At 40.8% G+C, this 71,065-nt stretch overlaps 5 protein-coding genes across 5 annotated transcripts; 4 read left to right on the top strand and 1 right to left on the bottom strand.

Annotated features, from left to right (window-relative positions):
- The first annotated feature begins 19,469 nt into the window (after positions 1-19,469).
- LOC105046262 (eukaryotic translation initiation factor 3 subunit F) lies at positions 19,470-27,274 on the top strand. The gene is made up of 7 exons (XM_010924802.3): positions 19,470-19,805; positions 22,235-22,314; positions 25,209-25,438; positions 26,314-26,435; positions 26,520-26,633; positions 26,712-26,829; positions 26,969-27,274. Exons 1-6 carry the CDS (start codon positions 19,584-19,586, stop codon positions 26,799-26,801), a joined length of 858 nt encoding a protein of 285 aa, XP_010923104.1. The 5' UTR covers positions 19,470-19,583; the 3' UTR covers positions 26,802-26,829; positions 26,969-27,274.
- Positions 27,275-31,211: 3,937 nt separating this feature from the next.
- LOC105046263 (WUSCHEL-related homeobox 9) lies at positions 31,212-33,060 on the top strand. Its single transcript, XM_010924804.3, has 2 exons — positions 31,212-31,990; positions 32,555-33,060. Exons 1-2 carry the CDS (start codon positions 31,648-31,650, stop codon positions 32,746-32,748), a joined length of 537 nt encoding a protein of 178 aa, XP_010923106.1. The 5' UTR covers positions 31,212-31,647; the 3' UTR covers positions 32,749-33,060.
- A 6,411-nt stretch (positions 33,061-39,471) lies between these two features.
- LOC105046265 (uncharacterized) lies at positions 39,472-39,992 on the top strand. The gene has a single exon (XM_010924806.4). It carries the CDS (start codon positions 39,507-39,509, stop codon positions 39,789-39,791), a length of 285 nt encoding a protein of 94 aa, XP_010923108.1. The 5' UTR covers positions 39,472-39,506; the 3' UTR covers positions 39,792-39,992.
- Positions 39,605-51,999, bottom strand: LOC105046264 (uncharacterized). The gene is made up of 24 exons (XM_010924805.4): positions 51,686-51,999; positions 51,237-51,608; positions 50,960-51,021; positions 49,979-50,116; positions 49,592-49,867; positions 49,114-49,200; positions 48,270-48,371; positions 48,132-48,197; positions 47,492-47,602; positions 47,350-47,411; positions 47,136-47,180; positions 46,910-46,983; positions 45,696-45,763; positions 45,534-45,602; positions 45,326-45,423; positions 45,143-45,224; positions 44,980-45,058; positions 44,559-44,646; positions 44,334-44,487; positions 43,065-43,256; positions 42,857-42,916; positions 42,052-42,362; positions 41,362-41,467; positions 39,605-40,671 (listed from the first exon to the last, which is right to left on the bottom strand). The coding sequence occupies exons 1-24, from the start codon at positions 51,834-51,836 to the stop codon at positions 40,618-40,620; spliced, it is 2,907 nt and encodes a 968-aa protein (XP_010923107.1). The 5' UTR covers positions 51,837-51,999; the 3' UTR covers positions 39,605-40,617.
- A 1,796-nt stretch (positions 52,000-53,795) lies between these two features.
- On the top strand, positions 53,796-59,547 carry LOC105046266 (26S proteasome non-ATPase regulatory subunit 7 homolog A). Its single transcript, XM_010924807.4, has 10 exons — positions 53,796-54,067; positions 55,997-56,089; positions 56,176-56,257; positions 57,006-57,102; positions 57,206-57,281; positions 57,519-57,577; positions 57,688-57,810; positions 58,495-58,552; positions 58,803-58,888; positions 59,179-59,547. Exons 1-10 carry the CDS (start codon positions 53,881-53,883, stop codon positions 59,248-59,250), a joined length of 933 nt encoding a protein of 310 aa, XP_010923109.2. The 5' UTR covers positions 53,796-53,880; the 3' UTR covers positions 59,251-59,547.
- Positions 59,548-71,065: the final 11,518 nt, after the last annotated feature.

The following is a 71,065-nucleotide window of genomic DNA, read 5'->3' as shown; positions in this document are numbered from 1 at the left end:
TTTGTGCTCCGACCCCACCCTAAGGCCCGAGGGTGGTGGCTCTTCAACCCCCGGAAGGGTCTTTCTTTCATCACTGATCTTCCATCGTCCATTCATGGGTGGAAGAACCAGTTCTTCTTTGTATCATCTCCATCTCCTTGGGACTTCCCTTCCCACTGGGGCGTGCCCCGAACCGAAGCTAATGACAACAGCCGGGTGGAGGCGGACGACCGGGAGGACTTCCACCGACTCAAAGATATGTCGGTCCCGAAGCAGAGGGAGCTTGTTACCGAACAAGCTCTCTATGATGTCGGCTTGAGCTTGGTCCCCCGACTAGGTATCGTCCGATCCCCCGGTCTTCTTTTCATTCGGCCCTTTGGTGGCTCTTTGATTAACACTCCTGTCGGTATCGCAGGGACACCTCCAAGAATGCGGCCGACCGACGCCGAGATCCGGCAGTTTGCATCAAGGAAGAGGCCGGCATCGGGGGCAGGACCTTCGCGTCCTCCGAAGAAGCCTACTCCAGCGGTGCCGACCGTCGAAGCGTCGGCGACCGATCAATCGGAGCCAGTCATAGCGCTCGCGGCTCCGGCACCGCGTGTGGAGGAGAGGCCGACGGAAGAAGCGGCCGAAGGGACATCGACGGCTTCGCCGGCAGCGGTGGAGCCGGATGACGTTCGAGAAACCGAACATCATCCGACGGCGTCTGTGGCCGCAACAGGGGGTGCCGGTTCAACCTCGAGCATCCCCTCGCTGCCGGTTCCGTCGGTCGGGGTGGCCGATCGAGGGAAGGCCCCGATGGACCCTGCAGACGAAACGAGGTCGGGGAGTCGTACTGTGCCGCCTAGCGCACAGTTCCCCGAAGGGGCATCGGCGTTGGCCGACCACAACTTGGCGAGGAGGCTGTGCCAGGAAATCCTCCTCCCAGCCGACGTGGAGTCGTTGAGGTCTCGGCAAGTGACCGAGATGCTGTCTAAGTTCTACCCGACCATGGTTGAGGTAAGCCTTGCTTCGCTTTCTTTTTTCTTCGAATTTTTCTCACCATGCGTTCCTGACGAAACACTTACGTCGGCAGCTGGTCTACACCATGTCGGAGCTTGAAGCCGGTTATCGGAGGTTCGGGACCGCCCGGGCGGCTTGGAAGGAAAGGTCGGCGGCGGCCGAAGCCGATCGGACGATGTTGGTCGACCACCTAAAGCAGTCGGCCGACCGGGAGGCTAGGTTGGTAGACGAAGTCTCCCGGCTCGGGTCCGAGCTAAGGTCGGCCAAGAAGGAAGCCAAACGCAAGGGCCGGACCGCACATCGTCTGCGGCGGGAGCGTGATGGCGTCGCCGCCGAACTTGAAGGTGAGCGAGAGCAGCTTCGGGTCAGCTTGGAGAAGCTTGCCAAAGCTGAGGAGGACCTGTCGATCGTCCAGGCCGACGCCGACATAGCGAAGGCAGAGGCAGAGTCGGCGAAGGACTCGCTCGGTCGGGCGGAAGAAGAGGCAAGGTCGGCGAAGGAGTCGGCCAGTCGGGCGGTGGAGGACTTCCATGCCTCCGACCAGTATCGGGAGGAGATGCTCGAGTCGGGCTTCGCCTCGTACCGGGTGGGGTACGAAGACGGTCGGGATGCGGTCCAGGCCCTGTATCCGGAGCTGGACCTCAGCAGCATCGTCCCACAGGGGGCCGAGGAGCAAGCCACCGAGGAGATGGCCGACCAGCCATCGGGAGGCGTCGTCGTGGCGGAGGAAGCCATCCCGGAGCAAGTGGCGCCGACTGCCAGCCCCCCGCCGACCGGAGGTCCTGCTTCGACCGTCGACCCAGCACCGATCGTGGTCGACACACCGGTCATCCCCGATCTTCCATCGGTCGAGGTGATCGACTCAGAAGGATGATCGGGCCTTGCCGACTTTAGTTGCTTTTGTCTTTTTCTTTTTTGGAATACTTGTAATCGGGCTTCAACCCGACTTTGTAAACTTCCTTTTAACTTTGAATGAAAACTTCTTTCACTTTTTCCTCCGCTTGGTCTTCTTCTTATGTATTGTTGAATATCTTCGTAAGTCGCTAACTCATGTAAGTCTCTAACCCATATAGGTCGGTTAGGACGTTCGGCAACTCATGCCGCCACGAAGGTAGAGTAGGTCCCGACTTTAGATCGGCCTCTGATAGTCAAGGTCGTCAGTCGGACGCGTCTGTTGAGTCGGGAGCCGACCGACCGTGATAAAGGTTCGGTAGTCGGGTCCCCTCTGACGCGTTTAGTCGAATGTCGTCCGACGCATTCGGTTGAGGGAGCGCCGATCGTTAGTCGAAGAGTTAAAACTCCAAGATTTCAAACCGAATTCGTATTCCGACTGGACAATTACAAGGTTCATTGGTAATACAACTTCAAGTTGTCGGCATTCCAAGTTCGGAGAATGGGTTTCCCTTCGAGGGTCTCCAGCCGGTAGGCTCTCGGACCATAGGTGTCTGCTACCTTGTAGGGCCCTTTCCAATTTGGAGCCAACTTCCCTTGGTCCAGGGGCTTCGAGACCTCTGCCTTCCTCAGGACTAAGTCACCAGGCCTGAAAAGCTTTGGTCTGACCTTGGCGTTGTAATACCGAGCGACCTTCTGTCGGTACGAAGCCATGCGAATTTGAGCCTCGTCTCGTAGTTCGGGAAGGAGGTCTAGGCCGGCCCTCCGACACTCGGAGTTATCCGGCTCTTGATACCGCTCGACTCTTGAAGACGGTAGTCCAATCTCGAGCGGGATCATTGCTCCGTCCCGTAGGCCAAGCTGAAAGGCGACTCTCCGGTCGAAACGCGGGGGGTCGTTCGGTAAGCCCACAGAACGGAGCCTAGCTCGTCAACCCAGAGGCCTTTGGCTTCGTTTAGTCGGGTCTTGAGTCCGTGGAGCAAGGTCCGATTGGTCACCTCGACCTCGCCGTTGGACTGGGGGTGCCCGACTGAAGTCAGTCGGTGTGTGATGTGGAACCTGGCGCAGAAGTCTCTGAAGTCTTGGTTGTCGAATTGCCGCCCGTTGTCGGTGATGATAGTACGCGACAACCCGAACCTGAAGATGATGGACTTTTGGATAAAGTCCTCCATCTTCCGCTCGGTGATCTGCGCCAGGGGCTCGGCCTCCACCCATTTGGTGAAGTAGTCGATGGCGATAACTATGAACTTTCTTCGACCCGACGCTGGGGGAAAAGGGCCGAGAATATCGACCCCCCACTGAGCGAAGGGCCATGGAGCAACAATAGGAGCAATTCGGCTGGCCGGTTGGTGCTGCACGTTGGCATACTTTTGACACGGTTCGCACCTCCGGACCAACTCAGCTGCGTCCTTCCTCATGGTAGGCCAGTAGTAGCCCTGTCGCAGGACTTTGTAGGCCAGGGACTTGCCCCCCAAGTGATTCCCGCAAATTCCTTCGTGCACCTCTCGGAGGGCATAGTCGGCGTCAGTCGGTCCCAAACACCTGAGCAAGGGGAGGAAGAACGACCTCTTGTAGAGTCGGCCGTCCATGATTACATATTGGGAGGCCGACCATCGGAGTTGCTTGGCCTCCGCGGGGTCCTCGGGATCGATCCCGTCGGTCAGATACCGAACGATCGAATCCATCCAACTTGGTTCGGCCGTCAGCTGCTGTACTTCTTCGACCCGATCGATGCTCGACTGCTCGAGGGTCTCCACGAACGTCCGACCTAGAGAGTCGAAAGCCGAAGTCGCCAGTCTGGAGAGTGCGTCGGTACGGGCGTTATCCGATCTAGGGATGTGGGAAATTTTAAAATACCTGAGGCGTGCTACGAGGTCCTTCACTTTCTGAAGGTATTTGACCATGGTCGGATCTCGCGCCTCGAATTCGTCCTTGACCTGCCCCACGATCAGCTGAGAGTCGGAGAATGCCCGGAGGCTGTCGATGCCCAATTCCCTCGCCATCCTCAAGCCAGCGAGGAGTGCTTCATATTCGGCTTGGTTGTTGGAGGCCTTGAAGTCGAATCGAAGGGCGTACTCGGTGACCACCCCATCCGGATTCGTGAGCAGGAGCCCGGCCCCGCTCCCCTGAGCGTTTGAAGCCCCGTCGATGTGCAATACCCAGGTGGAGACCGGATCTGGCTCGGAGACCGCGTCTCGTCCCGGGTCTTCAGCTCCCGACCCTTGGTCGGTTGTCGGGCACTCGACGATGAAGTCGGCCAAGACCTGAGCCTTCAAGGCAGGCCGCGGTCGGTACTGAATGTCGAACTCGCTGAGCTTCATCGCTCACTTTGCCAGTCGTCCAGATGTATCCGGTCGGCGCAATATCGCCCTCATGGGCTGGTTGGTGAGCACCACTATGGCATGAGCCTGGAAGTATGGACGGAGTCGTTGCGCGGAGACGGTCAGGGTGAAAATCATCTTTTCTGTCTCCGAATATCTGACTTCGGCGCCGTGGAGCACCTTGCTGATGTAGTAGATAGGCTGATGGGTTCGGTTCTCGTTTTCTCGGACGAGCACCGAACTGACCGCCTCAGAAGATGTGGCCAAGTAGAGATACAAGGTCTCCCCGACCTGCGGCTTTACGAGCAGCGGCGGGGAAGCCAAGTACTTCTTCAGGTCTTCGAAGGCCCGTTGGCACTCATCCGACCAAGAAAAATCATTTGCCTGGCGCAAAGTTTTGAAAAATGGGAGGCACCTTTCAGCTGATCGAGAAATGAATCGGCTAAGAGCGATGATTTTTTCGTTCAGCTGTTGGACCTCCTTCTTGGTGTTCGGATGACGCATGTCGAGGATTGCCTTTATCTTCTCAGGGTTGGCCTCAATCCCTCTCTGAGAAATGAGGAACCCGAGGAACTTCCCTGAGGTCACCCCAAAAGCGCACTTGGTCGGGTTGAGCTTCATTCGGTGTCGTCGCAGGGTGCGGAAGGTCTCCTTGAGATCCTGAACATGATCCGGGATCTGCGCACTTTTCACCAGCATGTCGTCCACGTACACCTCCATGTTGCGCCCGATCTGATCTTTAAAGACCTTATTGACGAGTCGCTGGTAGGTGGCGCCGGCGTTCTTCAGTCCGAAGGGCATCACCCGATAACAGTAGAGGCCCTTGGGAGTCACGAAGGCGGTGTGCTCCTCATCTTCAGGTGCCATCCGGATCTGGTTGTATCCGGTGAAGGCGTCCATGAAGCTGAGCAGTCGAAATCCGGACGTCGCGTCCACCAGCTGGTCGATCTTTGAAAGTGGAAAGCTATCTTTTGGGCAGGCTCGGTTCAGGTCGGTATAGTCGATGCAAATCCTCCACTTCCCGTTGGCTTTTTTGACCATGACAACATTGGCGAGCCAATCGGGATACGTGGATTCTCGGATGAAGCCCGCTTCGAGTAGCTTGTCCACTTCTTCGTCGATGGCCCTCTGCCTCTTTGGAGCGAAGGACCTTTTCTTCTGCCTCACCGGCCTCATCGTCGGGTCGATGTTGAGTCGGTGGGTTATTGTCTCCGGGGGGATGCCCGACATATCTGCTGCCGACCAAGCAAATATGTCGGCATTAGCCGTCAGCAGCTCCGTCAATCATCGTCGTTCGGGGTCGGGCAGTTGAGACCCGACCCAAACCTTCCGATCCGAGTTTTCTGCTATTGGGATCGCCACGAGCTGTTCGACCGGCGAACCTCGTTCTTCCTCCTCCCGTTGGTCCAGTTTGTCGATCGTCAAGGAGCCCTTCGACTCGTCGTTTTGAGCGGAGATCTGGAAGCATCGTCGGGCGAGCTGTTGATCCCCGCGCATCTCCCCGACCCCATTTTTGATCGGAAACCGAACGAGGAGATGGTACGTCGAGACGATTGCCTTGAGGGCGTTCAATCCGGGTCATCCAAGTATGGCGTTGTAGGCCGAAGGAACTTGGACGACCGCAAAAGTTAAGTGGACCGTGCTTTGTCGTGGTTCGGTGCCGGCCATCACGGGCAGGGTAATTTCTCCCTCTGTCGTGACAGCGTCTCCGGCAAAGCCGATCAAGGGCATGGAGACCCTCTTAAGTCGGTCGGTTGACAGTTGCATCCGAGAGAAGGTCGAGTAAAACAAAACATTTGTCGAACTTCCATTATCAACAAAAAAATTTTTTACATCATAATTCGCTATTGTTGCCGAAACAACGATAGCATCGTCGTGGGGAGTTTGGATGCCCCGAACGTCTTCCTCCGTAAAAGTGATTACGTCGTTCGGGCGCGGCTTTTTCGTCGGCTCCCCTCCCGCAGACGTCCCCGGGCCCAGCCGCTTGGAGATCATGTTGATGACTCCGGCCGTCGACTGATTAGTCGTCGCTTCTTCAGTCGGCTTGGGTCGTCGATCGACAACTGGTTGAGTCGGCGGACCCTTCCAAAATTTATCGAGATACCCCCGACGAATGAGGGCTTCAATCTCATCCTTGAGCTGGATGCACTGCTCGGTGTTGTGGCTGTGGCCTCGGTGAAATCGGCAGTACTTCCGACGGTCGAGGCCTTTTGCCTTCAGAGGTGGAGGCCGTCGCAGGTATTCCTCCCCCTCGATCTCCATTAGAATCTGTGCGCGAGGGGCGGAGAGAGGAGTGTAGGAGTCATACCTGAGGCGTGCCGGCCTTGGAGTCTGTTGCCGGGGTGACTTTTGGATTCGTCGGGGTGGCGAGACCCGACTATCGGTCGGGGGCCTGCTGGGTTCGGCGGGTTCCCGACCCTTCCTCCGCTTCTCCTTCGGGCCTCTGGGCTCGGCCAAGCGTCGGTCGGAAGCGCCTTCGTCCGCATGCATGTACTTGTATGCACGCTCCAGTAGCTCGGCATACGTCCGGGGGAGGGTCTTGTCCAGAGAGTAGGTGAATCGGGACGCCCTCAGCCTCCGTTTCATGACTAAGATAGCCATGTCTTCGTTGAGGTCTCGGACCTCAAGCGTGGCCGTGTTGAATCGCGCCATGAAGTGTCGGAGCGTCTCATTTTCCCCCTGTTTGAGGGAGAAAAGGCTGTCCGACGTTCGCGACGGCTTCCGACTGGTGCTGAAGTGGGCCACGAACGAGTGCTCGAGCTGCCCGAAGGAGTGGATACTTCCCGATTGAAGACCGGAGTACCAGGCCCTGGCAGCCTTGCGGAGTGTGGCGGGGAAGCCGATGCAAAAAAGAGTGTCGGTTGCCCCTTGGATCGTCATGAGAACTTTGTAGCTCTCGATGTGGTCGATCGGGTCGGTGGAGCCGTCGTATGGCTCCACGTGTGGCATCTTGAACCGACTGGGAATCGGTTCGTCGAGAACTAGTCGGGAGAGAGGTTGGGCGGTCTGGAAGTCGACGTCGTTCGAAGACTTCTGGCCGTCCACCTGCAACTGCGCGAGCCGGCGGTTGATCTCCTCGAACCGGCGCTCGTAGTCGTCCGCCCGTCGGTGCTGGGAGACCCCAGGAGTGGAGTCTCCAGAAGATTTCGAAGGGGAGGCGGACGGCGTTCGTGGCCGTTTCTCCTTCCTCGCCCGTTCCAGCAGAGAAGGAGAGGGCTGCTGGGATCGTCGGTCATCGCGCCATGGCCGTCCCTCCTCCTCTCCGTGGGAGCGTTGTTGGGGGCGCTCGCGCGGAGGCAACGGGGATCGGCGCGGTCGTCGGCGGCTGCTCCTGGAGGGCATCGGACGGGCCGCCGGTTGTTGCTGGAGGCTCTTGACTGCGTCCGTCAGTACGGTCATCTGCCGTACGATGGCCGCGATCTGTGCCTCCGTGGTCACTGCGGGGCGTGGAGAGCTGGGCTCCGCCGCCGACGGTGGCGGGGAGGCCTCTTTCCGACGGGAAGAGCGCCTCGCCGACCCGGTGATCCTCGATCGTTGGGCTCTTGTCTTCGTCATCGTGTCCCCTTCCTAGCGCGTCAATCTATTGCGGCCAATCGCCTCGTCATCCGATCGTCGGGGAACGTGCACCTACAAAATGAGAAGTCCACACTGACCGGAGGCAGCTCCGGTGGGGACCCTCTGACGGTCAAGTCAGAGAGGTGACTGGGCAACAGTGAAATGAAGACAGAGAGCTCAATCGAGAGAGAGAGAGAGGGGGGGAGCAAGCCTGTGGTTTTCAAGGGGTGTCCCTGCACTGTTGCCTTTCCCGATATTTATAGTGGAGCGTGGTATGGCGCCGTCATTAATGGCACGAACAATTGAGGAATTGTCAACTCACTGTAGACTGTCAGAGTCACCGTGAAAGTATCACATCGTCGTGGGGCTGTCAAATCGCTAGGGTTGACAATGCCCTCGGCGGGATAATCTCTGGCGGCTGTACGATGATCGGAGGAGCCGACCGACCCTAGGTCGGTGGCCAGCTGAGTGGCGTCGGGCCCCTCCGTTGGTCGGCGAGCCTTGCGTGAGTCGGCCATCAGACTTCTAGGTTCAGTCGGTTGGGAAAAGCATGCCCGGCCGACACATCCTCAGTCGGTTGTAGGCCGTTAATTGGCCGATGATGGTGCCCGTCGGTCGGTCGCTCCGGCTGTCGGTCCCTTCGGCCATCAGTCGGTCGGTCGGTCCCTCCGTCGGTCGGTCGGTCGGTCGGTCGGTCGGTCCCTCCGTCCGTCCGTCGGTCGGTCGGTGGGTATTCTCCAACAGAATTTTAAAAAACAAAGATGAACGGTCTAGTTTATTATTACCAAGTTTATATTTTTATGTAATAGAAACATCAACATGAAATGTCCATTGGACTTCTAACGGACACGTGTGTAATATTAGTTCAAATATACGTGAATATGGGACTTTTAGGACGCACCATAACCATATAACAATAACTATATTTAGTCTTTTTACAAGATTCAATTATTTAAGATCGATTTAATGAGTTGTTATTTATTAAATATTAATATCTAGGATTATTGTTGGTGTTGTCCCTGTGGAGTGGAGGTTGAGATGAAGGATCATAATTTATTCTCTTGTTTGAGGGCGGTCTGTGTGTGGCAACTTGTCAGGCTCCTGTCGGCGGCAACCCTAGAGGAGCAGACCAATAGTGCCTTTCTAGAGACTCTATAGCAGAGTATGGATGGTGATGCTACAAGACCCCTAGGAGCTAGAGCGACTTATATTGCTTACCATGTTTGGTTTGTCTGGAACACTAGTCTATTTGAGGTGAAAGGGCAATCACAAGGTTTATTTGGAGAGGGTCTTAGCTGTGTTGCTGAGATTTTGGATATCTTCGACCTGGTTGGCCCTGAGATGTCGAGATATCTGAGACTTTTTTCTGCTTTTGGAGCATGCTATTCAGTATTTATCATCTGGGAGCTCCTGCCCCCGACCTTTCTCAAGATTAATTTTGACGGCAATATGGCTAGAGGCGGCTGTGCTGAATTCATCGTTTGTGACCCTGACTCCTGATTTATTGCAGCTAATGGGGTCCATCTGCTTGGGTCTAATGTTCTCAATGCGGAGTTGCATGCCACTTGGGAGGGCATCTCCTATGTGAGGCATCTTCTCAGGACGGACCGGTTGGTGGTCAAGAGAACTCAACCATGGTAGTGAGCTGGAATTGCTATCGGGGGGAAACCACTACCTCCAACCCTCTTCTTCGTGACATCCGATATCTGTTGGCTGAGTGCATCTCTGTTGATGTCAGACATATCTATCGCAAGGTGAATAGCACTGCAGATTGGGTGGTGAACTTTATTGCCATCACACTATAACAGAACAGGATATTAACGATGCAAAAAATTAGTCGTTAATACTAGATTTTCATCGGTAATAGGTATTAGCGATGAAATTATCGTCCCTGATATTTTGTCGCAAATAATGGCATCGTTAATAATTTTTTATGATGAAAAAAAATTTTATTGTCAATAATCGATATTATTGATCAAAAATTTTTGCCGTTAAAATTTTTTTTTCGAAAACTATTCACAATGAAAAATTTTTATCATAAAAAAATAATTTATGATGAATTATTACATCGCTAATAAAAAATAATTTAAAAAATTATTTGTGATGAAATACCTTCGTCGCTATTAATTTAATTAAATTTTTTTATAAAATTTAAATTTATATAAAAATATTAGCGAAGTAAAAGTTTCATCGCAAATATGACAATTATCGATAGAAATTTTTGTCATTACTAAATTAACAATTATTTATGATGAAACTATTTTCATCGTTAATAATTTAATATAAAATTTTAATATTTTTAAATTTATTAAAAAAAATTATTTACGTTCAATTATTTCCGTCGCTAATAGGTTTTTTGACGATCAAAATTTTATCGAGAATAATTCCGTCACTAAAAATTTACATATCATTTTTTTAAAATAATTTATGAATATATATTTTTAATTTATATTTATAATATTTTTTTATTTATAATCTATAAAATTAAAATAAAAAATTCACACAATAAATCTATAAATAAATTTTATCATTTTATTATATTAAATTAAAATTATAAAAGATCTGAAATAAAAATAAAAAGCAACATAAACAGACCGTCAAGTATCGACATTTGCAGAAGGAGAATGGTCTAGAAAAGGAGAGCACTCGAAAGAGCTCGGACCGGTCTGTTGCTGCATCATCGCTCCATTTGCACCATCCGTTCCATCATTTGGGTCTGGAACAACTGATACTCGTCGACGCATGTAACTAACTCATCAACTCGCTATTCTACTCGTTGTCGATCTTCAATAGCCTGCCTCTACATCTCCATCAGTCGAGTATCGCAGGCAGTATGGATGTTTGCTCTGGACGAGCGTGAGGATGAGGGAGCACTGATCCCATGCCTTAGATCTCTAACATAACAGGATCTCGTACCAAATATCTGATCACAGATCTCGTCATCTATGGGTGCGATCGAGCCCTCAGGGGTAGGCTGGGATCTGATGCCTATCATACGATCCTGAAAATTAAAGTTATAGCTATTTTAATTTTATACTGAAAATTAAACTGTAAATAAAAAAAATAATTATAAAAAATTATAAAAAACTCCTGACTCTCCGTCGTCCACTTCTCTGACCATTGTTGGTGGGTTCGTCGGTAGATATCAATCCTACCAAGAAGCCCGCCACTCTCTGCATCTCACTGTATTTGAGAATAATTAATTAAAAAAATTTTAAATAGTTAGAGAGTTAAAATATGCTAATTAAAAGTTACTTACCATCTGCTCCATATGACGAGCGAATGATCTCGAACCCCCACAATGTGACACGATCTATCTCATCCAATTTGTAGTGTTTTGGGCACATCGTCTCTGTACAGTTAGTAGTCAAATTAGTAGATAACAAATTGAATTTAAGAATAAATGATTCAATCATTAAACTCTAAAAAAAAGAAGTTTGGATGTGTAACCTGATATGTCGGATCTTCATAATGCTGGTATACAAGAGCCTAATCATCCATAGTGATGCTGTCATACGATCGCTGCCATACTGTTTCCACCCCATGATCCTGCATTATATGATACCAGTGCTGATGAATGCGATGGCGATACTCCTTGAAATGCAAGCATAAACAAGCATCCACAGCTCGCCACACGTGATCCTCCTCAAAATCAATAATATCAAATACACCCTGCCAATAACAAATATTAAAAAAATATCATGCTAATTAAATATTTATAGTATAATTTATTTTACCTATAACTGAGTATAGAAAATCTCTTTCTGAGCCCGTATCATATGACGCCAATCGAAAAATGTTATGGGGGCATAGCTGCGGCATATGATGCCCTGCTTGATCTGCCACAGCTCGCACCATCTCCTAATGGGCCTGATATAGCCGGATGGTATTTCAATATGGAGACGCTATCTCAGGTGCTCGTGTAGGTACCATATTCATCATCGTGCACAACTTCATTCGAATCATCTTTCCCATACCATATCCAGCGAGTATACTTCTTGTCCATACCATAACGTAGCAGATGCTCCTCAACAAGTGTTATATGATGATATACCATATTGACACATCTCTTGCATTGATACTTTATCCGACTAGCACTGTCAGTCTTATGTCGTGCAAACTGAATAAAATTTTGAATACTTTTTTGATATTCAGGTAAAAAAAATCTCTGGCATTCATCCAATTTTTGTTGATATCCATCTAACAACAAACACGAAAATCATTAACAACAAAAATTTTTTTTGTGGTATTCATCCGAACCGGATCCCGATCGAATCCCGACCCAAATTCTGGATCAAATCCTAATCCAAATCTAGACATGGATCATTTTATACAAAACAGCACGTATTAAAGAATACAGACTGAACAGTAACACAAAAAATCTCCTTCCATCAATTTAATGAAGCAAAAATATATGATTCTATCCATTTCAAATCATTACTAACAGATGTGGCCCTATCCCTTTCAGAAAAGTAATAATCTTATTACTGTTATTAGTCGATATTTTATTTTATTATTATAAAAATTTTAACAGTATCTCCTCATGGTTCTCCAAGTATACGATGTGAATATGGTGCCTACGTACACTATCCACCATATACTCGAAAAATAGTGGGCAGATAACTGCTGACTCTCACATAATGAAACAAAATATTAACTATTAACAACAATAAGATTATTATTTTTTTAAAAAATCTGAATATGGGACATCTAAGAGTCGATCTCGATCAAGATCGACTCTTGAACGAAAATCTATGGCTCAATATAATTTAACTATCATCTCTGAACATACATTCAGAGATGGATTTCTAATTTATCAAAAAAGAATAACTCTGTATTGAAATTTTTTCATCAAAAAATTTAGTAGAGTTTTCTCTAAAATAAAAATATTTTTTATATTTAATTATAATAGGTAAAAGCATACAAAATAGCACACAAAATAATTAAATTGTAATAAGCAAAAGCAATGTGTATTATACTAGTGGAACAATAAAAAATTTATAAATTTCAGTAGTAACACAAAAAATTTATGCAATAAATATAAAATAAACTATAAGTAGTTGAGCATGCAAAATAATATTAACATAAAATAATAATATAAAATTTAATCTCGCATCGAATTTCCTCTGCTCCCTCTCCCTCATCTTTCAAATTCACCAAAAGCAGCACTGTGGAAGTAGTCCCGCAGATAGGGCTGAAAGTAGGTCGGGCCATCAGGAGGTCCATCGGGCCAGCCTGAGGTCCATCGAACCAGACTTCAAACTCAGCTCCAAATCCTTCAGGTCAGGCTCTAGCCAAAAAAAAGGTTCGTTTGACCATCGGGCTGGGCTTAAATAGATATTTGACCCAATCCAGAGCTGACCCGATTGGGTTCGAATTGATTAACCCCTTCTCCCTCGACCCCAATCCAATTCATGTTTTAATTTTTATACATATAATAAATATTTTTTTATTTTTTTCTAAATTTTTTTATCAAAAATTTTTTTTCTAAATATTTTTTTCTAAACATTTTTCCCTAACAATTATTTTTCTCCTAAATATATTTTATCCTAAATATTTTTTTTTAAAAATTACTTTTTCCCTAAACATCATCCACTGACGGCTTGACCCATCCCTCGCGGCGCCGTCGCCGTCACCCACCCCCCGTCGCCCACACTCGACCCCTATTACCATGATGCCAGCACCGTCACCCACCCTGCACTGCCCAGACTCAGCCCTTGCAACCTCCGCTCCCGTAGTGCTGCTGCCGTCACCCACCCCCCATTGCCTGGACTCGGCCCTCGTGACCCCCGCTCCCGCGGCGCCGCCACAGTCACCCACCCCCCACTGCCCTAACCCATCCACCGCAACCAACACTCCCACGATGCCGCCACCCGCACCAACCCCCCGCCGTCCTCACTGACCCCTTGTGACCCCGGCCCGCTCCCACGGCGCCGCCGCCCTCACCCAACCCCTGCGGCGTCGCTGCCCTCTCCAACCCCCTGCGACCCCCACTGCCGCGGTGCCACCACCCTCACCCACCCGCACCCTCTCTATCAGTACCCCTCTCCCCCCCCCGCACTCCACACTTCATTTTCTTTCCCTCCGGCAGTCAAAATTCCTTAAATATTAAAGAGAGGGAGAGGGAAGCACCCTTACCTCCGGCGGACGGCAATGATGATGGTGAAGAATCCGATGAAAGCGATGGTGGAAGCCAGCGACGGTGGAAGCCCACAGTAGAAGCCCGCAATGGTGGATCCCCAAGACGGTAGAAGCCCCCACCGAATGACGATGGAGATGCGGTCATCGGCGGGAGGAGAGGAGGGGAGAGCTTGGAGAGAGAGAGGGAGAGAGAGAGGGCTTCGCGGGAAGGGAAGTGATGGGTTACGAGGCTCCACCGGAAGGGAAGCGATGTCGACTTGACCTGCAATAAATGAATAACTATTAACGACGAAAATTTTCATCGCTAATATTTTTATTCGCTACAAAAAAATAATTTTCATTGTCAATAAGGTCCGTCAAAAATTCTTTACTAAAAAGATTTTTTCTCAAAAAAATTTCATCTAAAAAAATCATGAAATAAATTATTGACAATGGAAATAAAAATATGCGCCGTTAATAAGGTTATTAGCGATGGATATACGGTTTTCGCTGCTAATATATATCGTCCAAAATTTTTTTTCCTAACAATTTTTTTCAAAAAAATAAAAAAATTATTTTATCGATGAAATTTTTTTTCATCACCAATAAATTTTTTTTTCTATTAACAAATTTTTTCACAAAAATTGATTAAAATAATATTTTTAAAATATGGTTACTAATGAAAAATAAATTTATGTCATAAATAATTTTTTTAAAAAAAATTAAAAAAAATTAAAAAAAATTAAAGACTACTTATGATGAAAATTTGATTTACATCACTAATAATTGAAAAAAAAATTCTTTCAAATTTTTTCAATTTAAAAAAATCTTCCCAATAACAATTTCATAAAAAAATTAATTTTAAATTTTTTTCATCAAGAAAATTTTCCATCCAAAAAATTTAACAAAAAAATGATATTAAAAAAATATTCATGATAAAAACTAAAATTAATTTTCTTTAATCTAAAAAATTTTTGGTCCAATTTTTTTTAAAATAATTTTATCAAAAAAATTAATTTTCTATTAATCAAAAAAAATCATATAAATAGTTAATTTATAATTTTTTATTCAAAAAAAAAATTTCAAAAAAAAAATATAATTACAATGAAAAGTTTAATTTACGTCTCTAATAATTGTTATAAGAATAGCTCTTCGACTTCCGTAATGGAATGAGTACTATGAGAGATCGATAGCTTTGAGGTCTTCGATCTCCAAGAAGCTCATTTTTTTCTTAAAGTCTCCATTTTGAAAGTCAAAGTACGAGAATATCGTGACGATTCTGAGATTGCAAAAGAAATCCTTCAAGATTGAGATTTGGAGGATAGGATAGGGACAAAAAATTAGAGGTCCAGAAGCTCGTATATTGCATATGAGGATCAAGCTTAAGAAATTCAAAAGAAATTGTGTGAGCATCAAAAAGCAATTAATCAGAATCAAAACAGATCTGTGAATAATGTAAGTTGTATTATAAGGTACAAGCTCATATTTATGCTTTACATTGCTAGAAAAATGAGTGCTCGTATTGTATGTCTTTTCATGATTGAAACTCTTATAGAGATATATTTGAGCGTCGATCAATACGGAAAGCATGGTATCTTTCGAGATCGTGAAAGCTATGCTAGAATATGCTGCTGAACTATATGATTTCTGTATGAAAGGAGGCTCCTTTCATGTAGCTTAAGGCAGACACTCCATCAGAAAGATTTATTGATATCACTAGTAACAGTGACAGCAATGAACAGATAAATTTTACGTCGTAAATAAACGTATAGCTCATTTTATTCAAAAAAATCTATTCATTCTACTCCATAAATATCACCCACTTTCATATAATTTTTCATATAAAAAATTCGATCTTGATTAAAACTCATATTTGCTTCTTTACCATGTAAAAGGATAAAAGATGTATACAGCTGGTACAAAAAATAGATGCAGTTGCCTTACACAAAATTAAAAATTTAAACTTTATGATTTTTTAAATTTTTAATTTTTTAAATATTAATGATAAAAATATTTTTATCATAAATAATTAAATATTTATGACGTAAATTTTTTTTCATCGTAAACACTTAATTATTTTATGATAAAAAATTTTCATCACAAATAATAAGTAACTTTTGATTTTTTAAATTTTAAATTTTTTAAATATTAGCGATAAAAATATTTTCATCGTAAATAATTAGGTATTGATAATGAAAAATTTTTTCATCGAAACACTTGATTATTTACGATAAAATTTTTTTATCATAAATAACAAGTAATTTTTTATTTTTTAAATTTTTTAATTTTTTTTAAATATTGATGATAAAAATATTTTTATCATAAATAATTAAGTATTTATGATGGAATTTTTTTCATAAATATTTAATTATTTATGATGAAAATTTTTTATCATAAATAATCAGTAATTTTTGAATTTTTAAATTTTTTATTTTTTTTTCAAATATTGACGATGATAATATTTGTATTGCAAATAAATTTATTGATGATAAAAAAAATTTTCATCATAAATACTTAAATATTTATGATAAAAATATTTTCATCATTAATATTTAAAAATTTAAAATTAAAATAAATGATATATTATTTATGATGAAAATAATATTCATCACAAATAATAAGTATTTATGATAGAAATTTTTTTCCATCGCTGAGATGTAATTATTTACGATGAAAAATTATTTTCATCATAAATAGTAAATTATTTATGATAAATATTTTTATCACTGTAAATAGTATTATTGAGGATAAAATTATTTTTATCATAAATAATTTCATCGTAAAATGACTGTTTTCTTGTAGTGTCACCCAGGAGGGATCAGTTGGTCAAATTTTAATGTATTGCCATATGCTTTTAGGATATTCTCTTTTTTAATTTTGTTGGATGTATTCATGCTCATGTTGCACTAGCACTTTGTTTCACAAAAAAAAAGGCAGTCACTGTGTGCAATAAGGATGGCAATAGGATTAGGTCAGATCATAAACAGATTAGATCAGATGCGGGTTGGATCAAAAATATCAAATCCGAACCCAGCCTGTTTATTAAACAGATCAAATTTTCAAATCTGAATTCGATCTGTTTAATAAACAGATCACTCGGCTCGACCTATTTAACCTATTAATTAAATAGGTAACTTGTTTAACTGATCCGACCCAACCTGTTTAACTTGATTGTTGAAGAAAATTGATTGTTTTTGACCCAATACTATTTAGATTTTGATCTATTTAGTTTAACCTCAACAACAAACTTAAATATAAAAATTAAAATTAGATATAAAAGTTAAATAATTTTTTTTTGATAGAAAGTTGTAATTTCATTCACTGAATTAAGTACAAGTTAGGCAAAAAGCAAACCAAAATATACATAGCAACTCAATTAGGGAATATAAGGACCAAAATTGTAAAAAAATACAATGTTCTATATAGTAGCAAAAAATAAAGGAGTTCCATGAGTGTAGCAAAATGTTCCATAGCAAAATTGAGCCAAACAAGTTGTGACAGTTGAATATCAAAAAAGGAAAGAGGAAGAAGAGGATCAGATAGTCAGATTTAGTATTTAATCTACAACTAAATCAAAACAACAATAATCTATTGCTTATAGAAAAAGGCCATTCAAGATTATTGCTGTTAGAAATAATAAAATCAACAAAAAGATATCTCAAAATCATCATAGCCTCCATATACAAATCTTAAAGTAAACCATTAAACTACACAAAGCAATGATCGAAAAAAATAAAGAGACATAAGATGATAAAAAAATTCTAAAAAAAATAGATCAACAATATGTAAGATTCTTATTTAAAAAAATACTCATAATTTTTGATTAAAAAAGAAAGTATCGATCATCGAAAGAGAAAAAAGAGAAAAGGAGAAAAATCCTAAATCTCAAGGACTGACAACAGAGGAGGATCGATGATGATCAAGTGCTGACAAGTCCTTCTCTCAAGGATGGACGACGAAGGAGGACTGAAGGAGAAAATCAGCCACTATTGGGAGGAAGTCGAAAGCACTAGCTAAGCGACTATCGAAGGAGCCAAGGAGGAGTAGAGGTGCCTCGATCGTCGTTGAAAGGTGGTTGGAAGCACCAGAGGAGGAGTGGAGCTACGGAGGAGTGAAGGAAGAAATCAAAAAATCAAACCCTAGAAGATGGATCGGAGGACGGGAGGAGGAAAGATCGAAAGAGTTGAAAGGCCAAAAAAAAAATTTGTCGGAGAGACTAAGAGACTGAAACCGAAAGAGAGAAGAATATCAAATATATATGGGAGCCTAAAGGATTTAAGCTATATGGATTTATGAGTTATCACCCAACTCAACCCTATCTGTTCCAACCCATTTATTAAACGGATTAAACAGATCAGCCATCTAAAACCTGAACCCGACCCTCTTATTAAACAGATCAAATGGATCGATCTATTTATGATCCGAATTTGTTTAGCCCAAATCCAAACCTATTTATGGTGGGTCGAATATGGATCGGATTGATGGATCGGATCATATTTTGCTATCCTTATGTTGTATTTGGTTGGGGTCATGAAAGAGTGGATGGATAGGATTAAAAGGATGGATGGCCTCCATCTATCTTTTGGCTCAAAAAGTTACAAAAGGATGGATGAAAAAGATGGATTGTCTATCCATCTTGGTCCACCATTTTGCATCCTTTCAAATGAGAGGATGAAGGAAGGATGGATGGAGTATGGAATGATAGATTTTTATATTGATAAAATTATCCCTCATCAATTTTTTTGATAAAAATATAATACTATTTTTTCATTAATATTATTTATATATATTTTTTATATATACTATTAATTATATACTATTAAATTTATTAGTTATTATTTTAATTTTAATATATAATTTCTATAATTATAATTAAATAATTAGATTATCTTTTATTTCTATATTTATATTTATTATTTTTAATTAATTATTTATATAATATTGATTAACTATTTAAATTAAATTATAAATTAGTTAGCTATTTATATAATTAATTTATTAATAATTAATTTATGAAATTATGAATTAAATTAAATATTTATATAATTTTTAATATAATTATAGATTATAAAGATTATAAATTTATAGATTTTTTATTTTTTTTAGTATAAATAAGTATTATAAATTGATAATAATAATAATTTTATCAAAGGATAGTTTTGTAAAATGTCATCCATCCATCCTCTTATTCTTCCTATTCCTTCCTCTTATTCTTCCTATTCCAAACAGAAGAAAAAATAATTTTTACCCATCCTTCCATATTTTAGCAAATATATGAGAAGATAGATAAAAAATTCATCTACCTTTTCTTCTATCTATCTTTCGTTCAATCTATTCTTCGTATCAAACAGAGAGTTAATGTGGAGCTACCAACACGATACACGAGCGGTGGAGATATGCATTATTTGGCGTTAAATGTGGATCGCCAGGTGGACAGCTTGCTGGGCATTTTTCATTGTCCTTCTACGTTCAGATGTGCACAGCGAGAGCCCAGTCATGGGCAGTGGGCTGGTCCAAAGTGATTTCCCCGCATCCAAAATTCCCTCCCACTCGGCCCGGTTGCGTAGAACTTAAGTTCCACGCGTTATTCAGCAGGCATTTTTTATTCTGCTGCTGCCGGGCGGACCTCGACAACAAAAGAAGACCGCAGCCTACAAAACCCTAATCCCTTGCTTCAGCTCTCTCTCTCTCTCTCGGAGGCAAGCGGCGAGCGAGATGGCGGCCAGCAAGCAGACGGTGCTGCAGTTCTTTCCGTCGACGACGAGTCTGAGCGCCAGAGTCCACCCCGTGGTCCTCTTCAACATCTGCGACTGCTATGTGCGGCGCCCCGACCAGGCCGACCGAGTCATCGGCACCCTCCTCGGCTCCGTTTCCCCCGACGGCACTGTCGAGATCAAGAACTCCTACGCCGTCCCCCACAACGAGTCCGCCGACCAGGTAACCTTTTCCTTTTTTTCTGCCTTTCTTCTTCCTCCTCCTTCTAGGGTTTCGAGATCGTAGGATGCCACAAGGTTTGCAGTTTGGATTTTTTTTTTCCCTCTCAAACCTTTTTTTGGAGACTTTCTTCTTTAACGAAAGACGATCTATATTACATGGCTGATTGCCTTGTTCGCTGGTGGGGCTTTGTGAGGGATTCGGTGATGATGACGGAACCTTTTTTTTCCCCTTCCTTTTCCTTTTCCTGATCAAGGATCCGATTAAGTTTCAAGATTTGCAGCTCAGTAGGAGATTGCTGACTATTTTATTATTTGCGCTTCAAAATGCATAGGAATTTGCGAATCAAAGACCGCAACAAAAAGGAGAAAGCACTTTATAGAGTTTAAGGGAAATAAATAGATAACTAGAGCTTCTGGCTATGCAAGCATTAATGCTGTAAAATAAAACATCTAATTATTTATACACTCGCTAGATTGTTATGATGAAGGCAAGGCACCTGAATCAATCATATGCAGTGTCAGCTGATGTTATTATCAAAACTATCTGATGCAAAGTTAATTTGTTTGGATAGTGTCTCCAAATATTACCTTCTTCTATCATGATGCTTCTCTAGAAATCTTCAACTGAACTCTTGTGAATTTTTGATTAAACAGTCAGGGTGAAGCATGAAACTGTAGTTAAAGCACTATAGTTTACACCATGTCCCATGCATATACTTCGTCTTCTTGTGCAAGTTTCAACACCTATAAATATGAAGATGATCCTCTTTTGATCTACATTAATCTCCAACAACCCTTTCATTTCGACAACAAAATCGTAAACAGCCTCCCTTGAATGCATTTCGGCGCCATTTGGTCTGGGGTAATTACCCCAAGATCAACAGTGATGTTGGTGGAAATAATGAGATTATCGCATTTGATTGCTCTTGATGATCCTATGTGGCGGTGATCGCACGTTACTCCCACTCCTAAAATCACCATTCAACCCGATGATGTTAAACCCATCATTAAGGGCAGGTTTCCAAGATCACCGCAGGATGCTGATGTTGGGCTCAAATTTGGGACAAAGATGCCTCTCAATCTAGTAGAAAAAATTATTTCAAAAAATACCAATATCTGAAAAAAAAATTTCTAGCTGGAAACGGTCTAATAATCTTATAAAAAATTTCTTCTAGGTAGGAAGGTTTGATAATCTCCTGGAGTTACTTTGATAGGTTATAATTAATCTTTGGTTTTGTTGAATTAGTCTGTAATAATTGGTTTTGACAATTTGATTTATGTTCATGTATAGTTTTTATGATTTATTTGAAAATTCTATTTAATAGTTGCAAAATATGTGGAATATATCAAGGATAGTTTTGGTATCAGATGGTTGTTGATCTTGGATTCTCATGGCATACTAAATAGGTTTATCATGGACACCCGGGATCTTTAATTACTGGAACATAACATACTGAACATGGTGATCTTAAAACATCGAGGATCATATTACTCTGAGATGAGGATCGTTTGTGATCTAAAATCACCAGAGTGACCCCATTAAGATTACCAAATGCCACCTTTATCTTAAATGTTTTGGAGAAGTAAGCTTTCACCCTTGGAAATTCATTTTACCTGTATATGCAATACAAAATCTTACCTGTATGATTTTTACATATCATCAACACTTTCAAACTCATAGGTGAGATCACTTGCTTAATATGGAATTGCTAAAAGGGGTGAAAGAAATGGGTTGGGTAGGCGAAGCTTACGTAAGCAGATTGTAAGAAGATTGGTGGTTGGTCATCATAGCATGGATGAGATGAAGAAAACAAACGTAAGATCCAACATTTTGATATATCGAGCTATGACATAGTCACAATCTGACAAGAATTGGAGCTTTGCAAGAAGTGGAGCTATGCCAAAACCTACTTCCACCCCACATGAACAGGTTCTTTAGATGGTTTCACACTCATGCATGTAGAAGCTATTCTATAGAAATGTCTTGGCATGAACTAATTAGTTGTAGGAAACTAATTAGTAACTTCCCTCATCAAAAAAGATCTACAATTCTACCTTTCCACCGTCACAGCTAACTAGCAAGTTTTGGAAAACTAAAAAAAAATCATTTAATCGGACTGGTAATTAACCAATGTGAAATATTGCATGTTTGCTTTATTATGATCTGACTTTTAAATTACTGATTAGGGATGGCTTGTTTATCATCTATTCAATGTAGCTACTCTTTTCGGGCATTTAAACTTTTGAACTTTTTTTTTTTTTTTTTTTTTTGACTTTTAGCAGCTACAATGCTAGGAGATATCTCTTTATCCGGTTTGTCAGTCTTGATAGGGATTACAAAATGAGTACTTTTTTAAGTTTTTGCTGCATGCATATTTTGTTTGTGCATGATTTCTTTTGCTTATTTTTATTTTATTTTGTGCTCTACAGGTTGCTTTGGATATTGATTACCATCATAACATGTTTATGTCCCACCAGAAAGTCAACCCAAAGGAAGTGATAGTTGGATGGTAAAGAACTTTAAAATTAGTTAGTTTCTGCATCTGTTTGTTATGAGTTATGATAAACAATGTCATTATATTTTCTTTAGCTGCGGTTTAGATGCCTTTATGTCTTTGTCTTTTGAAAATTTTATGCCCAGTTGGTGTTAGAGATGGATATTCTCGACGTATTTAAGAGCATTGAAAGTGGCTGCAAATAAATGCTGCATGATCTTAATATACTGTCAACCTTATCCAGTCTAGTATTATATATAATTTTAGAAGATTTAAAGCAAATAGGTTGTAAGATTCTTCCATCTGCTTGACCATCCCCTTTGGTGTAAGACAAAAAGTAATAAAGAAAATCAAGACTGTACCATATGAAGATGTTCAACATCTGAAAAATATACTACTATCTAAACGAAATAAAGTTGTCATAGGCTTGAGTTGCAATGAGGATTTACTGGAAGATGTGAAACTAGTGTTTTTGCTTCCACACATGATTGAACAGCTCAAACATTATGGACATGGTTGATAGGATATTCATTATTAATACCTACTACAAAACTGCTATGCAACCAGCAAGTGTTGGTGCATGTCCCGATATTACATCACTTTTATGTGATTATTATTAAAAGAAGATGATGAGAACTCACTTAATAACATTAAAGGCTGTTTGTGGATACCCTGACATGATGGTTGACTAAACCGAACAGAACATAAATTTAGTTAGAATTGCCATCATTCTGTATTTGCTGTTGTATAGAGATGCCCTGAAACATTTGAAATCTCATCTTTAGTAATTAAAATTTGCCCAGCTAATATAGTTTGGTATTGCAAATTTTATATCTCCTTGTCTCCAGACTAAGCTTTCCTAATATTCATCAAGTCAAGTAATTTGAAAAGGATCCACTACTTCAAATAGTACAAGATATGTGCTACTTTACTATCATGATGTTTCTTGCATGTATATCCTAGTGCATGTTGGGATCGTAAGTCTTATGATGAGTGAGTAGGACTGGTCTGCTATCAAACTATCTATGTGCAATTGCCCTTGAGTTCCATGAACCATTTTGCTTGGTGTGCCATATTATTGGTCGAGTCACTAAATTTAATCATCTGTAGCTTCTAAAATATGCCTTTTTGTATGTATACTGATACATTGCAATTGCATTTCGGCCACTGTAAATTGATTTGTTCTATAATTTTTTCCCTTTGACTTGTCATCTTTACATGGTTGAAGAGTGATTAATTACGTGCAAAATGTCTGAAATATCCTTCTCAATTTGCATATATTGTCTTCTAAATTTCAGAAACTACTGACTTAATGATGAGTAGTGGTTATTTTACAGGCCAGGTTATGTCTTAATTCAGCCAAAACTATAGTTAATCCAACATCTCTGGGTGCATGTTGACAGTAGGTGTATACCTGCACATAAAAGAAATCTACCAGGGTATAACTGCAAAGTGTAAGTTTGCAATGATATACAAGCAGAAAAGGTATATTTCAAAAGTATATGTTAATAAAATACTACATAATCTATGCTTATGTTGGTGAGTGTGTGCTTATGTGATGAGTGATGACCATGCTGCATTGGGAGGTAATAATATGCATTATAGATAATGAGTCTCCATTGTAAATGAATCCAGCCAATAATGATTTGAGTGATACTAGTCTCTTGTAGTCCTGATGTGATGTATTGTTAAAGAATGGACAAGAATCTATTAACAGTGATCGAGCAATGTGTCATTGGAGAGTAATTAAGGGTATTCAAGGGTCATGACAGAATGGTTCATTAATGAATTTGAAGATGACTTATATGACAATAATGTTGTTGGAAAATATGTATGGTAAAATGGATTTTGAGCATGAGTGCAGAGTTGCAGACGTGGAAATGTTTTTGGTTGATGTGTGGTGAAGTTAGGAGGATGCTGTGAGATTAGCCTTTTAAGAAACTTGATGCTAGACCAAGAAAAAAAGGATGTGAAAAGTTTATTTGGTCCATTCTCTTGCATCAAACATTAGCTGAAACTCTAGAGGTGGAGGAGTTCAAACTTGTGGTGATAGGACAGAGAGGAATAGAGGATTTGCAAGTTGCGAAATACATTCAAGCAAGCATTTGTTGATAAAGAATATACTACCTGAATAAAAATTGAGTGTTTTCTTTTGGCTGGTAAAATTCACTAGATTCGCTTGTTGCTGCATTAGTTAATGGGCTAATTCTGTTTAGTCATCCATTTGGGGGCAGGCTTCTTGGTTAACAACTATAGCTATTTTGTTACCAATTTTGTTGGAGATGTATCAATTTTAAGGTTTGTTTCTATTGACTGCCAATATTTTTCTGGTCTCCAGACTATTATTTCTAGCTGTTTATGGAGTCTGTTTTCATTGATAATGGCTTTGGTTGTTCTGAAACATTAAAAGCTGGTAAAACTGTTATATCTACTTATCTTTTTTTTAGTTTGCTATTCTGTTTGGTTGCTTAATTGGCTGGGTTAAGCCTTCATGATATTTATGAATGTATTGACAGACATAAGTGGAAATACAACAATTTTGAGATTTGTTTCTATGTAAGTTTGAAAAATGTTCAAGTTGTAGCCAACATCTGTTTGCCCAGCTAGTTGGCACCCCTATCCTAAGGGCTTGCCTTTGAAGAGGTCCGGGTTTCACATCCTGGTGGTGGCACATTACACTCTATTGCTCTAACAAAATGTTCATATTATCAGATTATACGAACTTTGATGAGGCCATTTACAAAATAATGGTGTTGCTTGTACTTGTTACTATGGTTATCTTTCCCTCTTTTTTTTTCTCAGTGGTTAAATCGTAATTTGTAGTTCATGGTATCATAGTGAATCCATTTTTGGATCTCTATTTCATGACATTAAGGCATTATGCTCCACTGCTACTGTACCTTGTGCAGGTATTCGACTGGCTTTGGTGTTTCAGGTGGGAGTACATTGATACATGAATTTTATTCGAGAGAAGTATCAAATCCTGTTCATCTTACTGTTGATACCGGATTCCAAAATGGTGAGGCTTCCATCAAAGCTTATGTGTCTGTCAATTTGTCTCTTGGAGATCGGCAACTCGCGGCACAATTTCAAGAAATTCCTCTGGATATGCGGATGATTGAAGCGGAACGAGTTGGATGTATGGCTTCTAATTTAGACTAGTTAACTTTGACTGCCACATCTTCTGATTTTATTTCATACATAATGATGCAGTTTCTAATTACATGGTGGTATGTTAATGGATGATATTATTTTTATTATTATTATTTTCACTAGCGGGAAAAACCACAGTTGGATGGAACAAAGGATTTGCTCCAGTGGCTCATCATTCTAAATTACACAACCAGTCAGGGAGGACTCCTTGTGTCAGTAGGCCTTCAGGACTTCATGGCAGGCCTTGTTTCTTTAAAAAGTTGCATTGGCCAAAAACATGGTTCATGCTTTTAGAACAAGTCATTGTACCCTGATCTGTAATCCATATTAGATAGGCTAAGCGCTGTAGGGCTGGTTTGAATTTAAGCAGATATCTGCATAAACCTCATTCTTGGGGTGGGGATGAAGAAACTAAAGTAAATCAGGTTTAAGGACTTTTACCTGCACTTAAATTTGGATGGACAACTGTAACCATCTAACACAAGTTAGTCGTTAGTTATATTAAGATAGCATATGGTTGGTTCAGTTTTTATTACTTACAAATAGCTTTTTCGGATAGATAAAGCATCTTGTTGTGGAATGTTAACTGGTTCATTTTCCAAACTTCAATCTTATAATTTCCATTTCCAATGTAAATGTTTTTTCCCTGATGTGATGTTTTTTTTCCTGTATCTATGTTCCATTTACTCCTTAATGTGTCTGAAATCCGAGTTTTCTTTCTTTTTTTCTTTTTCCTTTATTTTTTTCGATCTCTAAACTGCAATCTTCACATCCTATTTATCCATGAATTTGTAAAGTTTATTTAATTTATCCATCAAGGTTAAGGTGTAGTTGACTGGATTATTTTTACAATCGTGACAGTTGACATCTTAAAGATGGCAATGGTGGACAAGCTTCCTAATGATTTAGAAGGAATGGAAGCTTCAATGGAAAGACTGCTTGCTTTGATTGATGATGTCTACAAATATGTGGATGATGTTGTGGTGAGAATCTTAGACCTTCGTTTAATCCTTTTGATTTCTTGGCATCTTGGTGCAGGACTTAAAAACGCAACGTTTCTTTTCCAGGAAGGACGTGTAACCCCAGATAATAATATCGGGAGATTCATTGCAGACACTTTGTCATCAGTTCCCAAACTTTCCCCGGCAGCATTTGACAAGCTTTTCAATGATAGAATTCAGGTAAACTTGTTTCCTTTGTTCTCAATGCAAACTTCAGGCTCAAGAGTTGTTCTGAATCCTTTTATCTGTTCTTTACAGGATAATCTTGCGCTGGTTTACTTATCAAGCCTCACTAGGACACAACTCAGCGTAGCAGAGAAGCTGAATACTGCTGCCCAGATCTTGTAGTTTTTCTATTACTTATGCATGAAGGCTGGTAATATCTTTTGATGCCATTTCAGTTGCACTCATTTTGTATTACTGTATAGTTATTGACAACATAGTTAAACATTTAAAAACATGGAGCTACATGTGAGTGTTTCTTCTTATCATTGTTTTTAATTTTAATGATACAGAGGCATTCCTTTTTATGGTTGGGCCACCCGAAGATCTGAGCGTTGTGGTTGTTTGTCAGAGAATGAATCTCATCAGATTGCAACTCTTGACAGCATTCGCTCTCATTGAGTCTAAGTTTAGCGGTTTTTTTTTTTTTTTTTCCCTAAAAAGAATATTCTTAAGCTTTGAGAATTAAAGGGAATGGAAGGTTATTATGACTGGAGTAATTCCTCTGCTGTTGTCATCAAGGATTTCCTTTTTTTAGTAAAGTTTCTGTAAGACTTCATCATCAATATAACTTTGGCCTGGAACCGATGACCATCTAATTATTGCGATGTTTGGTTGAAGCAAGGCGGATAATACTGCAAAAATTATTGTTGATTTAGTCATATTTCGTTTTGGTGGATTAATTTGAGAACCAGCTCGTTTGTTTTGAAATTTCAGTTAGTTTTGTTTCCCGCATTGTAGTGCTTGGTGGCCTGGTGGGGTACACGTACTACAGTGATGTGGTGGAAGGCGGACAATCTCAATGTATGGCGAGCTAAAACTTTAGGTCGTTAATTGATTGCCGGCTATTGGCTTTTTATACAGGCCTAAATTATCACTGGACTGAGTGGAGCTAGCGAAAAGGAGGGGAAACTTTGCAGGGGCCATCGGGTCAAAATTTTATGTTTTTTTGGTTAGAAAGAATTTATGTAGTTGACAGCTCCAGATATTCAAGACTAGGGAATAGATTCATAATGTGGTGATATTTCTAAGGTGGTATGATTTCTGTTCCCACGCACAATTTTGTGGTTTTCCTCATTGTAGGTTTAGACGGATCGGCTTGTGGGGTGGGAGTGTTACTTGACCAGCGTGCTCTGGAATCGGGCCACGTCTGGCCAGAGAGAGAGGGGCCGAAGGCCATATGCGGTCGTAGGGAAAGGACCAGGCTCTAAAAGTCAAGGAACAAGGGGGTATGGCATTTGATGATGATGCGCGTTCGGGTTTTGGTGAGGACAACCGGGAACGACACAGAAAGCAAGCTGGCTGCGACGCTTGCGGTCCCACCGGCACCCCAACTTCAGTTCACGCACACCACTCTACGTAGCACAGTCCGCGCCTCACATTTCTTTTTCAGGAGCACGCCGACCACCAAAATCCGCCCAGTGCCAGAGGAAAGAGAATCCATGTAGACGAACGCAAACGGACAACAGCAATCTTCTCTCTCTCTCTCTCTCGTCTCCGTAATACTTCCATTCTACTAATTCCCTTTGCTTTGCCTTCTATGTATACGCGTTCAGAACTGGAAATCATGGGCCGGCATAGCAGACAGCCTGTATATTTTATCAATCGATGAATAACCGAATCCCGATGCCACAAATTCTCAAGATTCTTGACTTTCTAAAATCTCTCATTTCTAAATCCCTTGTAGAAATTGAGATCTTTTGAAAATAAATTTTTTAAAAAAAAGAAAAAGTTTCGCACACAACTCCCATCTCCCCCCTTCTTTTCTTAATCATGGTCATTGCAGACCCTGCACTTTCGTGCATGTCACATGATCGATATGAGCATCTCCCTCTTGGAGCAATGATAAAACGCACGGAGCTCAAATTTTATCTGGTTCATATATGTAACACAAATTAGAGGTAGTTCCTTTTTTTTTTTTTTTTCCTGCGAGGATAAAATTAGAGATATATAGTTCTTACACCGCGGAACCGTAGGTGATTGCACAAAACAAGGCACATCCTATCAGCCATCATTTTGAAATACATGAATGATAGGTGACCATCCTGTACCTGACTGGAACAGGATAGGATTGGAATTTTTTAAACGGACATACAGGACCAACGCTCTTTTTTTTTTTTTTTTTTTTTTTTTTTGGAGGCCGCTCGGAAAGTCTTTTGGCCGGGATATCGGTCCCAGATGCGCCATTGCTGCTGAAAGGTGTTTGATTAGCGGAGGGTGGTGAGAAAATAGCTTTGGTGGTCACGGAGTCAAGTCACGCAAACTTCGTGGTCCAAAAGCATGCACCATATGATGTGAATGAAACTAGATGGGGTGAGGAGAGCGTGTCCCTTGGGAATTGCAGCTTGAAGTGCACGCAAAACGGATTTTCCGTGCATGAAACTTGGAAAAAACCGTAGACCGTAAAGTAAGTGGGAGGAACGATGTGATGAGATCGTATTATATATAATTCCGGGCTCGGACAAGTGGTTGCGTGTGTCCAAACCTCTCTTTCTTTAAGTGACCGGCAACAAAAGGAATAAGCAGGCTGCCACTTCTGCCGAAGAAAGCCATTAGCATTTGCCTTCACTTTTTCAAGCGGCATTTCAAATTGCGATCGATGGTCCCAAGGGTGGAACCCTCACTGAATATTTACAGCAAGGTGGTACCATTGATATACGTCAATCGCCACCCCAAAAGGATGACACCTCCCTAAACCTTTTAAGGACATTCTAAAAGTAATGCGTGAGTGGAGTCTTTAACAGCCGATGCTACAGTTTGAGGCCATTTGCATTGTGTGACCCTTGGTGCGATGCACCGGGAAAATTTTGATGTGCGTCAGGAAATTTATGCAGCTAAAGGACATATTAATTAATTATGATCAAGCTGCTAGCACATCTAAAAGTTCATTTCCATGATAGACATTTGGCAGTGGAATCTTTGACAACATAGCTAGGCCATGTGTTCTTTTTTTTTTTTTTTTTTTTTTTTAACTCTCGAAAGTCTTACCCATCTGATCATATCTTCGTTAAATAAACAAGGACTCATTAATTTATTGGGTTCAACCAAAGTCTTAGATTATTGGTATGAAATTAGCATCAAGGACAAAGATATAGTCCATCGAAGCTTGAAAATTATAAATTGTCAGCTCTTTTATGACTTGTTGCTGAATTCTTCTCTAGACTGCATTAAACAAGAGGATATTGCTATTCTTGAAAGGTGAGTTGGTAGATGGACGAACTCAGAAGTTCTGTAATTTAAACCCATCTAACCGGTGCGTAATTATGCAAAGTTTCCATTGGTTAGAAAGGATATAAAGAATATGGATAAAACAAAACCCTGACAAAGAGTAGTACTATCAGTTTTCTCACAGTATACAAGCTGATTAACCAGAAAAAAAAAAAGAGGGACTTCGATTCCCTGGTTGCACGTCTCCTCAAGGCATGCGCTTGGGAGAGGATTCAGATTCAACCTTAGATAATGGCATTTGAGTTTCAACCGTATCACACACGGAGGGAGAAGTGTAAGAGAAAAGGACACTCAAGTTGAAAATATTTAGCCAATTAAAATCACTCACAAAAGCATTTGCTTCTTAAGTGAGCTAGGATTTTAAAAGATTTAGATAAAGGTGCTACTGTATCTAACCATGTGACAGATATTTTGTTTGATCTCGATAATAAATAATCAAAATGGAGCCGATCTCAGAGATGTTCGTTCTTATTCATCTTGGATGTGGACAAACTGAAAAAATAATCGTATTGGTTCGAAAATAGCAGTGGCAGCCGCACCCACTAGCTAGTACTCCATTACCGTAAGTTTAAAATGACTATAACTGTAAGATAACGTGAAAAGCTATTACTGTTCGGTTAAAACATTATTATAGCCATTAGCATGCAGTTAGTGCACATTTCGTCTATTTCGACGATGACTGTCAAACTCTTTCTCTAAATAACTACAATGAACAGGAGATTTTCAGATAAGTCATTTGATAGCTCTCTTTTTTTTTTTTTTTTACACTATTTTTTGAATTATGATTGGCTTTGAGTACCGAAGAGTCTCTTAATTACATTTTTTTTTTCAGATCCATCAGCCAATCAAAGAGCTGCAAAAGCAACAAATTTGAGTTCTCACTATATATGCATTGAGAGAAGACCGACCTCATCATCCCCTCAGCCTTGCCAACGGCGATCTGATCTCGAAATTCAGCAGCAACACTCCCAACAATTGAACACCTTATCTGGCGTCATGAGAGGATACTCCACCAACCTTCCATATATATGAGTTCATTAAAGATGACGACCCAGTGTGCCGCCTGTATTTCTATTTCGCCTGCTTGCTGTTTTGGGGATATAAATTAAGGAGCTACCTCTTTATGTCCGGTATATGTAAGTTTCTCAGATGGTTAACCTGACCCCTTGGATTGTGCGGCGACCCACCTAGAATTGGATCAGCTCCGATCCTCCTGTAAGGGTGGTCAGCTGCGACGCACCAACCAATGGTATGACGCCCTTACGAATGACGATCGGTAGAAGGCGCCAGAAAGCAGCAGCAAAATGATCACCTGGTTGTGAGGTCCTTACATCGATCCAGACAGTGATGCATGTTCATCAGCAGTCGCTTTATTATAATAACAGCATCCCTAATAGGACACAAGATAAGACACGGCGCTATCAGACACGATAACACTTAGATTTGTACGACCATAATTAACGAGCCTTAAGGATGTCTGCTCGGAGACCGAGAGGTTTGAACAGTGGCAGCTTTTGCGCATGTCTCCCCGGCACAACGCCATTTCTTAATGCAAGCTAGCCTAAAACAAATCCGAGACCATGATAGAATCCCTCTTCTACTTATTATATATACTAGTCACCGCCTGCTGCGTATCTATTGATTTCAGAACTAACTGAGCAAAAGTTCAGAGAGGGCCGGGGCGAGGAAAAAACCAAAAGAGAAGGGAAGGGATTGGTGTCTGGTTTGGTGAGGAAGGCAGGATATGGACGAAGGCGACCGGTTCGGTACGGCCAGAGTTGGGGCCAAGTGCGGGCGCTGGAACCCAACCGCAGAACAAGTCAAGGTGCTGACTGATCTCTTCCGCTCGGGGCTCCGAACCCCCAGCACCGACCAGATCCAGACCATCTCCTCCCACCTCAGTTCCTTCGGCAAGATCGAGAGCAAGAACGTCTTCTACTGGTTCCAGAACCACAAGGCTCGCGAGCGCCATCACAAGAAGCGCCGACGTGGGGGACCTGGACCTGGAGCCGGAGGAGGAGAGGACCACCTCCTGCTGCTCCCTGACAAGAGAGGAGCTAGAACTAGAAGCCTCCCCAGCAATGACGGTAAGAAGATACATTCACTTTTGAACACATTTCTAGCTAGGATCGGAAAACTTTTTTTTTAGCAAAGACTGGGAAGGGTAGGCCTGTTTGTTATACTTTCTTTTCTTCCTTCTGAATAAATAAATAAAGGACTAGCTTGGTGTTTTTTTTTCACCGACAAATGATGAACAGCAAGTCCTGAATCAGAACTTGATAACAAATAGTGCAAGCAAAGAAGGAAAATGCTATGTGGTGGTAACTGAAAAGAATCACTCACCGTCTTGCACCAATCACTTTGCTTCTTTACATGGCACGATCCACTATGCTAATCCAAAGAGGACTAGCGATGACAATACAACGCACCGGCTGAGTGATTTTTTGAGTTACGGATCTTAGTTACTAAAGCATAATTTTGAGAAAACAAACTGCTTGTGCCAGTCTTAAACGTTCATCAATCTCCACCTTATTACGTACGTAATCCACGCAGTCATATATATATATATATATATATATATATCAAAGTCTAGTTCTATTGTTGGAGTTAGTGATCGTATGATATTACAACGACTGTTGTTGGTCTTGCAGATTCTAGGAAGAGCGAACAGGAAGTGATGTGGGAAGAGCGGCAGAGAGAAATCGAGACGTTGGAGTTGTTCCCATTGAAGTCTTACGACCTGGCAGCAGAGAAGTGGCGGTCAATGAGAAACGAGTGCAAAGAAGCAGGTTTCCTGGAAGCTGGAATGGATCCACCGTTGGATCTGAGTCTGAGGTTTTTGTAGATGAGCTTATAATTTATTCCCTTGCTGTTCAATTTCTACCCAGAGAGAGGAAAAAGGCCAGATGTTCTCGTAAAAAGTTCAAGAAGGGGAGAAAACAGCAGTGTCGCAATTTAAGAACATGAGAGGAGAGGAGAGGGAGGGAACTGCTGCAGTGCATCTCCATTGATAATAATATTTCTTCTGTTTGTTTTATTTTTGTTTAATCCGTGGTACTGCCTACTGAGCACTGAAACTGTAGAAACACATGGCTTTATGTGTACCATGGAGTGCAGGGTGTTTTAAATTTCGCGACGTTCCATGGGACATGCATTCCTCTCTCTCCGTGAGGTTTTTGTTCGGAAGCCTGCTCAGTTTCTCGCTCTCTCTTCTTATTCTATAGACCAGTACTGTCGTGTTCTTTGACTTTTTGTCAACGGTCATCTACCGGGCCCAAAAATTCAAAAAAAAAAAAAAAAACTCTCTGCTGTACTTATTTCGACCTTCGATTTTTTTTTTTTTTTTTTTTTTTTGTTGTTAATTTTAATTTTTGTTTATATTTTTATTTTTTATTTTTTGGAGGAAAACCTTTGATTTTTCGTCGAGCGAGAAAAGTTTGCAGCGGATGTTTGGACCACGTAATACTGTTATCTTCGATTAGGGGGTTGACCGGTCTGCTTTGAGTCCGTCAAAGATTTAGCAGTACTTGACTGGAGTCTAGCTTGCCAAGCACATGGTGCCTCCACTGGCTGCTTGCCCCATACACCAACCCACCCTGGTTAGACAGCTCTCGATGTGATTCCCAAAACAGCGTGGAGCTCCCCGTAAGCAAAAAGTTAATCCAAACAAGCACCTACATCCCCTTGGATTCATCCCAAGTTTTTTAGATCCAGCTTGTTTTTCGGCTCGTGCTTTGCATCCTTGCTTGCCATCTTGGAAAATGCTATCAAGCGCCACTCCATTGCATGCATTTTCTTTTATAATAATATTCTTAAAAGTAAGATAGACTAGGGAGGGGTTCTAACCTTCCCTCCCTACCTAAACTAAAACCAGATCCCTGGATAAATCGAGACTAACGCTTGCCGGGGTCGATGCCCCACCCCTCGTCTTAAGTGGCAAGTTGTGGTATCTCCACCGCATAATTGTAGCTTCAGCTCGTCTACTCCCCTTTCGAAAAACTCTTCATCAGGATAAATGGTGAAGCATTGTACTCAAACTGTACCAACCTGAGTAAAAATTCTCATCCACAATCTTCCTATTTTAACTAAGATCTCAATTTTTAAGATCTTCCTAGCACCCAAGCCTGTAGTTTGTGTACTTGGAAACACTGGGAACTAGGTGTGGTTGGAGCAGGTCTATTTGGATCTAGTCAAGCTAGGTCACAATTCAGTTGTAACAGTAAAAAACAGACAATGGTTTAGCCGAGTTAGGTGACACAGCATGAAGTTTGGTCCTATGGGTCAAGTGAGATTTGGCTCGGTCTTAGATTTTCAAATATTACTGCAGAACCTCTTTGGCAATATCCTATGTCTGTATTACACCATTTCGAATTCCGGATGGCTCAGCCTCTAATTATACAGCAAAAGCCTTTAATCTGGCCTCACATGGCTTCATCCTTTTCTCAGTTATATATATATATATATATAAAAACCCTTGTGCATATGCATAATCCAACCACTATCCTCACTCTATTTTTTCTTTTAATATTATGATAAAAATCCATCTTGCATCGAGTTGGCTGGAGCTGAACGGCGATCACAGATTGGCTATGGCAAGACCTGTAAGATAAGTCTTCGATCGAAATTGACTCCAACTGAGATCATTCGACGTTAAAATCAGATCTCTAAAACAAATGAGAAGAAATGAGCGTTTAGGGAGATAAGTGTTTTCATATCTTGGGGGTCTCCTGTAGGTCTCTATTTGTAGGCAAAAATAAAAAGCTGTGAGAAGAAAAATCATATGTTAGTCTTGATTTATTGGGCGAGATATGCTTGTTATTTTCTTCCTTATCTGAAAAAATATGTTATTTCTTTCTTGTCCACTCATCATCAGCTCTTCTCGGTGGTCATGAGATTTGAAGATCTACATGGGGGCTGAAGGTCAATCTTTCTTGTTATGCCGGATAAGGTCGGCTTAAGTGCCATGGATCGGCTATAGCATCAAGGTTAGATCGGATCCAGTTTTTCTGTGCTTCGGCTTTAATCGAGAAAAAAATTTTCTATCCATAACATAAGCCCCTACTCTCGAGTCCGAACTAGAATTAGATCGGACGAAAGCGGTACATTAACTTTTAGTTGCCGACGTTAATCCTGATTCAGATATCTGATGGGTGAAGATTATAGTATCTTTTTAATCTATCTCAAGTCGGATAGTGTAGGCCGAGATGTTCGGGCACCTTTAAGCGATCTCTTGGAGGTAGCATATTTTTTGATACATTATCGGAGTGGCTCTTAGTATGTATAATAATTCTTTAGCTCAGATCGGCATTTATGATTTTTGATCCTCCAAGAATTCTTTTCGTCATTATTGCTCATAGCTTGGCTCATCCTAGGGACAAGGGGATTCCTTCGCTCATGGTTATCCGAGGTCTTCAAGGGTCTTTTGGATTTGCCTCGACTTTCGAATCAGTTGAAGATTTTTTTTGAATCTAGCTCATTTAAGAACAAAAAATTTTCGAGGGTTCTTATAAGTTAGCCCTCGTCTCTTGGATGACAAAGGCTTTCTGCTTTACTTGTCTTGAGATGAGGGGCATTTTTCGCTCATGGTCGTCCAAGATTTTCGACCTGAAGGTAGTTCGTGAGCTTTGAGGATCTTTCATGGTTAGCTCTCACTTGTCGCACGACTAAGAATTTTTCATCGACTCGACTCATTTAAGAATGAGGAGCCTCTGAGGGTCCTTCAGGTTAGCCCTCGCTTCTTGATCATCGAGATCTTCGGCTCTGGCAACTTGCATTTGTAAGCTCCGAAGATCTTTCATGGTTAGCTCTCGCTTCTCGTACGATCAAAAAATATTTGTCAGCTCAGCTCATTTAAAAGCAAGGGGCCTCTAAGGTTCCTTCATCGTTAGCCCTCATTTCTCGCACAACCAAAGATTTTTCATTAGCTCAACTCATTTAAGAATGAGGGGCTTCCAAGGGTCCTTCAGGTTAGCCCTCACTTCTTGATCGTCGAGGGCTTCGGTCCTAATAATTTATATTTATGGGCTCCAAGGATCCTTCGTAGTTAGCCCTTGCTTCTCATACGACCAAAGATTTTTTATTGGCTCAGCTCGTTTAAGAATGAGGAGCCTTCGAAGGTTCTTTGTGGTTAGTCCTCACGTCTCATATGATCAAAAATTTTTTGTTGGCTCAGCTCATTTGAAAACGAAGGACCTCTGAGGGTCCTTCAGATTAGCCCTCGCTTCTTGGTCACCGAGGTCTTTGATCCGGATGATTTAGAGTTTGTGGGCTCCACTCGACACTTTTTGACTGTTGTCATTATGATCTTTGCTCGACTTGCCCATGGACAAGAAGTGTCATCAGATTATTGAGTTGCAGATATGCACAAAGAATGAGAAAACTCACCGGATCGACTTTGGTCGGGCCTTCCAATTCTTAAGTCAAATTTTGAAGTAAAGAAGATAACAAATAATTAGAATTGTGTTATCTTGTTTTAGTCAGTTTACCTCTAGTCGGCATTCATTTGTTGGTATTCTTAAATCAATCTTTTCATTTTGGTCTCCGAGAGCTCGACTTCGAAAGATCGATCTCTAGAAGTTCGATTTTTAGGAGCTCACTTTTGGGGGGTCGACCTTTGGAGATCGATTTTTGAGCAGTCGACTTTGGAAGCTCGATCTTCATATGGTCAGCTCATGGAGGTCGGCCTTCTCAGATTGGCCTTGGACTTCATCTTGGCATCAGACTTCATTTTAGCCTTTATCTTTCATCTTAGCTCTATCTTGATTTTTGCCTCGGCTCTATTTGATCTTTGTTTTAATATGGCCTTGATCTTTGTCTTGGCTTGGTTTGATCTTTGCCTTGATTTGGCCTCGATCTTTGCTTCAGCTCGATTTGATCTTTACCTCAGCTCAGTATTAATCTTCACCTCCAAATGGTTTGATCTTTACTTTGATTCGATCTTGATCTTCATCTATGATCGGTTTGATCTTTATCTCGGCTCGACCTTGATCTTTGCTTAGGATTGGTTTGATTTTTACCTTGGCTCGATCTTAATCTTTACCTTGGTCCGATCTTGATTTTCACCTTGAATCGGTTTGATCTTCACCTCAATTTGGCCTTGATTTTCACCTCGGATCGGCCTTGATTTTTAATTCGGTTCGGCCTTGCTCTTCACCTCAGCTCGGTCTTGATTTTTACCTTAGATCGATTTGATCTTCACTTCAGTTCGACCTTGATCTTCATCTTGGTCTTGAGGTTCATCATGGCTCAGTTTGATCTCTACCTCAGCTTGGTACTCAAAGACCTATAATCCTACAAGAAAGCAAGAAAGTGGAATAATGGATGAGGGTTTGAAAGCCTCTTACCGTAAAAATATTAAGTTGTTGGAGTTTCTCCCTCTTAGAGCTTGTTCTCTTGAAATGCCCTTGCTTCTATCGCAATCTACTTCTTCATTTGAATTTTAATCTATCGCGATCTCCTTCTTTATTTTGATTTCTCTAAGAATTCAAATTTTGAAATTAGAAAGCGTGGATAATTTGGAATCCGAGAGACTATCATAATCTCTTTCCTTATTTAGATTTTGATCTGTTGTTATCTCCTTCTTTGTTTGGATCCTTCTAACAATTCAAATTTTAAAATAAGAAAGCGTGGATGATTTAGAAATTGAGAGATTTTCGTAATCTTCTTTTTTGTTTGGATTTTGTTCTATCATAATCTTCTTTTTTGTTTGGATGCCTCCAAGAATTCAAATTTAGAAATAAGGAAGCACGGATGATTTGAAAACCAAGGGATTCACATAATCTCCTTGTTTGGATTTTGATTTGTTGTGATCTCTTTTCTATTTAGATACTGTAATTTTCTTCTCTGTTTGGATGATGCAATCTTCTTCCTCATTTGGATGCTACGATCTCTTTCTTCGTTTGAATCCCATCAAGAGTTCAAATTTTAAAATGATGAAGTGCAATCCATCATGTTCCAGAAATCAAGGGATTTCTGTAACCCCTCTTATTTGGATATTTCAATCTTCTTCCTCATTTAGATCCTCCTTTATCTGGATATTGCGACCTCCTTCTTTATTTTGAGGCTCTCAATTTTGAGTCCGACTAGGATAGCCTGAAGATATTAACCGATCCATTTGTGATGGTGAAAAATGAAGCACAGATCTTCAAAAGAGGGTTATAGATCCTATTTTAGATTCGGTCGGCATTTGGTGGATCCAGTCTTTAGAAACTTGGTGGCGTTGGAGTAACGCAATGGAGTTCTTTTGATAGGATGCTCATTCGTTTCCGTAAATGGATTTGGATCTTTTCTTTAGTGTCAATCTATTGCAACAGAAATCCATCTTTAAGTCGGATTGGCCGGAGCTGGATAGCGACCGTAGTTTGACAACGACGAGATGGTAGTGACGGGACCTGCAAGATAAACCCCCGACCGAAATTAGTTCTAATGAAGATCCTCCGATGCTCAAGTCAGATCTCTGGAACCAATGTAAAAGAACGAGCACCTAGGAAAAGAAATATTTTTATATCTTGAAGGTCCTCTGTGAGCTTCTATTTATTGACAGAAATGAAGAGCCATAAGAAGAAGAATTAGACGTTAGCCTTAACTTACTGGGCCATGAGGGTTAAAGATTAATCTTTTATGTTATGTCAGATAAAATCGGCTCAAGTACCATGGATCGACTAGTATCAAAATCAGATTCAATCTAACTTTTGTATTCGTCGGTTTTAATCAAAAAAAAAATTTATCCAAAAAAAAAAAAAGGATTAAAATTACAAACCAGCTTTTTGTGAACGTTGTTGTATCAGAAGCCAGTTATTTCTGATGACATCAACGATTTGCTCTAGCCCCGTCATCTTCTACAGAAGTTGGCTATACCATCTGCATAAAAGTTTGCTTCCCTCTCGGCGTGCTTTCAATCAACTGTACACTTTTTACCAAAAAATTAACTGTACACCGGGTTCCACTGAATATAAATACGATGCATCCCAACTTTGATAAAACCACCACCGATGCTAGATAAGGTGCATCTCTCCATGTAGCACTGACGCACATTAACAAAATCGGCGGAACTGTCACCTCCAAGAGCCGCTAGCTACCCGACAGCGTCTAGTCTAACAGGTGCCCCTGCCTCCCCGAGCTCAAAGCTAGGAGCGCGTGATCGACCGTCCGCCCTCTACAAGCTAGATGGACGGCTATAGCAGTGCAACGTGTCAGATTCCTGGCCTAGATCCAGGATCACCAATAGATGAGGCCGGTTCACCCACGACCGGAAATATAAACAATTTTTTCATTTCATGCAGGAGAAAACCCACAATTAAATGACATGAAAAAAACTAAAAGAAAGAAGAAAAAATAAAAATTCCAGAGAGATTTCCTCCCAGCCAGCTTGTGGTTCGGATAAGACGCTTGTGGCTGACTCGCGGCGCCAGGGCTCCCCAGCTATGGTAGATTGTGGGTCGTCAGATGATGATCAAAACACCATAGCAATTCTCCATCCAACGGTTCAGCTTTTATTACGATGTAGGCTGGAGCCCCTACGCTATATATCCAAATCTAAGACCAGAAAACAAAAAAGAGTGAGACCAAGGATAGAGAAAGGAGGGGGAGAGGAGGAGAGGGGAGATGGCTTCGTTCGGCATAATGGGTTTCGGAGCGGCAGCGGCGAGCGGGAGGGTGTTCGCGGCGACGGCGGCGAAGAGCACGGGGGGAAGCGGGGAGGAGAAGGGGCTGCTAGACTGGATCCTTGGTGGGCTGCAGAAGGAGGACCAGCTCCTGGAGACTGACCCCGTCCTCCAGAAGGTTGAGGAGAAGAACGGCGGTGGCCGCAAGTCCACCAACTCCGTCTCCATTCCCAACAACAAAAAGAAATCCGGCGGCGGGTTTGGAGGCCTCTTTGCCAAGAAATAAATAACTACCACGTTGAAGAAAACGCAAAACGCCCCCTCCCCTGCTCCTATGATGTCATCCGTCTCTACCCTATTCTGTCCCATCTGGTAGACGCAGACACATATTCTGCCTGATGTTCAAGTGAATGCTCTACTTCTTGTTCTGTATTTTTTTGAATATTCTAGCATAAATGAATCTCTGAAACAATTTGGTTCTGGAAAATTTGGAAATCTACTTCCTCAGTCTGGCATGCAATTCTACGGATAAGGTCATGATCAGTTAATTTTAAGATTACATTATGTATTCTTTCTCAAAGCAAGTACTCTAACGACCAATAAACAATAAATTTGCAAAACTCGGTATCTTTTCAGTTGAAGTGCAGAAGTTCGAAGGGTAAGCCACAGAGCAATTAAACGGTGGTTCCGCAAGATCTATTAATGTAAGCAGGAATCTACACCTCTAAAAATAATTTCGTTTCTTTTATTTCTCTGGCTGGGGGAGTTTTGAAGCTTCAAGCTGTTATCAACCATACTCGTCCAAAAATTGTTATTAACTATTATTACCCTTATAATTGCTCAAAAAGATATTACAGTCGTTGAAGCAAAAAAGTCAGATTCAAGGTTTTCAGTTGTACTGCTACGTGTTTAGACGACGACAAACTTGTACCAAGAAAACTCCTTAAATGCACTAAAATTATATTAGTGGAATCAACTGAGAGCACGAAATATCACACCCCCTAATTAGTGCCATTTGTGCATCAAAAGTTTAATAGACAAAAAGGAAATTACACTTACAAGTAAAACCTTGCATTTTTACATGAACCAGACCACCTGAAGGCAAATCATCACTAGATTAGCAGGTCACGGATTCTCACCGGTCTTTTCACTGCATTGGTGAAACCCTGCAACATTTCACATTTATAGAAGTTACAAAACCATCAATTCAGATTAGCTTCCATTAAGAAGGTCGGTAATAGTTGTCCTTTGGTCAGTAATAGTTGATGTAAAAGTTCAAAGAGTTGGCTGCAATACGCACACATGCACAGACATACACGCAAAAGACGTACTGCATTCGACACCCCACTACTGGTAATATCATAATGATATATTATTGGAAAACGGCCCTGAAATTTTCTTGAGTTCAAAGACCATGCTACATTCCGCACCCTTCTCTGGCAATATTTTACTGATATATTACTGAACATGGGACTAAAAATTTTCTTGAATCTGGACATGGAAACTTTTTCACGCCCCTCTTCATGGTCAAACCATCCAAAGGCATCAACCATTAACGGCGAGTGCATGGTTAATCTTAGCTAAAGGTATTTAGGAGGTAGGTTCGTGAACACATTAAATTTGGTTGTTATTAGCATCCCTTGAAAGATAACATCAATGCTGGGTGGCTACTCTCAGCTTCTCTTTTTCATCGGGGGAAAAAAACATCAATGCGATCAAGTTTTGCAAGCATACAATTATATAAGAGCTTAAGTTGCTTTGTTTTATTTTTTTTTTCTTTTGCTTCATTTACCACACAGCCCATAAATAATGTGAATCCAGCCCATAAATAAATTGCACCACCATAGTGTGCATACCTCATTGTACTTGAAAAGTAGTGGGCGTGCATCTCTTTCAGTAGTTGCTGCCTTTTGCAAAGCATCTCCAGACACCATGGAGTCTTTGCTGCCTTCTTTTCTAAACCTGTATCATTGAAGTCTGAATTACTAGAAATGAAATGCAGTCGGTAGTTTGTTTGGAGTGCATCCAAAATCATGGATTGAACTAGTACAACTAGTAAAATCAGAGATCTATATTTATAAATATCCAGAGTATCTTTAAAGCGGATCTCCCGAATCTCCTAGGAAGAAAAAAAAGATCTACGAGATGTGAACTGACCCACTTCAAAAATACTCTGGATATTTATGAATATAGGTTTAGCTTAATCTAATTTACTGGTTATACTAGTCCAACCCATGAATCCCACAAAATTTTCAGCCCAAACATCCAAACAAACTCATAGTGTTACATAAACCCTAAAGAAGTCAACATTATTATATGGAACTTGTGTAACATGGTCAGACAGACATTATCCTATTAATAATAAGTCAACATTATCATATGGAACTTGTGTAACATGGTCAGATAGACATTATCCTAATAATATATATATTAAACATGCTACTCATTGAAATATAAAATGCATTTAGTACTTACTGATGCAATTTTCCTTAAACAGAAATAAAAACTATTGATATTGGATGAAAGTTCCTGACCTAGAATATTACCTATCAAAGAAACCAGAAGGGTGACCAGAAGATTTTTTTGGATTTCCTGGACTTCTTAAATTCACACCAGAAGTTGGCAGTTTTTTGTTGACTTCTGAACTTGTCTTTGAAGCATCCTTGGATATCTCTTGCCTCTGAATCAAAGCTGCATTTAACTTGTTGCTGCCATCAACGGATGAAGATTCAGTCATATTTATCATTGGAATCACTTCAGCATTTATGGTAGCTGATGCTTGCTTCACACTGCTGCTTTCATCAGTTAGATTCATGGACCTTCCAGTGCTCTCTCGCAGAATTCTCTGCTTATCAACCTGCAAAGTCATTCTGCATGTATCAGGTGCAAAGTAAAAACTTGTAGGATGGATGACATTTAGCAGTCATGAACCTCTCTAGGTGCTGATTTACTTCAACCGGCAGTTTATATCTTATTGAATATGTAGTAGCACAATAAGGCAGCCTTTCAAGGAAAATTGTTCAGGACAGGAATATATATCACAAAGCAGATACATCGTCTCTGCAGGTATGAGATCCCATATCAGTATGTTGATCAACATTAATCAGCAATGATCCCTTACCAGATTAAAGGGGGAAAACAAAACTAGGTCACGAAAATTCTAATGAACGATGGCTATTGGATCTGGGCTAAATAATATTTTAAGATTGGTCTGTCTCCACAATAGACATGCAAGCTATGTCTATGCTTTGGCTTGTTATATCAGCACCCCTCAACATACAGGAAAAAACTTGCGCAGAGTAGGACAAAGAAAAGATTATGTTCTTGTATTAGTAAGTTACTTCAGCTTACCTCATGAACCAAGACCTGCCTCATGGCTGCAGAGAGTCCACAATGCTCAGATTGATAATCCTGTTAGTCAGAAAAAACCAACTTCTGGTTGGTACCTCCAACTCCAAGTGATAAGTCTTAGGTTCAATCTTGAGTGGTGGTGACTAACCACCCTCTTCTTTGAAAAAAAAAAGGTTATATAGCACATTAACAAATGGAGAGAGAAAACCTTAAATTTCACAAAGTCATCAATGGAGGGATCCAAACAAAGCACTGAAGCATCAGGAACTGCTCCATATTTATGGGCCTTTTGCGAAGGCTCAGGTTTTGAGTTTTTATACGTTACAGAATACGAAACCATGGTATCTACTAGTTGGGCAAGATCATCCTTTTCTTTTTCTGATTGTAAATGCAATGCCACCTGAAAAAGGATAAGCAAAATTTTTCATGAATTTGAACGAAGCAAAAGAAAATATTAAGTGCATTACCTCCTAAGACCCAGACTAATCTGACTCAATGGATGAAAGTGAAAATATGCAGACCAGAATAAGAACCTTATTATATAGAAACCAAAATTATATTCACAGAGCAAAATAATGTAAACAAGTAACCTCAGACACATCATATATGTCATTTGTATAAAGCTCCTACATTCTTTCTCTTGGTGCAAATATTTGTTGACTTTTGCAACTTTCTTCATTTTCTTATTAAAAAAGAAATATACAGAACTTGACATGTATGCTCGTAAAAATGCTCCACTTCAAAGTAAAAAGCAACAGCAAGCTTGCATAAAACACCAGTTCTAACAGGAGACTTGCATTGGTTGAAATTTTGATGCTGAGTTTAAAACTAAGTGCATCTAAGATACATAATGTTGGATAGACCGCATTTTTATGATGTCATACTTGGATTTTGATATAATTATTGAATGCAACAGCTGATTTCACCTAACCAACTGAAACGGCTTGATTATGAAAACCTTGGGCCTGACAATTTTCAGCTTTTTCCAACGAACAATTATCTGATTTTAGTAACTGGTTACCAGGTTCTCCCTTATGAGCACTTGTTAGTTGAGGTTCTTATGAGGTGCAGACTTAAATAAGCTTGAATGATTAAGAATTAGTTGATGGTTCTCATTACCAAATCATAAATATGATACAAATACAGGTTCAACCAGAACACCATATTAACAAAGAAGAGCTCTCCTAGTAGACTGAATCTCTTGCACATACTACAACACCTATACAAGAAAGAAGCAAATGGGTAATACTGCATGTATTTAAAATATATTGAGACTTCAAATGTTAGAGTTTATTGAATAGTGGAAGGACAAAAATTCATGCCAAACAAAGGCTAATAAAAGTTGTCTAAACTTGCACCACATTTGTCTTTCTTTTTCATTATGTCTTGGTGGCACCATAAAATCTGCCTTTGAATAAATGAAACATCCCAATGTCAACCAAGGTCAAAATACATAAAATGTGAATCCAGAAATTACCGGCCTCAAAATTGGTGGTGTTAAAATATGTAAGAATGGAGAAACAACATCTTGTACAAAAGACTTGATCGATAGATGCCTTGAAATAGATGGCACAATTTTGTTTTGCCAAGTCTTCAGTAAGTCTTTTTTCTCCATAAGCATCACTCGATATCTGCAGTATTTATCAGGAATTAATTTAATAAAATATGGCAAAAAATTATAAGATTGGTTTAGATAAAGTACCTTTGAAAGGTCTTTGGCCATTCAATGTTTGGTTTCTCGACTTGTGCTACCAGGCGGCTAATAGTTATTGCAATAGGAGGTTGATGGACTGGAGGATACAGCTAAAAGCATGTCAATCAAATGACTGTATATATAAATACAGTGATCGTACCATAAAGCGACGTCTGTTGTGTCATGCGTGTGTACATACACACAGATATATGTGCATACATCCACATATATATGTGTGTATACACACAACACAAGTTGGTGAAAATATACAACATGACATATATATGTATATACATACATATGTGTGCGTATGTACTTACACACATATACATGTGTGTGTATTTACACATACAACCCATTCCGGTTCTTGTAAAAAAAGTTGATGGAAATGCATGCATGCATATGTATATATATCAGATTGCGATCTTACCATGGAGTGACATCTGCTGTGTCCGCATGACATACTGAAGTAATGAATCAGAAACACCCAGTATGTCAAGACATTTAACCTTCAAGTTACAAGTTACAGTAATTAAGCATATGAATGCAAAAATTCAAGATCACATAGAAATGATGAGGACAGAGAAACTTACGGTCTTTTGCATCAGTGGATCATGATAAGGGAGATGCAAAAGGTTTTCATAAATACCATCCACAGTCAGTTCATATTCACCACTGTTGAGTCAGCTTGGATAGTGAAAAATTTAGAAACACAACTATATACATTAGACTATGAGAAGAAAGTACACATTTTACCAGAATAACCATTATCTTACCGGTTAGATATGAGAGAGTACAGATAGTCAAAATCTCCATGTCCACTGCAGCCACTCATGGATTTCTTTTCGCACTTCAATTTTCTCTTCTGCAAAATCTATATTCAAGGAAATTACCTTAAAAAAAACAAAGATTAAACATATATGACTATGGTATATACTAATGAACAACTCAGATAAACATCACTGGCTCATGGCATGTTCATACCTCCTTCCACACATCAAAAGCGCTTCTTGACATGTCCTTCCGACCTACTACTTGGGAACCAACCTCCAACTATGTCATAATATAAAAGCTCATTAAAATGAACCATCTATGGATCACCGAGATGTCTTAGAGAAAAGAAAAAGATCTTTGCTGTTAACTTACAATGTTGAGGGCTTCTTTCTTCTTATTCAGAAATTGAAGTGTGTTTAAGCATGAACGGATGTCACATTCTGCAAAAGATATATGCATGTAATCTAAAGTACATTTCTTAAGGAAAATAGGAAACAAATATTTACAACAGTCAAAAGTTCATAATCAAATATATACTTAACAGCCTTGAAGCAACCTACCAGGCCTATCTAATAGGGTCCAACTTACCGCCCACCCAACCTGCTCATAGGATATGGGTGGATTGAAGCTTTATGATTTTGGGTTGGGGATGGGCTCAAGAAAAGCCAAACTAACCTCACGTTGGATTGAGTTAGGGTTCACCTTCAACCCCTAACTCAACCCAAATCTGAGCCAGTCAAAAGTTCATAATCAAATATATACTTAACAGCCTTGAAGCAACTTACCAGGCCTATCTAATAGGATCCAACTTACTGCCCACCCAACCTGCTCATAGGATATGGTTGGATTGAAGCTTTATGATTTTGGGTTGGGGATGGGCTCAGAAAAACCAAACTAACCTCAAGTTGGATTGAGTTAGGGTTCACCTTCAACCCCTAACCCAACCCAAATCTAAGCCAACCAAACCCAACACAACTTAACTGACCCAATGCAATTTATAAATAAATAACTATGCATCTTTGGCCACAAAGGAAGGGTTATTAATATGCACCTTTGGCACCCATTGATGAAAACTTACAACCCTCAAGCTCACAAGGAAAGCTTAACTGGAGAATTAAGAATTTGCCAGAATTATGAGTGTGATGGCCAAAAGATTAGCTAGAGCTGAACATGTTATTATCCAGTGGGCATGCTCATCAACTGATACTCCTTCCTCTCGAATAAGTTGCAGAATTGCAAGTGTAAGATGCTAGTTTTCTCATACAAACCATCTTATTCATGTTCGGAGATTTTGCACAAGGCTATAGCTTAGCTCTATAAATACATTTCTTTGATAAATATGTCCCCGTAGCCCCCTCCAGAGTGTTTTAAAGAGAAACCAAGAAGGTCAATCAAAAACAATAGCCTATTATGAATTCATGAACATATGCATGAATGCAATTAGGGGGTAGCTGAGATCACGACTATCCATCAATTACACCCTTTAGATCAGTTGCTGATGAGTCTACTTTAGTTGAAGAACCAGAAAAGTAGATCATAGAAGAGCTACACAATTGTTGGAATTTAGCCAAAAAAACAAACCTTACCAGTATATTCAGCCAGTGCAGAAAGAGCTATTGTACTTGTCTTGAATCCTTCTTTTTTGCAGATATATTTAAGCCTACCATAACCAATGTTCATAGATGATGAGAATGTTAGTAAAGACAAGAAAAATGGAAGATACACTGTCTACTATTATGCTAGAACGATATAAAAGAAAATAAATATCATCAAAATCACAATATTGATCAAAGATTTTCCAAATCTGACAACCTGTTCACAACACGGTTAACTGTTGGCTGAACAAATGTGTGCACCCTGTAAAGTAAATAAAATACTCCTTGTCAGGTGATATAGTAAAGATTTTTCATTGGCAACTAAATGGAAATATTGGCATTTTATAAAATTATTAAAGGCATTAGATCAACAAAAATAAGAACCAAATCATAAATTTAGCAACAATACTGACGTAAATACAAGAACTCACTTGGCCACTTGTCTCAATGGCCTCAAAGCTGGGGCATAGAGGTCATTGCATATGCAAATTACCTGCACGAAATTTAGGTCGTTGATATATTGGGATGGTAAAGTAAACAAAATCAAATGATCCCCTCTACTGCCATTCTTACAGGCCTAGACAATGCTACTGCTTTGCGTCCTTTTCTTGAAGAAGCCTTTCCTGGTTGAGCTTCCTGAGTAGCATTTCCTTTGTCAGCAATGGATTTCTTTTCAGCAGCCCACTACAAGAATGAGACAAATTTACTATTTGAAGAAATACACAGCAGCAAGATAGTGCCATCACATGGACTTCTTATTAGAAAATTGGTATTCCAGTTAACTGCATAGATGATACAGTGATCGTACGACACTATGCGATTGTTCATACATCTTTTCAGGTTCTCCATTGCTTTATTCTTAGTTGATGTTTGAATGGCTCATAAGCTACCTAGTAGTTCTTGTTTCTGACTCTATTGTCATTCCTTGTTTGGACTCATTTTACCTGCACAATGCTCGATAAATGTGTTTGGACCCTCTTTCTCACCCAGCATTCTGGCAAAGAATTACTACAGTGAAATCATGGCTACTCTACCCACAATTCATTAGGAAGACCAAGTAATTACATGTATGAAACAACATAGAGAAAGCATTTATTGTCTTTATGTCATATTTAAAAATTTAAGGATACAGAACAATCTAGACAAATATTAATTGTTACACAATACTTCACAAATAATAAAGGAATTACCAACAAATGAAAAGAATATATACCATTTTCAGAATCACCTCCACTGCACCCTTTCCTTCACCAAGTGCTCCATCAATTTCATCAATTACCTGCAAAGTAGAAGAAGTAGTTAATAATGTTATGTTATAAACATATCCAAAGCTTTGCAAAGATAAACTCACCAAACACTTTGGCTTGGAGTCAGGCATCACAGAGTTCATCTGCACCACATCAAGAATTTTAGATTCAATCATTGAAGTTGAACGATCATCACTTGCATTTATCTGCACCAGACATTTCTTGTGAGTCAGACTGTGTAAGAAATCTGATATTAAGTTCAGACCACAATCAATTGTGAGCAATATTTGCAGTTGCATGCACATTATTTGTAAGTCCTTAAACTATTATGCACCTTAGTTTGTAATATTGCATCAACTTGCCTCTCATACTAGTTGATACTTATGTACCATTTAATGCAATAGTGCATGGTTCTCACGTGCATAGACAGCAAGTAAAAGCCAGTGAACCAACAGACATGCACATAAACACTAGCATGGCCCATTAATCTCATTGTATTAGGGAACAAAATCTCAATGCTTCAACTCGTAGATCCTTTTCAATCATGGTAGTGCAATACAAGATAGCCTTGTCTTTGATGATCTTCCTCTTGTCAAGTCTGACTTGCTTTTCCTCTTATATATTACTAACAGTAAGAAACCCTGTCAGTCACCAAAGTCCAAAGAGTTCCCTATCATGTTCATGTTTTTTTCGTTTGTGGATTTTTTTCCTTGGGCAAATAGATGCAGCACTTATGAAATCATTTCTCCTTAAAGAACACCTTGTGATTGACTCATATATTCTGAGACTTGCTACTGTGATCTCTACTTGCCATCAAGCCACATGATGGATATGTTCAAATTTATGCTTTGCCTTCAGAGTGGAAGGAACAGCTCCAACACTTGTTAACAATCAACTTCTGAAATAGTCTGTGGCATAAAACAATAAAGAGATGATCAAAGCCCAAACCTCGACAACACGGTATCCACAATGCTTAGCAGCTACATGTGCAAGTGTGGTCTTTCCAAGCCCTGGTGGACCACATAGTAGAAGCACCTGCAGAAGTAAAAAACTATGTTTGTTGATGACTTTGCAACTAATTGGAAATCCTCCAGGCATTTTTGCATGGATTTGAGTAGATCATTTTTTTTTTACATGACATGTAGAAACTAGAAATAATAGGTATCATAAACTGCTATGGGAAAAGAGAAATAACACATCAAGCTTTATAAAACAAAACTGGAGTCTTGGATTATGTTCTTTGCTTTTTGTTTCTTTTAGGCATAACTTTTTTGATAGGCAATTTAAGCCTGGTTGGAAACTCTACCAAAATTGGCTTACCCCTCTGGGAAAAAATGACATATCAACTAAACCATTAACATCCAACACAGCAAAGCATAGAATTAAGTTTGAAATCCTAGGCCATGATTATGTATGTGGCACCCACCTTTTGTTCTGGCAGATGGTTGACTGGGGACTTTCTGCTCGATAATTCAGATACACCTTTCAAATTGTTATTTTCCCTATCAAAAACATCTGAAGATTTGAAATTTTGATTGCTGAAAAGAGCTCCCCTTTTTGTGCCAAAGAAGCTTTTGAGATTGGAAAATTTCTGATGTTGAACCGAAGAATGTCGTCGTAAAGCAGATAAAACATCATCAGTGGTAGCCCTAATTTGGGATCCAAACACAGAGGAATCCCATTGCTTCAACCATAAAAGTACCTGTGCAAAACAGTAGCATATGAAGTTCCAATCAAAGATCAGTTACGATTGTGAAGTACCTTATATTCATTCTGTAGATTAATTACACTTTCGCACAAAGATCATTCATACCTCCCTATTTGTCTGTTCATCACTAAGAAGTTCTGTGAAAGACTTTGGAGCATATTTCTCTACCCAAAGTTGTTCATTGACTGTCTGACTTGTAGAATGGGTTTGATGTATTGGTGAGTCAAAACTTGTTTGCAAAGCCTTCAGAACCAAAACAACAATGTCTTAGGACATATATCATAATAAACTAGCTAATAATGTGATAAAGAGAAATGAAAAGAATCAGGAAACCAATCTCAGATATAAACTTATAGTAGTTAAGCCATTCTTGAACCACTTATAGTAGTTAAGGCATTCCTGAACCAGTTTCTATTTAGGCACTAGCATCTATAAGTGATAATATTACCATGAAGGCATGAAGCAAAATCATGGATAGCAACATAACTATCTTAATAAGATTGTTTGGAACTTTCCTGACTTCATGTAAAGGAGAGCATTGAAAAATACAGAAGATCTAAACTAGTCACTAGATAATATCCAGCTTCTTGCACCAGAATCTAACAAGATGATTATTTCATATTGTTAAAGCAACCAATTCATATTGTTACAGCTAAGTATTCAAATACTAAGCTATGAGTTAAGAGTAATGTTCAGAGACAAATTAAGCTTGAGGTGAACTAAATTCTTCCAATAATACTAGTTCATTAATGTGTACATAAGCAAGTCTGCTTTTCATGGTGTTCTAGTTTAGATCTAAATAATAAAGATGAGTCCAACGATGCTATCACATCAGCTCGTGCTCTACCCTAATGCAAATCATCCCGGTCTTCTTAACACATGGATTAAAGAAACAGGATATAAGATCCTCATGATGAGGTGGATTAGAAACAGGATTGGTGATGCCATCGATTTTTTTATTATTATATGTATTTTTCAACTTTCAAACCTATATTGTTTTTCCATTTTATAACCACTATCTTGGTGACAATTAATAATATTGAAGAAAAAGTGACTTCCATACGAAGTCCATGTAAAGAGTCATACCTTTGCTAAAGCGTCTTGCTCCACTCTTCTGCTTAATATACTGATAGGTTCTGAAAGAAGGTCTGCGCAAAAACGCAACAAATTTGATGAAATAACTACATATCGATCAGCTTAAGCAAATGTCGTCGAACTAGTCATCAGAAAAGGCAAATGCAATTAAGGTGAGGTAATGTTTTTTTTTTTTTTAAAAAAAAAGCATGATCAATAAGCAATGGATGCAGCAATCACCACAAAAAGGATAACAGCAAACAAGAAGAAAACAGAATTTCCGACTGACAATTAGCAGGCTTTTCTCGTATTAGCTTCCTCTGGGTTCCACCCATCTCCCCCGAGCTCATCTTAGCATAAACCCTGTCTCCACAGGGCCCGGTCACCGGCATGCTCCCTCCCTCGATCTCCGAAGCAAATCGGGAAATAAACTTCTCCTCGGCAACATCCGGCACTGCAACATCCCTCTCAGGTGTCGCATCAGCCGCCGCCACATCCTTTGGTGGTGAGTACCGAAGCCACTCCTCATCGCTATCATCTCCCGATGCTCTTCTCCTGACCCCTCTTTCATCGTCAGCAAGTACCCCTTCCAAAGCCGCCGCCGCTTCCTTCTCTCGAGGCCGCTTCTTGCTGGTCTGGATCTCGATTGTTGTGGGTGGATCTGCAGAGAACACGTTAAGGAAGGGGTTCGCAATAGAAGAGGAATGTCAATTCTAATTGTGAGATTGATGGACGCACCTGAGGCTTTCCGTCGAAAGACCTCTGTGAGATCTTCTGCTTGATCTCCTCCGGCGACTTCTTCCACCACCGTGTAATCTTCTTCTTCGGAGAAAAGAGCGTTGGTCTCGAGCCATTCGAGCTCCTCGGGAGCTGGGATGTCCATCTCCATGTCCGCTCCCGGCAGTGCTCCGATGCCCTAATGAATCCTACCAAATGAGGAGCGAGGACCGGACCGGACTGACCAGGCGGCGCGGCCAAAGGCGGATCAGATACTTTGGCGGGAAAAGAAATGATAGGGTAAAGTAGGTACTTGAGAGAAGTTGTTGGGCTGGTCCAATTGCTCCTAATGGCCCGGATGGGTAGCGGGGAGCGAGCATGATAATGTTTGGGCCTTTCATAGCCGGCAGACAGAGACTACCGGTGGGCATTTACTCCACACGGTTAGGCACATTTTCCGAAGAAATTCTTTGCACCACAGCGGTGTAAAAAATCTGACATGGAACACGTCGTGTTGTCCAACTAAAAAATCTGATCTTCTGTACCACTCGTGGTGCATAAAAAATTTATCTTAGGTGGCATTTGATGTATTATCAGATAATAATAATTTAAATAATTTTATAATTTGAATCACCTATAATTTGAATAAATTATCGATAATATTGATTATTATATTTGATTTACACACCTAACATTATAATAAAATTATTAAAAATTTTAATTGATATATTTAATATAACAATCAGATTATTAATAATAAAATATCAAATTCTCAAAATATCTTTATTATTAATTTAGTATTTTAAAATATTTATATTTAAAATTTTAATAATAAAATTATTATATAAAATTATTATTTTTTAATTAAATAATCAAATTATTTTATTTTTTATTATTTTTTAATATTTATGATTATTATTTTTATAATTTTTTTTATTTATTTTTTCTTCTTGTTCTCCTTCTCTCGTACAGCACACCCCGACCTCCCCTCCCCCCCACCCCCGGCCATCCAGCACCTCCCCACGCCGTCGCACCTCTGGCATTGCCCTTGGCCGTCTGTGCCTCCTCCCACCCTCTATACCATCCTCTGCCCCCCGATAAATCCACACTCTGTGCTCCCTGCAATCGCCTCCATTGTTGCCCTCAGCCATCCCACTGGAGGCAGTGTTGATGGAAGAAGGCAGCAAGGGTCAGGAAAGAGATGGCCAATCGGCTGTCTTCTTTTTCCATGCACGATCATCTTTTTGAGACCGTCGGATCTCAATAGACCAACAATTTCTCCTTGATTGCCGATGGCTATTGTCAAGGAGATGACGGCAACCTATCGATCAACTAGTTTCCAGCCGCCACTAATTAGATTTTGTAGAGGAGGGCGTCGGTTTTGGTCCCTCCTCTTTTCGCTGTCCATTGTGAGCAAGAAGATCGTGGGATAGGTGGTGGTGGTGGAAAAGATGATGGCGAAGGCCACGATGGCAGCGTAGGAGGCAGTCCTACTATCGGAGGCACGAGTGAGCAATGGGTGGTGCCGCATGGGGATGGGAGAGGGAAAGAGAGCAGTTTCATTTAAAAATTGTATTAGAAGATTATTAAAATAATAATAATTTGGATAGCTATTTTTTTTTTGATAATTGAGATTATCTTATAAGAAATAATTTAAATTATCAATCTAAAAAATATATCAAATATGATAATCGATGAGATCATTAAATTGTCAGAAATTTGAATAAATTGTCAGTCCTACTATCGGAGGCACGAGTGAGCAATGGGTGGTGCCGCATGGAGATGGGAGAGGGAAAGAGAGCAGTTTCATTTAAAAATTGTATTAGAAGATTATTAAAATAATGATAATTTGGATAGCTATTTTTTTTTTTGATAATTGAGATTATCTTATAAAAAATAATTTAAATTATCAATCTAAAAAATATATCAAATATGATAATCGATGAGATCATTAAATTGTCAGAAATTTGAATAAATTGTCAGCTATCAAACGCAGCTTTAGTTATCAGGGTTGGAAGTCTAAACCCCGAGGCCCAATCTCTGACCAGGCCGGCCCATTGAAAGATCTCGGGATAGGGTCCAGAGACGTCCGCAGGCCGAGAGTCGACGGTGAATTTATGCGATCCGTGGAGTGGAGCGGAAGAAAGGCATCCGGAGCGGCAAGGAGAACGAAGGCTAGAAAGGCGACCAGAGAAAAGAGGAAAGAGGGGCAAGGGATGGACGTGGTGAAGGCGCAGCAGATATCGGGGCGGGCGATCGAGAAGGTGATCGTGCACCCGCTCGTCCTGCTGAGCATCGTCGACAACTACAACCGGGTGGCCCGCGACTCCCGCAAGCGCGTAATCGGCGTCCTTCTCGGCTCCTCCTTCCGCGGCACCGTCGACGTCACCAACAGCTACGCTGGTATTCTTCATATATTTCTTTTTACAAGCGATGATTATTTTGTTTTGTGATAATATACCCACCGCCCCTTTCCCAGGTCCATCTAAGAAGACTAGGTTTAGGGTTCAGCTATCAAAAATTCGATTTTTTTTTTCAATGTAAATTAAACTTTCCTTTCGTGATTTCAAAGAAAATACGAGTTTTGTGGCTAGGGCTTTGATTTAGGGTTTCTTTTGTGTTCCTTTTATCAATTTGCTCAAGTGGATTATCCTGACTGTCCGTGCCAGATTTGCAGAATCTCAATCACTAACAGTTGGCTCTGACGTTTAAGAAACTGTTGGTATACTGCCTAATGATGTTTCCTGAAGATCTTAGACTTCACCAGATTAACTTCTACTCAGTGTCCATCGTTGGAAATTTTGTTGATGATGTTTAATAGTCTTGGATCTCTCGCCTTCACTGGCTCATGAGTCACTGATTCTTGCAATATATGGGATGAAAGCTTGATTATGAGTGTAATTTATGAGGAAAGATGATGAAATGTTTCCACATCTGCATTGCAAGGAGCTGGTGGATTTCGAATATGAGCTGTTTGTTGTTTTGTGGCTTAAGATTTTGGATATTTAAGCATCACTTAGGTGGAATATTATGTGGGAGGGGAGGATGGATGGAAGAAAGTATTTATGCATCATAGAATGTGTGATATGGAAGGCCGTGTTTTTCTTGAAGCTTGAGTTTTAGTTCAACCAGGAACCTGCCTGTTCTGGCTTAGACTGTCAAAACCTGCTTTTGTATATCCTGTAATCTGATGATCTGGAAGTTTGTAGTGCATCTATTCATTTAGAGTAATTTAAAACTTTGTACATCTTTGGCTGTACAGAACCTCTTCGTTTTGGAATAAAATCTGGTGACTCTGTGTAAACACAGATGTCTCCTTGGTTTGTCAAAAAAAAAAAGAGAAAAAAAAGAAAAAAGAAAAAAGAATGTGTGATATGGAAAGAGAGATCTAAACATGTTTGGATTTCACTACGCATTCCCTCTATCTCATTGGTTCCCACACTCTCAATTGAATAAAATCCATTCAGACATTTGGAGGGAAGACGGTCTTCCTGAACTAGTGATTTTACTAGAATGTGTTGCTTACAGGGAAAATCAAGGTGGATTTTCTGTGTAAGCGAGGAGACAGGTTTGCATTTCTTTTTTATCGCATACATATGTGCAACACAATCTTGGCTAATGTATATCTGGTGAAAAAGTTAATTTGGATATATTAGATCTTATAGTTATATTGGATATTTTAGTCATTAGATTGATGGTAAGACATATTCAACATTGCAAATGCAAAGTTTGTGTGTCAAGTGATGATCATATAATATTTAAGCTGGTCAAGTGATTGCAAAATCATCTAAGGTGCTTAAATGGCTTAGCAGATCAAACTGAATTTCTTGAAATTTAAGGTGGTATTACTATTCAGCATAGCGATTCATGTGTTTAGGAAACTACCATTATGGCATAAGTTGGCCATCAGTTTTGATATAGGGCTTGTGTGCTATATGCATTACTTTGCTGGCACTCCTTCCACTTTGCCAGTTTTTGTAATTATTCTCTTGTCTATATTTTTAACTTTCTTAGGGGATCAGATGTTTTACAACACCCCTCCTTTTCTTTTAATGCTCATCTATGTTGCACAAGAAGTTATGGTATCACTTAACTGCTAAATATCCAATCTTTCAGGCAATTGTTTACACTAAAGTTCTTATATGATGGGTAAAAAATTTGTATTCTTAATTCTTCACTGAATTGTTAATTTGTATCAGTTATTTGTCAGGAAAAAGGTTCCATGCACATTTACTGTCAAACCTTTTTCTTTGAAAAAAAGAAATCAGTTCCTGTCCTGTCAAAGGCTTTAAGCTGAGCAATTTCACTAATACCTCAATGCTGATTTTGCAGTGCCTTTTGAAGAAGATGAGAAAGACCCAAGCATCTGGTTTCTTGACCATAATTACCATGAATCAATGTTTGCAATGTTTAAAAGGATTAATGGTACCCCTCTGTATTCCACATTCTGTGATTGATCCTTATAAAATTTCTTTACTTTCTGCTTGAATCCACACCTACCTTTCTTTCAGCGAGGGAACATGTTGTTGGTTGGTACAGCACAGGCCCAAAATTACGGGAAAATGATTTGGATATTCATGCGTTGTTCAACGAGTAAGATAATAGAACCTTTTTTAGATCCTTTTTTATCTTTTGACTTAGATATTAATGCATTGTTCAATGGGTGAGATTATAGACCCTTTTTTATCGTTTGACTTTTTGATTTTTTAAGAATTGTATAATGTTTTAACTGTGAGACTTTCTAGATTCCTTGTTAGATATCCAAATGTTTTTTGCTTTCTGCATAGAAATTAAATGGTGTTCCTTCCTTCATAATTAAAACAGTATATAATGACTAATTTCCAGTGTCAACTAATAGTTTGGTTGGAGGATGGCGATACTAATTTTTCTAATTTGTCACCTTGGTCGAGCCTTCAAAATATTATGCAAAATCTGAGTTGTTTAGTTTTCGCCTTTCAATTTTAATGTTGTCATGCTTTTTGCCTTCCCTGTTAAGATTGGTACCTCATAATGATATCAGGTGCAGTTCTTTCCTTACATGGGACTGAGTCATGGTTTATCATATTCCTGATATGATCAGTGTGTTCAGAAAATCTTTGTAAATATCAATTCGTAGGGATTTAGTAGTATACTAACCAGCATTTGTAGTTTCGTCTTTGCTTTATTTGCTTATCCTCATCCATTATCTGTAACAATGTATATTATGATACTGAACCTTGCACAATTTTCTCTACCATCTTTGCATGTTTTTCTTTTAGTCAACCCCAAATGTTTGTCTTTAGATCCTATCATATAACTGACCTGTGTGGTTGAGTTTCAACTTATGCTTCTGGTTTTCCAGTTACGTTCCCAATCCTGTATTGGTGATTATTGATGTCCAACCTGTAGAGCTGGGAATACCTACCAAGGCATACTATGCTGTTGAAGAGGTGAAAGAGGTAAGCAAACCCAGTGGGGTGGAATTTTTCAGGATATGGGCTTCACTGTATGCTGCATATTGGTAGTGTAGGTACCTTGTTATAATTTTTAGATTGTTTACAGAATGCCACTCAGAAAAGTCAGAAGGTGTTTGTGCATGTGCCTTCAGAAATTGCTGCTCATGAAGTTGAGGAAATTGGTAAGCCTATGCTATTTTTTTTTAACAGAAACTGTTGCAACCACCTTCCAAATGTTTCAAATATTTTCTCTGTGCAGCTCCCGAAGAAAATCTGAATGTCTGCCTTTCTATTTGTGCATGGAAAGAAACCTTTTTTTTTTTGCCAAAATTTATCTTCTCTGTGTAGCACTGACTTCACCTTGGATTCATATGTTGATTGACATATGACACTGGTTTTGTAACTGAATGTATTTATAGGAGTTGAACACTTACTGAGGGATGTGAAGGATACAACCATCAGCACTCTTGCTACAGAGGTAGTTTTCTTTATAGGAATGCCTTAGTTTTAGGGGTTCCAGTTTAAAGGTTTGGAAATGCATTTTTATACAGTTAGTTTAACCTTCTGATGCTGTTATATTTGATACAGGTTACTGGCAAACTTGCAGCCTTGAAGGGGCTGGATGCAAGACTTCGTGAGATTCGTGGTTATCTGGATCTTGTCATTGATGGAAAACTTCCACTAAATCATGAAATTTTGTACCATTTGCAGGTACGGCTTTCCTTGGCTTCTGTCTGTCATCCTTCTGTTGAGTCCCATTCATCATAGTGCACACATTTAGATGCATATTTGTCTTTTCCATACCAAATACAAAGTAGGTGATTATTTTTTGATATGAAAAAGGATAATCTCTTCACATGCTTCTTCCATTATCACCTTCTTGTGTTAATACGGAAGCTCCAGCATCACCCAGGCATGTTGCTCAATTACTTACAGTTCAGCTAGTGCTTTGATATGTTCAATAGTATTTGTATTGTCAGTTTTTTTTTTTGAGAATATTTACTGTTTAACTTTTTGTAAAGGTATTTGTTATCTTCTTTTGATTATTGTTTATAAGAAAGTCTGTTTGAAGCATATGTATGACAGCTATAGCGTGGACCTGTCATCTTCCATTGTATTGTTACGAGTACATAACCATATTATAACAAAAGATTACCTGTTTAAATGTCAGGCATATTCTTCGTTTCTCCTTTCTACTTTCGTGTTCATTCCTTTATGCTGTCAAGCTAAGAATCCACCCTATGACTCATGTTTGCAAATTGAAACACTGTGCAGCTTATAATGCTTAGCCATAGACCAATCCTCTCCCCCCTCTCCAAAAAAATGATTTCTTGAAACTGTTCTCCTTTGTCATTTAAATCTTTTTGGTTCTTACAAAAGTATTTCTACTTGCAGGATGTATTCAATCTACTTCCAAACCTTAATGTGAGTGAATTAGTCAAGGCTTTTGCAGGTAATGCTACTTTGTTATTGACAAATAAGTGGTTGACTTTGTCCCGAACAGTTACTGTGTACATTTTTTCTTGTACCGGACCATACTGCCTAGTATGCAGCATACCATACCAATAGGTACCGTTAATCTGTTCTGGTATGGGGTATACCATTTGGGTAGTGGTATGGAGTCCGGTACCAAGATTGGAAATCTTGATTACATCCCTCTAATGATAATTTTTTAATTGGATCTATTCTTTACGTTGTTGCAGTAAAAACAAATGATATGATGCTGGTTATATACCTTTCTTCCCTCATCAGGAGTGTCATCGCACTTCACAACTTGATAAACAACAAAGTAATTCGTTCTCTCCCTTTTTAATTTTATGTAGCATGTAGTACAGTTTTCAGCTGATAACGGCCTTTGACTTGTTTAATATGATAAATGCCGATTAATGTGATATTTATGACCTCTCTCTCTCTCTCTCTCTCCCTCTCTCTCTCTTTTTGTGCACTCACATACACCTTTGTTTTTCTCATATAATTTGACGATATGATATATAACATTGTTATCTTGGATGGAACCTATGATTTTTTTAATAACTAGTGCAATAAATATCTAAGGTTGGCTATATGTATATATACCAGATGCTGAACAAGGAACATGAGAAAGCCGAAGACTCCAAGCCCACTGTTGTACCAAGTGCAGCAGGAAGCTAGAAATCATCTGTTGGTGCCATGCTGTGGATTTGTTGAGACAGTCTTTAAGTCAATCTAGAAATCATCTATTTTGTGTACTGTTGCGCAGAGATTGTGTAAGGTTTAACGTCTTTATTGGTTTCATTTGTTTTGGTATTAGGCTAAGAGATATTTTTGATAAGGTTTTATTTTTTTAGTGTTTGATCATTTTTCTAATTTTTAAGTTTGATCCTTTAAAGCTATATGTCATCAGAGGGTTGCAGAAACTGAGGTGTATGTCTGCTACCATAATACATGTTGTGTCGAGTTCCTATGGAAGATGGCCCCGTGTTTACCTGATATGTTATTTTTAGCTGGGATGTCATATTTATTCCACTACCGGTTAAAACTTCCAATCAGATGATTGGTAAGCGGCTGCATCAGGTGTTACTGTTTGTAGCATATCCATGATCTGCAGCACGCAAAGATAGAATTAAACTTTGTAGGCGTGTACGCTGTCTATGAAGCTTCTCTCGAGAGTGCAATTTTTTTTTTTTAATTTTGTTAACATAAATAAGTGAAAAAAAATAGCCGCATGCCAATCTGGAGAAATACCGGACTCCAGGTTTCAGGCGCTGCACAAAGATCAAGCACAGGCACTGTGGCACAGCCGCTTATCAAAGTGAAACGGTGTGCGGCTGCTTTTGGGCGTGCTTTAAGATTCGTATTGTTATCTTTTTGGTGTGATTGCTGGCAATCCGGGCTGCTATTAAAGCCGTCGAGGTGGTGGAAGATGGTGAATGAAATGCGAGACCATTCGAAGGTGAAGGGTGATGTTCGGTCAGAGATGAGTTGGAAGGGGGTTATACAGGGCAGACACTGCAGGTTTCATCAGATCCGTCATTAAATGAGGTGAAGGAGCTCATCCGGTGGTTTTCGGGGCTTGTGATCCCAGCAACGGTCTTTTGGGACCATTTGGCGTGGTGGGAGGTGACTGTAGTGGTTGGCAGGAGTCTTTGGCAGTGGGTATCATCGGAACTGATGTTCGGTCAGAGATGAGTTGGAAGGGGGCTATACAGGGGCAGACACTGCAGGTTTCACCAGATCCGTCATCAAATGAGGTGAAGGAGCTTATCCGGTGGTTTTCGGGGCTTGTGATCCCAGCAACGGTCTTTCGGGACCATTTGGCGTGGTGGGAGGTGACTGTAGTGGTTGGCAGGAGTCTTTGGCGGTGGGTGTCATCGGAACTGATGGCTAGAGAGTTTCGGTTTTGGAGAGCGATCAAAGATGATATCACGGTGTACGAATTGGAGAGGGAGCTGCCTCACGGTGTTCGGATTGGAGAGGAGGCTGCTCCTCTTCCGGTTCGAGGATAGCTCCCTTTCGATTTGGGGAGGCAGTGGAGCGAGACTTGGTTCTCTGACTGCCATGAACGGTGGCAGGGCGGGCCATTGCCCTCGAGCCATAAAGGTAGGGTTTTTTTTCGGCGGAAGTGGTGATTTTAACGGTTTTGGTGTAGGTGCGCCTCCCTCGGCTTCCGACAGAGTATTGAGACATGGAAGCTATTCGGGAGGTGTTGCAGCTTGCAGGCAAGCTGGTGTTCCTCGATGAGTGCACGGTGGACCTACAGTGACTGGGGTTTGCCTGTGCATGCATCAAAATCAACCTCGGCCGCCCATTGCGACCGGAGGTTCTGGTTCTGAGACTAGTCGGCCCTTTTTGGCAATGGTTTGTCTTCGAATGTCTTGATGGAGTTTGTCTCCATTGTGGATATTTTCACTTGTCGAAGGAGAGTTGCTGATTGGGAGATGGTGCTACGGTGGTGAGGCTAGCTCCGAACAACCTTTTTCGATCGGAGGAGGTGGTTGGTAACCAGAGGACGATGGGTCCCCCTCTTGGACTTTGGTTGCTGGCCTCTGTCGGTAGGAGTTGAGGCAAGGGAATGGGGCAGACGGGACAAGGACGATGATTGGGTTGACTAGGCCCGAGTCGCTAATGAGTCAACCTGGACCGAGACGTGTGGAGACTTGCTCAGACCAAGCGAAGGTGGTGGTTGGAGATGATGGTTGAAGCCAGCCGACGAAGGTCGCGTGGCAAAGATCGCTCGGTCGGTCGCATCTGGATCCAACGGCCAGGTGATTGGTGGGGGGTGTGGCATTGTTAGTAGAAGGCGGGGGGCATGTTTCGAGCCCGAATCCGTTCGTCCTTTGGCCGATCAGGGGCCTGCGAGAGGGGTCAGGCATGCGTTTGCGAGGAGCACTGTGGTGGATAATCTAGCCCAGCCAAAAACGGGCAAGGCGAGTGAGGAGAAGTAGGCATAGGTGGTGGGCCAGCTCAAGTGAGCCCGGCCCCATGAACCAGATGTAGGCCGGGCTCTAGTAAAGCCCAGTAGCCATGATCTAGGTCTGGAGGGGCCCAAAAAATGTGGATCAAAGAAAAATAAAGGGAAAGGAAAAGCTGTGGCCTAGTCACCCACGGATTTGGAGGAGTTAGTGGGCTCTCAAGGTCTTGGAGTCTTCATCTTCGCTGGCAGGGACACGATGGAGGCGGAGCTAGGCCCATTGGAGTGTGGAGGAGTGAGTTGGGAGCCTGGTGGCCCAATGGAGGCAGAGGTGTCGGAGTGAAGGGTCGAGCTTATGATGGTGGGCACCCCACCAGTGAGGATGGTGACTAAGGGCCTGGAGCACATGCAGGTGTCAGATGCTGATCAGGACCTCACTCATGAAGCTACAGTAGCTAGGCTCAGGCAAGCTATCTATGATGAGGGGACGGCCGTTGAGATGGAGGAGCCTTCGGATGTTGTGGCTGTGGTGGACTCTTTTAGTGAGAGGGGTATGAACGCTGGCTCATTTCCTAATGAGTCTTTTCCATAAAGATTCTGCTCTGAAATTGTCGAGAGGTGGAGAAGCCCTCCTTTCGGTTGACTTTCAATTGGTTGATCCAGTAGCATGGTCCTGATATTTGTGTGCTGAGTGAGATCCCCCTCTCTGGGGCTGGACTGGCTCGGACCAGATGGAGGATCCCTTTGGCCTGGAGTTCCTATGCTGTGGAGTTTCAGGAATTGTCGGGAGGCATCCTAGTGATGTGGTGTCGAGGCTTGATTCGAGTTGATGCATTTCATAAGTGTGAGCAGCAGGTGATCTTTGTCGTCACGGATCAGTCTGGGCAGCCCTGGCTTCTCTCTGATGTCTATGCGAGCACCGAGCACAGGAATCAAAGGGTGCTCTAGGCAGAGATCTTGAGACTCCTGATGTAAAGCTTGTCTTCTCTGGTGGCTAACAACTTTACTTTCATTATCGGCTCCCATGAGAAGCGAGGCGGCAGGCAGGGGAGGGATAGTATTGAGTCTAGGAAGTTTAAAGAGTTCATCAATAGCACTGGGTTGATCGATCTCGGATTTATAGGCCCGAGGTTCATCTGATGTAACAGCCAGCATGGGTCTGCTCGGATCTGGGAGAGGATTGATCGAACACTGACTTTTGCTAATTGGATCCAGCGCTATCCGAGGTTTTCTGTTCAGCACATATTGAGGATTGTTTCGGATCACTGTCCCATTCTTATTTCAACAGATCGCCTGGACCGACTTAAGGCCCCTTTTTGGTTCGAGACGTTCTGGATCTTTTATCCAAGATCTTGAGACTTGGTTCAAGAGGTATGGAGGATGTCGATCCATGGAGATATGAGGTACAGGATGACTCGCAGGCTGGAGCTGGCCAGACGTAGACTCTTTAGTTGGAACCACTTGTAGGTGAGTAACATCTTCTGACGGATTGAGTAGGTCGAGGCTGATATTGAGGAGCTGCAGCTGAGGGAAGATCGAAGAGGTGGCTTACTTGAGCCTGAGTTGGAGGCACTGCGCGGTAAACTTTCTGAGCACCACTCTCTTCTGAGGTAGCAGGAGATCTTATGGAGGTAGAAGTCCAGGGTCCAGTGAATTCGAGAGGAGGATCGGAACACCAGATTCTTCTATTAGTCCACCATGATTTGGAGGTCCGCCAACTGCATTAGGCAGCAACGGAGGAGTGAAAGCAGTGTCGTGGATGATAGTACAGAGATTCGTGCAAAGATCCCTAATTTCTTCAGGAATCAGTGGATGAGGTTGTTGGGTGAGGACTATCCCATTCCGGGTGCTCAACCGATTGTCCGTATCTTCGTGCAAGAGAATGAGATTTTGACTAAATCAGTATCTTCTGAGGAGGTGTATGGGGCCCTTTGGTCTCTTGGAGAGGATAAAGCCCTAGGACCTGATGGCTTTCCTCCACTTTTTTCGACAGTACTGGTCGATCATCCGAGAAGAGGTAGTGGAGGCGGTGCAGGTGGCCTTCGAGTCTAGAGGCATTCCGATGGTGTGAAAGTGGATCCTTATTATCCTCATTTCGAAGCGACCGGATGCTTCAATTCCTGAGTACTTCAGACCCATCAGCCTCTGTACAACCCTCTACAAGGTATGTGAGAGGGTTCTAGTTAGGCGGCTGAAGCCGTTGATGCCTCGTCTGATTAGCCCGAAGCAGGATGCTTTTGTTGGAGGTCGGTCTATCACCGACAACGTCTTGCTTTCCCAGGAGTGTATGCATGATCTCCAGAGAGCTCCATATCGCAGCAGTCTTATGGCCATCAAGCTGGATATGGAGCAGGCATATGATCAGATGAGTTGGACTTTCCTCCGACGGATGCTTCAGAAGTTGAGTTTCGAGGAGGGGTGGATTGCTTGGATCATGGACTGCATCGAGCGCCCAAGCTTTGCCATCCTCGTTAATGGCACCCCGACAGAGTTCTTTCTTTCTTCTGTGGGCCTTCGTCAAGATTGTCCTCTCTCTCCCTACCTATTCATTTTATGCGTTGATGCCTTATCCAGGACGTTGAGAGCAATAGTTCAGGGACAGGCCCTGGAGCCGTATTGGCCTACCCCTGGTGTCCAGCTGCTCTCGCACCTTCTCTTTGCAGACGATTGCCTCCTCATCAGGCGTACTTTCGCCCGAAATGTAAAGCATTTTGCCTCCATTGTCAGGGTCTACTGCTGGACGTCCGAAAAGTTGGTCCATATTCAGAAGTCTGCAGTTATTTTTAGCCTGAGGATGAAAGCCTAGGTCAAATCAGTGATCAGGGAGATCCTAGAGATTCGGGAGCGATCAAAGATACTGACCTATCTCGGGGTTCCGATCATAGGCTGTCATTTATAGTGGACTGAGTGAAGACTCTTGGAGCAGTAGATTCAGGAGCATCTTCAGGACTGGCAGGCCAATGCCCTCTCTTTCATGGGTAGGATCACTCTGGTGAGATCAGTGCTGAGCTCTGTTCCTGTTTACCTCCTGACCCATACGGTTGTCCCCATTGCTTATATCAGAAGGATGGAGCAGCAGTTTTGTAACTTTCTATAGGGATCTGGCTGCGATCGTCACTGGATCCATCTGCTATCTTGAGAGGTGGTATTTCAGCCTATGCGGGATGGTGGCTTGGGAATCCATTCCTTACTGATGAGGAGGGAGATTTTGATTGTCAGACATGCTGCCATATTTTTGATCCAGTCGGACTGCTTGTGGAGCAGGATGATGAGAGCTTGATATAGTAGGTGGAGTTATGGGACTCCCATCCAAGTTGCTCGAGGCTGCTCTTTTATCTGGAGGGAGATTTGTGCTCGAGGATCCAATGTGATGGACCAGATCAAGTGCTTGATCAGTGATGGTCGTTCAGTTGAGGTGATCCTGGATGCATGGATTTCGAGCATTTCTTTATCTTGCTGGCCAACCCTTGTCAGCAATGAGATGGAGGATCACATGATGGTGTCTGACCTCATCACTGCTGAGGCCTCTAGCTGGAGAGTACAGGAGATCACAAGGCTCTTTGGGCAGCCACTTGCAGAGTGATCCTTGCCATCTTGATTTCAGTGCACCACATTCAGGATGCGAGGGTCTGGGGACGTTCCTGCTGCCTGAGAATTCTTTTGAGGGATCTCTCCTATTTGTATAGTCGACGTCATTTAGACAGATTGAGACTGCCTGGATTTAGAGAGTTGTCGCTCATCTTAGGGTGCGAATTTTTCTTTGAAAACTTGCCTGAAACTATCTTCTTACTTGGACACTTTTTAAGGAGAGGGGTATGGAGGTTCTGACCTTGTGTCCGGTCTATAGCGTAGAAGACGAGTCTGCAGAGCACACAGTCATGTGTTGTCCTAAGACGAGGATCATTTGGAGATAGACAGACAGCTACCCATGGTAGACGACCACTGATCCATGGTTGGTGTCTTTCCTTAACTTGATCTGTCAAAATATGACTGACAGGATGACTATGGTTGGTGGGCAAATGGCTTATATTGTTTACCAGATTTGGCTATCAAGGAATAGCCTTATCTTCGACGATGAGGTGATTCTTATTCGTTGGGTACTAGAGAGAGCAGTCTGTTTGACTCAGGAGTACTATCAGTTTGACACTGCCATTTCGTCTCTTGACACCTCCGGTCTCTAGAGCTCCCTGGCTGTCTCGGCAGTGATCCGTAGGGTTTTATCCATTTCTTAGGATCCCCCACCATCGGGGTTTGTCAAGGTTAACTTTGATGGTAGTATCAAGGACGAGAGAGGATGAGCGGGCTTTGTCATCCGTAGCTCGGATAGGAGACTTTTGGTAGCTGATGGGTCTCATCTTTTTGAGCTTTCGATTTCGGCGGTGGAGCTTTACGCCATTTGGGTAAGTGTCACCTTTGCCAGGCAGCAGCTTCACGCAGAGAGGATTTTTTTGGAGGGTGACTCTACTACTGTTATTTTTTGGATTCAGAAAGATACCAGACAGCTCGAGAGTCAACTGCTTATTCAGGATGTTTGGATTTCTCTTTGACAAGCTGCTGTAGTGCAAGTTCGGCATGTCTCTCAAGAAGTAAATACTGTAGTAGATTAGGTAGCAATTTTTATTACTGAGCACTCTGATGATTGACCGTGAAAATAGAATGACAACTGCTCGCTGATCTTATAAAATTTTATGTACCTTAAATTTTTTGAGCCGCTCTCATCTCACATTTGTACGATCGTTTTGTACCAAAAAAAAAAATCAAGCACAGGCTTCACCTTGTGAATGTGATGTGTGATGGTTGCCAGGTGGCTGCATCGCGTGTTGCAGCATCTCTGTGATCTGTGACATGTATGATGTGAGCTTCTTTTGACTAACTTTTGTCGTGGAGTTCCACCCTCGGATGCCGGTCGGTTTCACCTGCAATAATACAGAGAAACCGGCGGGGAGCGGCCTGAAGTAATGGATCCCGCGGGTGGCCTAGATAGAGACATTGCCCTCTGGATGCTGAAGATTGTTTCATGCTTCTGTTACGACAGGCGGTGGTATGTGCATTTTCAAGTACAATTTGTCATCGATGAACCCCACCCAGGCTGGAGCCACTGCTCGCTCTTTGGCTCTTTCCAGGATTTTAATTGAAGCTTTATTTCAGCAGGAATTTATTTATGAGAATGTGAAGCGGGAGGTATTCCTTGACTGGTGGAGAATTCATCGCAGAAGAATGCAGCCCGTGTAATCTAATCCGGCATTATTTTTGTTCTGCTTTTCTTTTCGAAAAAGAAAAATGAGTTAGACTAAATAATATATAGGATGAAAGCTTTCGTTTTTCTTTTTTTCCCAATTATTTGCAAAATTTTTAGAACTTTTTTTAGAAATATCCAGAACCCTGGCCTTCCTGACAGGATCTTGAAATTGTCTAAACATGGAAACATGAATCAACTAGCATAAACTGCATGGTTGTAGTATAAATACTTCATGAGACACATACAGCTCCAGGTGGATGTTCCATCGACTATCTTATACTCAAATTGCTAGTGGTTTGTTTTCAAGTGGGACAAGAATCATGTCCGCTTTATGCACAGGAAAGCATCGGACCCTCTGCTTAGTGGCAAGCAGCTCTATGCTTTGGCTATGTTCGATCGGAGTTTTAAGTAACTCAAAAGACAGGAGCAAAATTAGTAAGAGTCGAAGTTCCAAAAAAAAAAAACAATGGTAGCTTCTACTTAATGAAATACGAGTCGTTCTCCTTCCCTCCCTATATTCAAAAAAAAAAAAAAAAAAAAAGGAAAAAAAAAAGTAGTAGTACAGATGTAAACCAGTTCCAGAGGAAACATAGTGTAAGATAAAACGGCAAGCAGACTGTAATTTTTTTATATGAATGCATCGACAACAGTACTGGTTAAGCAGCAGCACAGACATGCTTAAGTTAGTAAGACCTCCTTGATGTGGAGTTGATGAATTTAATGCAGTCTTCAATGGCCTCGCTATGGTGAGAATCTCTTGGAGGAGCAAAACCCTGCGGAATCACAGTGAGAGAAGCTTTAGTTGATGGTTCCTTTCTGGAGATTAAATGAAGGGCCTTCGCCATGTTGGCTCCAACATGCCGGAAGAATCTTGCAGCGGAGAAACGTGCATTCTCGAGTAGCCGGGAAGTGAAGCCTGTGGGCGTCTGTTTTTTCTGTTTTCCGGGAGCTCTTGGATGAGTTTTTGATGTGAGTGAGGCTGTAGGCCTCTCATAAATATCTGGGCTGAAGCCGGCATGCTTGCTACCTGTTCTCAGCATCTTAGGACGCAGAGGACAAGATGGTCTAATTAATTCATATGGGAAGGAAGGAAGTGGGAGGAATTTATAGAGCAGATTGGAGAAGTGCCAAGAAAATAAAGGGGAGGACGACAAAAGATAAAGCAGCTAGCCAGGGGGAAGAGAGAGAAAAGGTGGCCTCTTGTTGATTCTTGAGCGTGGCTTGTTATAGGAGAGTGATGCTTATTTAGATGAGATGCGCTGTGGTTGTGGACTTGACATGCAGGCGTTTTCTTTCTTTCGAAATGAAGGGGACGTAATGGAGTCAGCTTTAACGGAAAGAATAAGAACGGGTGGAACATTTTTGACTCGACTAACATATGCTTGGAGTATTGCGGTGTGGGTTGGCTGAAGAATCTCCCGCATGAGAGCCAGTGATGAAGAAATCCGTAAGGTTTGAAGGAACGAAAGGGACTCATGACTACGGGGAGAACACAAGGGTGAAGACACAAGATCAAAAGCTCGCAGCAGCGTTACTTTTGATGCGTTGTTGTACCTCCTCCGTTGCGACTTTAGGGCCTCCTAGGTGGAATCCATTTCTCTACAGTGGAGAGGTGAAATGGACAGAGCCATGGAGTTGAGCGCTTTGGGTCCCATCTACATGTCCCTAGATTCTTGAAGCACTTCTGCATGCTTCCGAACTATTTGTTGTAGGACTGTTGGTGGGTCTCGTCAAAGTTTCCTGACATCGCTCATTTTTTGTTGGTCTTCGTGTTTGACCATGTCATGGCACGCATTCGAGCCAGCTTTAAGGTTTAAACAATCTACGTATGCTGCAATGTAACAAGAAAAGTTTCACGCAACGAAATGAAATTAAGATTCTAAACATTTGCCAATTAGCAACATAACCCTACCGTTCTTCCTCGAGCTGCAATGGTACAGCTACAGTAAAAGCAGAGAGTTTTCGAAGTTGAGCAGATGGAACTTCATTAGGCCCGAGAGCATCGCTTACCAATTCTTTGGTTACCGTCAACTAATCCAATCAAAGAGGACGAAGAATTTCTTCTATCTGCTCAATTTGAATTTTCAAAAAAAAAATAGAAAATTAATGATGGAGATAGAGTTGAGATCTCTTTTTCTTTCATTGCATGATCAATTGACGATTCAAAAACTAAGCTCCATAGTCTCTATTTTCAATAGTAGTAAGATTCATCTTGCACAATTTAAATTGGATTCTTTTTTTATTTCAAATAGGACTAGTTTTTTAAGAATAAACATGACTAGAAAAATAAATATAAAAAAATTAAAAATCATATAGGAGCTAAATTTCGACTCCTACATTAACTTTATTTTCTGCTATTCCGTTTAATTCTTTTCAAATTAGAAGATGTATCCGATCAAAATCTTTTCAAAAAAAAAAAATTTAGTTTGATCAATTTATGTCGAGATCCAAATTATAGAATTTCAGTCAATTTTAATCCTTCAAGAGGTTGGCTCTACATCATAGATTTTGAATGATTATCTAATTTCGAAAAAGAAAAAAATCTCAACCCAACATCATATGATAAAATTATAGCCAATTCCGAAGTTTAGCATATGATTTCACTTACCAACATTGTGGATCTCACTCTTGAACCCTATTCAGCCTATGTGTAGTGGCAAAAGGTACTATATTAGGTTTGGTGATCCACTTAGATTTGGACTTTTTCTGTTTAAAAAATTTAGCTCCTACTAAATTAGAACTGAAGGTGAGAAAATATTTGCTTCCCCACTTAGTGATTGAACTACTTGACTTTTCTTGGAGAGTTTTCGGTCTTGCTCTTCTTTGTTAAATGGTAAATCCTTGTTTTTAAATATGGGAGACAGCTTTGCTGCACGGGTTGTTGGTGTTTATATTGAAGGTATTGCCAATGGAGACATGATCTTGGTGAAGTGGGTAAACTTCTATTCTAGTTGTATAAAATGTTAATGTTCTTCATCTCATCATCCATCGAAATAGAACTAATAGCTATATCCATCTTTGTCCTTTAATGTAGTTTAAGAATGAATAGTCCTATCATCTACTTGTATTACTCGCATATCAAATATATATACTAGGCCTCCTATATATGTAGAGGACTAAAACTTTGACATCAATTCGATTCATTTAGAGAGAAGAAAAAATTTTCTTAATCTGCTTAACTTGAATCTCTTAAAAAAAAATCTAACAAAAAATAAAAAATCGATGAATGTAAGATTTAAGTCTTCTTTTCTTTCATTAACCATGATTAATTGATGATTCAAAAATGGAGATGTATAGTCTCTATTTATAACAGTAGTAAAATCCATCTCACCACAATTTAAGTTAAACCACTCTCCTATTTCGAATAGAACTAGCTTTCCAAGAATACATGACTAGTAGAGATAAGCATAAAAAAACTAAAATCATATAAAAGGTAGATTTTTACTCCATCAATTTTATTTTCTATTGCTTCGTTTAATTTTTTTTTTTGAATTAGAAGATATATCTAATCAAAATCTTTTCCTAAAAAAAAATTTTCTATTTAACCAACCTGTTTCGAAGCCCAAATAATAGAATTTTGATCCATGTTAATTCTTTAAGAGGTTGGCTTCATATCATAAATCTCGAAAGATTATCTGATTTGAAAAAAATAAACCATTTCAATCGAACATTATATGATAACGTTATGGTCATTGGAAGTTTAGATTTTTTTATGTAATGGATCTCGCTCTTGTATTCTATTTAGCTTTATCCATAGTGTCAAAAGTGCTCCAAATTGAGTTTAGTGATCCTCCTAGATTTGGTCTTCCTTTGTTTAGGGAACTTATTTCTTGCTAAATTAGAACTGAAAGTGGGAAAATGCTTGCCTTCCCATCTTGCGGTTGAACTACTTAACTTTTCTAGGAGATAATTTTTGATCTTGCTCTTCTTTGCTACATGGTAGATTCTCGTTTCTATATGTCGGAGATAGCTTCGGGAGTTGTTGGTGCTTATGTTGAAGGTGACACCAATCAAGATATGATCTTGGTGAATTGCGCAATCTTTTTCTATAGTTATGTAAGATGTTTCTTCATCTCATCATCCATCAAGATAGAATAATAGCCATATTTCCCTTTATTCTTTAGTATACTTTGAGAACTAAAAGCTCTTCTCTCATATACTTGCATTACTTATATGTCAGAAAATTTTTTTTTCTTAACCTGCTTGACCCAAATCTCTTAAAAGAAGTTTAGAAAAATATGAAAAATTAGCAAAAGTTTGGTTTAAGTCTCTTTTTTTTTATTAATTATGATCAATTGATGATTCAAAAATTAAGATGCATAGTCTCTATTTAAAAT

This window comes from Elaeis guineensis, chromosome 5 (assembly GCF_000442705.2).
Source record: "Elaeis guineensis isolate ETL-2024a chromosome 5, EG11, whole genome shotgun sequence".
Classification (NCBI taxonomy): Eukaryota; Viridiplantae; Streptophyta; class Magnoliopsida; order Arecales; family Arecaceae; genus Elaeis; species Elaeis guineensis.
The sequence above is the reverse complement of the archived record's forward strand: the minus strand, read 5'-3'. Positions and strand labels throughout refer to the sequence as shown.

Coding starts and splice junctions, on each gene's coding strand:
- LOC105046262 (XM_010924802.3), top strand. CDS start 19,584: ATGGCGGCCAGCAAGCAGACGGTGCTGCAGTTCTTTCCGTCGACGACG. Junction 22,315..25,208: donor AAGGAAGTGATAGTTGGATG/GTAAAGAACTTT, acceptor TACCTTGTGCAG/GTATTCGACTGGCTTTGGTG. Junction 25,439..26,313: donor TGAAGCGGAACGAGTTGGAT/GTATGGCTTCTA, acceptor CAATCGTGACAG/TTGACATCTTAAAGATGGCA.
- LOC105046263 (XM_010924804.3), top strand. CDS start 31,648: ATGGACGAAGGCGACCGGTTCGGTACGGCCAGAGTTGGGGCCAAGTGC. Junction 31,991..32,554: donor AAGCCTCCCCAGCAATGACG/GTAAGAAGATAC, acceptor TTGGTCTTGCAG/ATTCTAGGAAGAGCGAACAG.
- LOC105046265 (XM_010924806.4), top strand. CDS start 39,507: ATGGCTTCGTTCGGCATAATGGGTTTCGGAGCGGCAGCGGCGAGCGGG.
- LOC105046264 (XM_010924805.4), bottom strand. CDS start 51,836: ATGGAGATGGACATCCCAGCTCCCGAGGAGCTCGAATGGCTCGAGACC. Junction 47,412..47,491: donor CAGTAGCATTGTCTAGGCCT/GTAAGAATGGCA, acceptor AATTTCGTGCAG/GTAATTTGCATATGCAATGA. Junction 45,603..45,695: donor AGAAAGAAGCCCTCAACATT/GTAAGTTAACAG, acceptor ATTATGACATAG/TTGGAGGTTGGTTCCCAAGT.
- LOC105046266 (XM_010924807.4), top strand. CDS start 53,881: ATGGACGTGGTGAAGGCGCAGCAGATATCGGGGCGGGCGATCGAGAAG. Junction 57,103..57,205: donor CTGTTGAAGAGGTGAAAGAG/GTAAGCAAACCC, acceptor GATTGTTTACAG/AATGCCACTCAGAAAAGTCA. Junction 57,282..57,518: donor TCATGAAGTTGAGGAAATTG/GTAAGCCTATGC, acceptor ATGTATTTATAG/GAGTTGAACACTTACTGAGG.